The sequence below is a fragment of the Spermophilus citellus genome, assembly GCF_964194105.1.
Source record: "Spermophilus citellus genome assembly, chromosome: X".
Classification (NCBI taxonomy): domain Eukaryota; kingdom Metazoa; phylum Chordata; class Mammalia; order Rodentia; family Sciuridae; genus Spermophilus; species Spermophilus citellus.
Genome location: NC_138190.1, coordinates 132,650,968 through 132,723,056, shown reverse-complemented (window position 1 = coordinate 132,723,056; position 72,089 = coordinate 132,650,968).

The following is a 72,089-nucleotide window of genomic DNA, read 5'->3' as shown; positions in this document are numbered from 1 at the left end:
CTAAACTGTTTTTCTATAATATTGTTCTATTCCCTGAACATTTCCTTCACCTTTTTGCTCTGACTGAGCCACAGCTCTCCCCTGAGAATGCCCTTCATTTCCCCTATTGCTTTATTCTCTCCTACGAAGCCCCCCTCCACACACTACTGCATCTGGAAGCAAAGTGGGCTGTCCTTCTTGTTTTCAATTGCCATTTACAGACCATCCTCCTTTCCTCCATCTAAATACCCTCATTTTGATCTCATGGCATCAGACCACATCACTTACTACCCACTCCTTGTTGTGGTCATCTGCAGATGGCGGGCTTCATGTATATCTTACCCCTTGGCATGCCTTCACTCTCTCCAACACTTCACCTGCCTTAATTCTCAGTGATTTCAATAATGCACAGAAAATCCTACCTGCCTCTTGGACTGTCAGTTCCTTGACCTCCTCTCTTTGACCCATCTTACTGCCTGCCCCTCGCATTTCAGCCATTCATTCCCATGACCATAACCTAGTGCTGTTTATTATCAGTAGCTACAGCACACTTCATGGTCGGAATTTTGTGCATCCCTCTATGCCACTTCTTATTTTTTCCACTTATTCCCTCTACTACCCATATCCAGCAATCCTTCAATTCCATCAGGACTTGTAATTCATCAATCCTATCTCCTTTTCACCATTTCTTATACTTCATAGTCTTTACTTCCTTTATTACACAGCTTGGATTCCATGGCACATTGTTATAATTCCTCTGTACCTATGACTCCCTGGACCCTTATCTTATTTCATCATACCCATCTGTACTCATGTACTCATTCCCATTCCATTTCCTCTATTTCAGGACAGTGTCCCAGAAATTTTCTTCTCTCTCTCTCCTACATTACCTTTTTTTTTTATTTTTTACAGAACAATTCCAGCATTATACAAATTTGATGTTATTTCTCCCATCTTAAAACTTGCTTTTAAACTTACTATCCATTTTCCTCTTCTCTTTTACAGAAAATCTGCACAATATTAACCAAGGTCATCATTTTGGATTTCTCTCTGCTAATTCTATCCTAAACTCATTTCACTCAGTCTTTCCCCTCCACCCCTTCCATGAAACTGCTCTTGTCAAGGTCACTAATGACCTCCACTTTGCTGCCTCTATTGGTCACTTCTCAGTCCCCCTTGAACTTAGAAGTAAATAACACCATGTATCACTTATTCTTTCTGTATATATTACTTCAACTGGCCTCCAGGACTCCACAATCTCCTGGTCCTCTGTCACTGCACTGGCCTCTCCTTCTCAGTCTCCATTACTGCTTCATCCTTACCTCTGTCATCTTTCAATATTGCCATTTCCTTGGGACTCATTTCTTAGTCTCTCTCTCTCTTTCTCTCTCTCTCTCTCTCTCTCTCTCTCTCTCTCTCTCTCTCTCTCTCTCCTCTAGCTTCATTGATCAGTTCATTCAGGCTTATGGTTTTAAATACTATACACACACTGACAACTCCCAGTTATTCCTCTGGCCTAGATCCTGTCCCTGAACTTCATAACGTGTATATCCAATTACCTTCTTCAGAGCTCCACTGGGATACATATCTCAACATTAACATGGACACAAACAAATCTCAGCAGAACTCTTCAGCTCATACTCACGGTTAAAACCTAGGCCTCCTAGGTCTAGTAGTCTCACCTTGTTAGTAAATAGTATCTCCATCCTTCCAGTTGCTCAAGTCCCAAACTGTGATACCACTTTGGATTCCTTTCTTTGTTCCACACTTAATATCCACTTTATCAGTAAATTATGTCTTTTTTCCAAAATATAAGTGGAATCTGACTCCTTCCCACCACCTCCTCTACTACCACCTTGGTCTGAACCACTGTCATATCACCTCTTAGCTGGATTATTACAGTAGCCTCCTACTGGGTTTTCCTGAAAGACATACCCCATTACAGTTTATTTCCAACATAGCATTAAGAATTGATTTTGTTAAGAAATCAGATCATGTCTCACCTGTGCTCTAAAATTTTTAGTAGCTTCCCATCTCCCTCAAAGTCAAAGCCAAAGTCCTTGGAGTGAGGCTGTATATAATTTGGCACCATATTTCATTACCTCTCTGATCTCATTCATTTTGTTCTAGTAGCCCTGGCCGATGAACCTATTAGGAAGCCTTAGTTTCTTTGCCCCAGATGTTTTCTCTGCCTGTAGCAATCTTCTACCATACAGCCCCATGGTTCATTCTCTCACCTCTTTTTCACATCACATTCATGACCACACTACTGGAAATTGCTCCACATGTGCTCAAAACTCTGTCTTTCTGATCCTGCTTTATTTTCTTTATTTTATTTAACTGCTTTATTTTCCCTCATTTATCACCATCATGCAGACTATGTATTCTCCATACTTGTATTGATTATTGTCTGTGCTCTTCCGGCTCCATTTCTCCTCCACTAGAATGTAAGCTATTGGAGGGCAGAGACTTTTATCTGTTTCATTCATTTTTGTATCCCCAGGGCCTAGAAGAACACATAGATCATGGCAGATACCTAATAAATGCATTTAAAAGGAGGAAGGAACAGAATTTAGAATGTTTAAAGTACAAGATACTTCTATCTTTTTTGTTTATACAGGAAATTTTAAAATTTGTACTAAATAAGTAGGTTGGAATCAGGCATATAGTTTATTGTAGAAATGATAAGATTGTTATTTAAAGTCATAGATTTCTAAATGCAACTTTGTATACTAGACTGGATCCTGGGACACTGAAAGGACATCAGTAGAAAAACTGCCAATATCCTAGTGAAGTCTACAGTTTAGTTAATAGTAAAATTTCAGTTTTAGTTTCATAATTATGACAAATATAACACTATAATATAAGATCCTATCATTAGGAGACATGTGTAAGGGATTTATGGGGACTTTTTATATTACCTTTACAAATTTTCTGCAAATATAAAATTGTTCAAAAAATTTAAAGCTGTGTGTGTGTGTGTGTGTGTGTGTATAAAACAAGAGAAACAACAGCCCTCAAAAGTGATCCACATCCTCAACCTCAGAACCTATGAATATACTAAGCTACATGGAAAAGAGGAATTGGGTTGCATGTTGAACTAAGGTTGCTAATAAACTGAGGTTTGAATGGACAGAGATTATCCTGGATTATCCAGATGTGTTCAATGTAATCACAAGAATCCTTAAACCACAAAGAGGAAGGCAGATAGAAGTAGAAGGCAGATGTGACTAGGAAAGAATCAAAGAAATGAAACTTTGCTAGCTTTGATGATTATTGAAACAACCAAAGAATTCTGGAAATGAAAACATTCAAGGAGACAGGTTCTTCCTTAGAACTTCCAAAAGGCAACTTCCACAATCAACATCTTGATTTAAGCTCAGTGAGACACAAGTCAGACTTTTAACCTATAGAATTGTAGCAAAATAAATTTGTGTTGTTTTAATACACTGAAGGAATTTATTAGGGCAGATATGGGAAACTAAGTATATATAATTTCTAGTGATAACCCATCCACAACCCAAAAAAAGTTAAGCATTATCTCCACTTTATGGAGAATACTGAGTCTCACAAAAACAAAGGTCACATAAGCAAGTAAGTGGCAGAACTATGACCCAAAACAAGGTCTGACTCTTAATTTTATGCTTCATTATCAACATGTTTCCTCCCTGCTTAGAGTCCAAAATGGCCTACAGAACTCTATTTACTCCATAATATGGCTGAAATGCTGTATGTTTGCAAGTTTGAACAAAATAAGTTTTGAAAACCAAACCTGACTGTGAAGTCACTTTTTAATTTAAATATCAAAAAGCGTATTGAAAATAACATACTTTAAAAATATGTATGTGTCAGTGTTCTTTCATATTCTAAAACCAGCAAATGAAATGCTGTTTACTTGCGTAAGTCGTGTTTGTTTATCTTGAGGACTGATGCTTAAGGTAAATCAGATTTAATTAAGAAAAATAAGCAGGTAGAAAGAGACTTCTGTGAAGAAGCTGAAGGTAACTTTAGGTCATTGTCCAGGCCTTTAGAGACTGAGGGCACTGTTGGGTTTTTTAATGTCTAATTTTACTTCAAAGCTTATGGATACAGATGCATCAGTAGCACTGCACTTACCTAGCCTTGATCAGGATTGTTTTCAGCTCACAAAAGAACATTGCTTTCACTCAGAAACAACAAAAAAATTGCCCCAAGCCTCAAAGCAAAGTTTCATAATCCATTTTGTTTATTCTCTTTCCCTTGGTTTCTAAGCTTCTCAGCGTGTCTTTGTCTTGGGTTCTATGTTTTTCTGTCTCCACTTAGGATCTGGCATATATGTGTTTAGAGTTGACAAAAGTACTTTCTTCTCCATTAACTCAGTTTGTTTTTGCTTCTCTCAACCCTTTGAGGTAGGCAAGACAGATATCGCTATTATTTAGATTTTATAGATAAGGATATCAAAGTTCTGAGAAGGTAGAACAAGGACACAAATCCAGTGAGTCCAAGGCAAAGATGAGTGTTCTTTCTAGCCCCTACCCCACCCACTACTGCATCCTTAAATATGGACACACATCCACTGGAAATTTGGGTGGGGAAGACTCAGAAATAAGGAAATGCTGTTCCTCAGGGGGGGAAATGGGAGGATGAGAACCCCAGGAGATTGATGCTGCTGTTGTTCCTACATGGAGTGAGAAGAAAAAGACAATGTTTATGGGGTCTGGGGATGACTGCATGGGTGGATCATTTATGCTATGACGGATGGTAGATGAGGAAGAGAGGGGCTCAATGGCAGGAAAAGGAAAGGAAACTCATAGAAAGGAAAGGGTAAGGGATGTTTATAATGAAGGAGTTGGTAAACTGGGCTTGGACTGTGTGAGAAAATCCTGAAGCACAAACTACATGTAAGTTATATCAATTTCAGATTTGACTCTAACAGAGCTCTCCTACTTATACGTTGTAACCCATCCTTACTTCCAATGATAGTCCAAAGTCAGTTCCCCTGGATATAGGGGAAGCAAGGTTCTTTAGGTTTGGACCCCATATTTACTCCTCAGTCCCAGTGACCAAAAACCTGATTCAGAGGGTGTTTCTGGATTATGCTCACTGGGATTTCCGAATCAAACATTTCTAAGAGGCCACCATTCTGGGATCAGTTAGCCAGAACTGCTCCCACTGAAATGACTTCATCCTTCCTGAGATGCTTAGTGATATATGCCTCAGATTTATTCAACTTCCTTCTCTTCTGTACTACTGGCCCATCTACATTCACGTCACCCTTAACAAAAATCAGTCCGCCTGACAATTTAGTCATAAAATTTCCTGACAGAAAGAAACTCACACATTTCTACAATCTTACTGTATTCTCTAAATATCAACACATGTAACTTAATCATATTTTAGGGATGTTTGTTTACTCAAGCACAGCTTCATTTCCATGTACAATATTACTTAAGAAGGGCTTATGGCTTTGAGATGGTGATATGGTCCATTTATTCTTACCTTTACAAAATCTTGTCTAAGAAGTAAATAGAAAATCCTTATCAAAGCATTTGGCATAGTGTTTGGTGATTGTTATTTTTTCTTAAAAATATTTCCTAAACTGCATGTCACTATACTCAAGTTCATAGATTCTTTCAGAATGCTTTCTTCCTGATGACATGTCCAAATACCTAAACTTTAAGGATGGATTACTCTTGACAGAATTTCTTACAAACAGTTCATCCCAATCATGGTGTGAAGATTCTCATTATTTCAATCTAGAGTTTTCTCCTCTCTCCTGTATCTCCAGTTATTTTCCCCTTTGTCCCAATCATACTTTGTTTTACATTTGAGGCCCCATCTAACCTTGAAAGCCTACAGCCCTCTGTATATACCTACATATTTATAATTGCATTTATCCAACAATTCATTATTTTGAAACCAAAATTAAATTTAACATGAGGATTTCAAGTACCATATAGAACTACTTCAGTTATCTGTAGTTTGGGCTTCCAGTAGATTTAATCATCTGGAACATGACTGTGTAACCCAGAAAGAACCAAACATTCTATGACCCCTAAAGGCAATACCTATTGAAAAGCCTTTCTTCTGTCTATGGATTAGAATGAGTGTCAGCTATGAATATTGGCTTTATAAGTGTGATGGTATAATATGCCATCTTGGCAAGACTACCATCCCCTGCTATTCCATAAAACAGTAATCTAGGTGTTCCTGTGAACATTTTGCAGATGTGATTAACATCTGAGGAAGGAAAAAGTTCAGTAAAGACATAAATATATTTAGTTATTCTTAAGGCCTAAGTAAACTAAAGGAGCAACTTTAAATTATATGGAAAATTAAACCTTATGCAATACTCAAATTTCCAAAGATGCTGTAATTCTAAAGATTTCTAAGTTTGCTTTCAAAATTCTGTTTGAGTTAACTGGCAAAAATATGCCTCCTACATTAAAGGAAAGCCCAATCATTTGAAGCATTTTAAGCTAAGTAAATTATTTTGTTCTTCATTCTAAGACAAAGAGTATGCCATCAAAGGGTGGCGTGATCAGATTGTGCATCAAAATGATCATTCTGCCTGCTGGGTGGAGATCAAACTTGAAAGAGATGAAAGTGAAAGTGTGGAGACCAGTTTGGAAACTTGTAATGGTCCAAGCCAGGTGAGAGCAGAGCAGTGACAATAGAGAATAGTGGGAAGATGTGGCTCTATTTTGCAAGTTGAAGTGATGCTTTGGGACTTCCTGAGGTACTGGATATGAGGATGATGTGGGATGTGTCAATGATGACTGCTAGATATCTGGTTCGTGAAACAAAATGGATGAAACTGTCATTAGCTGAGACAGAGAACACTGGAAAAAGGCCAGGTTTGGTTAAATAGGGAGGTAGAGAGAGATGGAAAAACATTAGTTATTTTTTTTAGTTATACATAACATTAGAATTCATAATTATAAAAGCATGGAATACAATTTGTTCTAATTCTGTCCCCAGTACTACCCCTTTCCATGCCCTTCTTCCCTTTTCCCTTCCCTCTACTCTGCTGATCTTTCTGTTATTAACTTGTAGTTTTTAAAATTAGTGTCTTGTGGATGTACATGATGTGAGATTCACTGTGGTATATTTATATATGTACATAGGAAAGTTAGGTCAGATTCATTCTACTATCTCTGCCTATCCTATCCCTTGAACATTTGAATTTCTGGGAGCCATCTAACAGGAGATGTCAAGCTGGCTGCCAGATGTATAGGTCTGATTCTCAGAGCAGAGTTCTGATCTGAAGATACAAACATGTGAGTCATCTGCCTATGGGTGGTAATTGAAGCAGAAGCTGTAAATGAAATCACCTAAGGAAAGCGTTTAGAATGAGAAGAGATGAATATCCTAATATTGAGCAGTGAGAAGTTGCAATATTTAATGGCTGGATACATATAGCCCCTCATGATAAAAGCTTAATAAATATTTATTGAACTACTTTAAAGAAAAAGGTTCTGATGCACCTGTGGTTGTTGACTGGGCCCATAGAGACCACAAAACACATGTTCTTAAACATTGCAGTGGATTCCTGAAATATCTCCCTTCCTGTTGACACTACTCCAACCTTCCCCCCACAGAGCTGGGAGATTGCTGCCAAGTGTGCTGAGCTTTATCCAAGCTGGATCGCTTTCTCCCTTGCTTACTTCTGCAGCCCAAGACAATCCATGCGGGCTAGTTCCCTCGTGAGCTTTTTTTTTTACATCCTTCCAAATGATACCCAATACTGATGGAATTAGATAGGTCATGGATATTTGGATTTAAAAGATTGCCAGCTTTACAAAAAGCAATATACATTTTATAATATGCACATTGGCATTTTATAAAACTACCCTGACCGCACTGCCATGACATAATCAAATATTTATTGAAAGCCTACTCTGTCTAGCCCTGTAGGAAATAGGAGAGAAACAAAAGACAATCTCTATTATTGAGAAACTTTCGGTCTATTTAGGGAGACAAGATTAACAGTCATATGGCAAATAAATAAAAACACATGAATCAGGTGTATATCACACAGCATAAGCACTAATTTCTATTCAAGTTCAGAGTGAGAAGCCCTAATTGACATTAACAGAGAACTTGATGGAGTAGTGTTGCTCTAACACCACCACTATTCTTGCTCCTAGGAGGAACTGGACAGAAACCATATTTGACAAACAGATCTCTAGGGGAGAATGTTGCACAACCACCTGCAGAAACCAATTCAATCTCACATAATAGAATTTGAACCTCTTTTAAATGATTTAGGCCACTTGAGAGTTTTAGAAGTCAGTTCCCAAATTAATTTAGCATTTATCTTCCAGACAGGCTATTACAGCTAACAATAAACTCCTGTTAAAGGAATTTAGATGAATGTAGCTGAAGCAAGGAGTTCCTCATTTCTCATCCCACTTGACTTGTCTTCAGTGTCTGACACTGTTGTCCAGCCACTCCTACTCCCCACCCTACCCAGCAGCACACGCTGCTGGTTCCTCTCTCTCTCTCTGGAATGGTCAGGCTGGAGCCCAGTGTCTGGCACAATGAAGGAACTCATATGTTTTTGAATGACTGAATACTTCCTTAGTTCCTTATGTACTGATTTTTACATTTTCCCACAATACTTAAAGGTAGACATCCCTGGCCCCCAGTTTCCATCTCTGACCATCTTCTCCTTTGACATTCTCACTCCTTGTGAGTGATCCCACCCACTCCCATGGTTTTAGCTGCCACCTGTATACTGATGACTAAGAACTTCCAGAGCCTCTCCTAAGTGTGCCTTGAATTGCCTAATTCAAGGTCAGTTTGTCCAAAACTAAACTCATAGCTTTCTTTTGAAATTGGGCTTATTTTTAAGTTATAAATGTCGGTTTACAATTGCACCATCTCTCAGTAATTAGGGCTGAAATCTTCCAAAGCATCTTCACGCCCTCCCACTTCTATAGCCTGCCACCTATGTCCAATAATTGTGAGGTCGTATGCATTTTCTCTGCATGCTCTTTCTAGTCTCTGTCTCCCCTTGCCCACCCTCATTGCCACTACACTTTTATTGTCACTGCTACCTCACTAATATTCTCTGCAACAATTCATCCCTCTAATTCATTTTTTACCTTGCTATCAAAATGTAACTGAAATCATGTAGCTCTTCTCCAAAAAATCATTCTTTATCTTTGTAAATCACTTTGCTTTAGAAAATGCTTTCATGAACCCAGCATCAGGCAAGAATGCTTTCTGCTACAGGGAACAGAATCCCAACTAACAATGACTCATCTGGGTAGAAGGATGTTTTTCTCACATAAGTTCAGAGGTAGGTGGTTGCTGGCATTTATCCATCAGTGCCATCAAGAGTCTAGTCTCTCTACCAATCCCTCTGTACTACCATCCATCCTTACGTATCCCCTTTTCATCTTCATTTTCCCAGTAATTCAGCTGCAAGATGGCTATTAGAGCCCCAGGTACCATGTCTGCCTTCAAGGCAGAGGCTAGAGGGAAGCAGACAGCATTAACAATGTCCGTAACTTTTCTCCAGGAAAGAAAAACTCTGCTAGAAGCCCCTTGGTTGTCTTTTGTTTATGTATCATTAACTGTCATGTGACCACCTCAAGCTCCAAGGGAAGCTTTTTAAGCCTCTCTGGTAGATGCAGACAAGGGAGAAAGGAGCTGACAATAAATGCTGAATTATCCAGCCCCAGTGTCTGCTTCAGTCCCATTTCATTTGATCAATGCTACAAACTAATGAATAGGATTTTTTGTCTTCGTTTTCAGGTTAAGGAAATTAAGATCTGGAGAGGTTAGGAGATTTGCCTAAGGTATAGCTAGGGGTGGTAGAGTTATAGATACCATGTTATGATTCCTACTAAAAGCTTTACCACATCATTGCTGTATGAGATAAGAGTCCTATCCCAGGTAATATTCCAAGCTCCAGGGAAATCAAGGCCTGCAGGAATTCACCTTTCTGGATTCATCTCATAACTCTGATCCACATTACTTACATTCCATCCAATTCCCAATTACTCCATCATTATGCCGGATAACTGCAGGCCCCTGTTCCTCTGCTTATGTTGATCCCTCAGCTAGGAATGATTTTCCTTTCCCATCTTTGCCCCAATCCCACCCTGAGTCTTTGTTTACTGAATCAAATTCATATTCACACTTGAAGATTCAGATTCCATTCTGCCTCCCAGCTAAAGCATTCCTTAATTGCATCTGTCATAAATATTCATTATTTTTGAGAAGCCCCACATTCCATTATAAGACTTCTTTAACTCTCTCTTGATAGATGATTCCTTTCTTATCTGCCTCCTCAAACCATAAGTTCCTTGAGGGTTTCTGAATCTTAGTTATCTCTGTACTCTTGTTCCCAAGCACCTGAGATAGCATTATGGCCAGCAAGCATTTTCTTTGTAAAAACTTTATTGAGAAACAGTTCACATATCATAAAATTCACTCATTTAAAGTGTGCAATGTAATGGTGTTTAGTATGTTCACCACACAACAATCATCACAACCACTTTTGAAATATTTCTATCACCTCAAAAAAAGGATCCCATAGGACTGTAAATGTAGCACAGTGATAGAGCATTTGCCTGGCAAGTGAAAGGCCTTACATTCTATCCCCAGCACCACAAAGATAAAAGAGGTTCCCATACTCTTTAGCAATCACATGACAATTTCCCATCCCCTTCCCCAGATTTAAGTAACCAATTTACTTTCTGTCTCTATAGATTTGTCTGTTTGAATATTTCATATGAGTAGAATCATATATGTGGTCTTTTGGTCTGACTTTTTTGATTAGCACGTTGTTTTCAAGATTCATCCATTATATAGATATACCCCGTTATTATTTCCATTCATCAGTTGATGGAAATTTGGATTGTTTCCACCTTTGGCTATTGTGGATAATACTACTGTGAACAGTGGTATACAAATTTCTGTTTGAGTCTCTGGTCTCAATTCTTTTGAGCACATTCCCAGAAGTACAATTACCATTCTGGGTCATAGAATAACTTGGTGTTTTTAACTATTTGTGGAACTGCTTTCCTGCTTCCTAGTAATTGCACCATTTTATATTCTCACTAGAAATGTCTGAGGGCTTCAATTTTTCCACATCCTTGCCAACACTTGTCATTGTCTGATTTGGGGGTTGTAACCATCCTGATTGGTATAATGTGGTCTCTTAACTGTAGTTTTGATTTTTTTTCCCTGATGACTAATGATGTTAAACATTTCATGTGCTTGTTAGGCATTTATATATCTTCTTTAGTAAAATATTCAAATTTTTCAAATTGAATTAAGTCTTTTTATTAAGTTATAAGAGTTCTTCATATATTTTTTGTACCACTTCCTTATCCTTACAAGATCAGCAAGTATTGGCCAACAAATATCTTTAGATAAAGGAATTTCAAAATTGCTAATTAAAATTTCGTATATTCCTTGTTAAAGATAACAGACACATTTCAACAAAGTGTGTTTTAAATGAACATCCAAAATTACCAGTTTTGGAACTACTCTCATAAAATTGGATATGGATCTCCAGGGAGAAAGTTTGCCCCATTGATTGTGAACAAAGCACAATAACACAAACCTTTTTCAACATACTTACTTATGTTCTGATAAAATACAGCAGAATATAAAAAACAAAATGTCAAACATTATCAGTTACTCCAAATTAATCTCAAAGTGAAAGTAATAAAATAGAAATCAAAGCAAACATCTTGCCAGGCCCTCTGACCCCAGCACAGAGTATTTCCACTCTAGGAATAGCCAGACCCTATAGCCTTAGAAGTTTAGCAGAGATTTTCTTGAAACTCAATGTGCATTAAGGCTTCCAATTTTTCATCTCAGTCCTAATACTTTCTTTTGTTTTCCACAGTCTCTTTCCAGATATAGCTGGCTAACACCATCTGGTAATTTTGACAATGCTACATTAGGAAGAAGGTAGGCACACATAAAACCAAACCCTGGAGGCTCAAAGATCAGCTTTGGGGAAATGACCCTATATCTGTAGGCATAAGCAGGAGAAGTTCCCATAATTACAAGAAAGCCATGGGATTGTACCTATATTAATTGTTAGAGTCTTAGTTTTTAACTTAATTGATAATTGATATTCTTTTTCAATAAAAATGCTTTGTATACAAAATCTGTTATTCTGATGTTTTGAGGACTGCAGCTGGTTGCTTCAATCTGGAGAAGGACTCTAGTATTTCAGGTCAAAAAGTAAGGCTCAGGCAACTGGCTTCATTCAGTACATTTGGTGTCCTTCATATCTTAGAAGAAATGTGTTTAGTGTATTCCTTGAAGCTTTTAAACCTCTTCTAAGGAGGTGGGAAGAATACAGAATCAGTTATCATAACACCTGAAATGCAGACCTGGATCAATGTTCACTCAGTCCTAGCTGTGAAACTACTAGTAAGTCTCTGTGCCTGTTTTCCTGTCTTTAAAATGGGAATGATATGCTAAGTAAAGTAAGCCAATCCCCTCCCAAAAAAACCAAATAAGGTCAAATGTTTTTTTCTGATAAGTGAATGCTGATCCATAATGGGGGGGAAAGGGAAGAATGGAGGAACTTGGGTTGTGCAGAAGGTGGGGGAGGAAAGAGAGTTGGCAGGAGGGGAGATGGTGGAATGACACAGACATTATTACCCTATGTAAGGGTATGACTGCTTGAATGGTGTGACTCTATGTCATGTACAACCAGAGAAATGAGAAGTTATGCTCTATTTGTGTAAAAAAATAAAAATTAATTAAAATTATAAAATAAAATGGGAATGATGATATTTGTATTAAATTAATTGAAGACAGAGAAAGAAATCACAAAATCTATAGGAGTCATTCATTCTCTTCTTCTGCCCTCTGACTTGGTTTTCCCCTGGGTTTCATCTCTGCTCAGGTTGTAAAGTATAAAACTTAATCTAAAGGGTGAGTTGTATTGAGGAAAAAGCAGATGGTGTAGTACAGTTGGAGGGGGTTGCAAAGCACAAGTGGAGAGGATGAGAAATGAGGCTTCAATATAGAGCTATATTATAATCTTGGAGGGCTGTGATAAGGACTTTGGACAGTAACCTATCAAAAAAGAGAAGTCATTGAGTAATTTCAAGAAGTATTGAATGTCTATCTGTGTGTTTAGAAAGATCACAGCAGTTTGGGGTTGCATTGGAGGAAGGAGAGACAGAGCATAGAAACAGATAGAAAGATATTTGGTGATATTACAGAAACTTAAGAAAGTGGTAGCTAATGTGAAGAGAATGGAAAGGACTCAATGTTTGATTCAATGTGGAGAAAATGGAGTGGGGAGTAAAGGATTCTAGTTCACACAATTGGGCAAATCATGGAATAACACAAGAGGTTTGAGATAGCATAAATTTGTTTGGGACATGCTGAGTTTGAGGTACCCACAACTATCCATGCACCAAAGTGTAGTAAAACTTTAGAAGTGGGTGCTATTCGCTCAAAGAGAGGAACTGAGAGGTCTGGAGGATTTAATCATGTGTACCTAGAGGTAATAACTGAAGACATAATAGAAGATGACAAAGCGCAGTGAAGGAACATACAGTGACAAAAATGCCAGGAGTCAGCCCTCAAGAACAAGAATTTCCAAGGTACAGAAGAGGAAGAATGCACAAAGGAACAATGGTAAAGAATGTTCCAGAGATGAAAGTTTTACCAAGTGGGGAACAGTCAAAAATAACCAAATGCTACCAAGAGTCTGAGTCGGAGAAGAACAGAAAAAAGATCATTGGAGTTAACAATTAAATAGTATTTGGTCATGGTCAGGTCAAGACAATTTCAATCGATGGGGAGAGAACCTGAAAAGTGACTAAGAGGCAATTATGAAGATAGAGCAATGACAAAATATTCTCAAGAAGCTTGGTGAAAGGACAGAGTTAGAAGGTGTTTGTAAAATGAGTTTGAGTGAGATAATGTGTGTGATAGTTCTGTTAAGAAAAATGCCCAGGACAGTTATTATTCTGTTAAGCAAAGGCTACTCTCTAAAAAAGACAAACAGCCCTCCCAGCAGCAAATGAATGAGTCATTTGATAAAGGAAATAAATAGAGTTCCTGTTATAATTTCTGTTTTCATAGAAATGGAAGCACTCTCCATTTATCTGTGTTTTGAGAAATCTCATTAAGAAATTATTCCTTCAGGGGACTTACAATTGGCATCAGAAATGAGAGGACTTTTGGGCCTGAGCCCTCAACTTGTGGGTTCCAATACTATGTCCAGAATGTACAGAGAAAAGAGCTCCAGACTTGGAGTTTCAATCATAACTTATTGGGTCCCACTGCCTCACTTATACAGCTGAGTCGTTGGTGCTGCCCCCATTGACTCACAATTTATCTTGGGGATTGAACCAAAAGCCTCTCGCATGCTAGGCAAGTACTCCACCACTGAGCTATGCTCCAAACCACATCTCTAGTATTTTTTATAGTAGCCACCTTACCAGGAAGATGATAGAGCAGATCTAGGCAGCAACCTCTACCCCTCCACAGCTCAAAAAGAAACAGTGAATGAACAGCTGACTGGAGAGATGAGTGATAGAGTAAACTCTAAAACTCAATATTGGAAAGTTTGTGAAGGTTGGAGGCACTTGGAGTTTAGTTACCAGAGCAGAAAATAAGGACACAATTCCTCAACCCCAAGCCCTGACAGGAGTGGGGATGTGGGGAAGAATAACAAAGAGCCAGAGAGAGGGAGACACATAAACTTACTTCCTTAACAACATTTGGAAGGAAAAACAGACCAAGTTAAAGTGGGACAGAAGCAGCAAAGACAGTGAAAGATATCAAGCAGGCTAACCCAAATTGTGGGCAGAAAGCTGGGCTAGGCAGGGCAGCCATTTTGTAGAGTCCACAGCTAGCCAGGCTCCCTAGAAAATTAAATCAACACAGCTTCTCCCCACCTTCATATAGTAACAAATAAAACCAGAGGGAATACCTCTGAAATTGGTTGCCAAAATAATTCACCTAGAAGGAAATTGTGGAGAGATGCTGTTAGCAGAAGCCTATCAAAATCTCTTCCCCTCACCCCAGACAAGGGGAGTAGGGTGGGGCTGACCTAAGAGCTAATCACTCTTGGGGAGTGCTAGCCCCAAACAGTACTCTCCACACCCTCCACAGGAGCTCGAGCAAAAACTGACATCCTCCCGCTATCACAGTGAAGGGTAAAATCCAGGTGACCTGCACCAACCAGGTTGGAGGCTTCTGTGCCACAAATGGCTCACAGAGAACCTGCACCCACTGGCCCCACAGTTGCAGATAACCACAAACTACTTAGATAGTAGTTTCTCCAAAGAAATCTCTGTAGAGAGAAGTAGGCACTTGTGATTCACAGCTGCAGGCAATAGGGGCTCAGATGCAGGCAGCCCAAAAATCTCTTTATCTCAGTCACCAAGACAGTAGCACTCTGGTGATACACATCAGCCAGAGTGGAGGCTTCTGCCCCCACAGACCACCTACCAAGAACCTGCAATCACAGAGCTCATACCTGCAGACATCCATTAAGCTTTATGCCACTTTAAAGAAAACCCTGTGGAGGGGAGTGGGTGCATAGCATCCCACAGCAGTTAGCACAATAGCATTGAGTCCTGCATCCTGTGACCGGCTCCCAACAGAAACAGCCAGTAGATGTAGTACAGAACCCTCCAAGCATGCAGGCTCAGTCCTCTGGTCTGATGAACAAGAACTGACTGGTGAGAAATCCATAGCAACTAGGGAATTATCTCCTGTGCTCCAGCACCTCTAGGAGAAACTACAGCCTTGGTTCCCAGAGTTGCCAGTTACCTCAATTCTCATTCAGATGCAGGGACCCACAGAAGGCAATTACTGAGAATAACCTCAAGCAGTCAGTAGAGAACCTTGCAAATACACAATGCCAATACTCCTCATGAAGGAACTTACAGAGGAGTACCCCACAGACAGCAGCCACTGTGTAGTGTGCCCAGAAACAAGCCCACTGGCCTGTGATCTGTGTACTTCAGAGAGGGCAGCAGCCCTGCACCCCTCCACAAGCCACACAGCACCACATCAAACAAGATACAAGACTTGTACATTTAACCACCACACTCCCCAAATCCTGAAATACACATGAGTAGCTCACACTGAATCTGACAGCACTGAATAGATGGAGCTTTTCTTAAGAATGACACAGAGGACTACACCCTCTGAAAACAAATAACCTGGCTGCTAAGTTATAGACAATTGGGGATCATTTCATCTGGTACCTAGACCCAACAGAAAGCTAGTAGGTACCTGGACACACCAAAGATCAGAGGGGGTCTCCTAGAAAGAACTGATCGAGAAGTGAGCTGGTGTGATCACTATCTCCACACCTAGGGAAATAGAAGTAAAACTGAAGAATAGTGGGAATCTTCTAAAGGTCCCAAATCCTGAAGAAATCCAAACCAAGAAGACTCAATAAGAAATTTCTCCATTTCACCATGGATTATTGTAAATAGCTCTAATGTCAATTTTATTATTATTAATTTTATTTGTTCTACTTAGTTGTACCTGACAGCTGAATGTATTTCAATTCATTGTACACAAATGGAGCACAACATTTCAATTCTCTGGTTGTACATGGTGCAGAGACACACCATTCATGCAAAAAAATAATGCATGTGCCTTTGGGTAATGATGTCCACCTCATTCCACCATATTTCCTACCTTGATAACCCCTCATTACCCTCCCCTTTGCCCAATCCAAAGCTCCTCCATTCTTCCCATGCCCCCCATCATAAATCAGCATCCATTAATCAGAGAAAACATTCGACTTTTAATTTGGGGGGATTGGCTTACTTTGCTTAGCATAAAATTATCCAACTCTATATATTTACCTGCAAATGCCATAATTTCATTTTCTTTTAATGCTGAGTAACATTGCATTGTGTATATATACCACAGTTTCTTTATCCATTCATCTATTGATGGATATCTAGGTTAGTTCCACAGTTTAGCTATTGTGAATTCAGCTGCTATAAACATTGATGTGGCTATGTCACTACAGTATGCTGATTTTAAGTTCTTTGTGTATAGACTGAGGAGTGGGATAGCTGGGTCAAATGGTGGTTCCATTCCAACTTTTCTAAGGAATCTCCACGCTGCTTTCCAACATAGTTGCACCAATTTGCAGTCCCACCAACAATGTATGATTGTATCTTTCCCCCATATCCTCTCTAACACTTATTATTGCTTGTATTCTTGATAACTGCCATTCTGACTAGGGTGAGATGAAATGTTAGAGTAGTTTTGATTTGCATTTCTCTAGTTACTAAAGATGTTGAATAATTTTTCATATGTTTGTTCATCACTTGTATATCTTCTTCTGAGAAGTGTCTGTTCAGTTCCTTAGCCCGTTTATTGATTGGGTTGTTTGTTTGTTTTGTTTTGTTGGTATTAAGTTTTTTGAATTCTTTATATATCCTGGATATTAGTGCTCTATTTGATGTACGTGTTGTAAAATTTGCTCTCATATTCTAGGTTCTCTCTTCACCTCAATGATTGTCTCTTTTGCTAAGAAGCTTTTTAGTTGGAATCCATCCCATTTATTGATTATTCATTTTACTTCCTGCACTTTAAGAGTCTTGTTAAGGAAGTCAAGGCCAAATTCAACATGATGAAGATTTGGGCCTACTTTTTCTTCTATTATGCAATTACTGAGGATAACCTCAAGCAGCCAGTAGAGAACCTTGCATATACACAATGCCAATAAACCCCACGAAGGAACTTACAGAAGAGTACCCCACAGACACCAGCCACTGTGTAGTGTACCCAGAAACAAGCCCACTGACTTGTGATCTGTGCACTTCAGAGAGGGCAGCAGTAAGATCAAAATCAACATTTTTGTGTCTGTGTTCATAAGCGATATTGGTCTGAAGTTTTCTTTCCTTGATGTGTCTTTGTCTGATTTTGGTATCAGGGTAATGCTAGCCTCATAGAATGAGTTTGGAAGAATTCCCTCCTTTTGTAGTTCATGGAATACATTGAGGAGTATTGATATTATTTCTTCTTGGAAGGTCTTGTAAAAGACCTTGGCTGAGAATCCATCTGGTCCTAGGCTTTTCTTGGTTGGTAGGTTTTAGATGGCATCTTCTATTTCCTTAGTTGAAATTGATCTGTTTACATTGTGTATGTCCTCCTGATTCAGTTTGGGTAGATCATATGTTTCTAGAAATTTGTTGATGTCTTCAAAATTTTCTATTTAATTGGAGTAAAATTTTTCAAATAATTTCTAATTATCTTCTGTATTTCAACAGTGTCCATTGTGCTATTTCCTTTTTCATCATGAATTTTAGTAATTTGAATTTTCCCTCTTCTTCTCTTCATTAGCATGGCTAAAGGTTTATCAATTTTATTTATTTTTTCAAAGAACCAACTTTTCATTTTGTCAATTTTTTGAATTGTTTCTTTTGTTTCAATTTCATTGATTTCAGCTCTGATTTTAATTATTTCCTGTCTTCTACAACTTTTGGTGTTGATTTGTTCTTCTTTTTCTAGGGCTTCGAGATGTAACGTTAGTTCATTCATTTGTTGACTTTTTATTCTTTTAATGAATGAGTTCAATGCAATGAACTTTCCTCTTAGCATTGCCTTCATAGTGTCCCAGAGATTTCGATATGTTGTATTGGTGTTCTCATTTACCTCTAGGAATAGTTTATCTTCTCCCTGATGTCATCTGGTATCCATTGCTCATTCAATATCACATTATTTAGTCTCCAGATGTTGGATTAGCTTTTATTTTCTATTTTATCATTGATTTCTAGTTTCATTCCATTATGATTTGATAGAATACAGGGTAGTATCTCTATTTTTTTGTGTTTGCTGAGAGTTGCTTTGTGGCATAACATGGTCTATTTTAGAGAAGGATCCATGTGCTGCTGAGAAGAAAGTGTTTTCTCTCAATGATGGATAAAATATTCTATATATGTCTGTTAAGTCTAAATCATTGATTGTAGTACTGAGTTCTATAGTTTTTTGTTTAGTTTTTGTTTGAAAGATATATCCAGTGGTGAGAGAGCTGTGTTAAAGTTACCCAGTATTATTTGCTTCTTGAAATTCAGAACGGCTTGTTTGATTTACATAGATGCTCCATTGTTTGGGGCATAATATTTATGATTGTTATGTCCTGTTGATGTATGGCTCTCTTCTGACTAACTTTGGTTTGAAGTCCACTTTATATGATATTAGGATGGAAACCCCTGCTTGTTTACATGACCCATGTGAGTCATATGTTTTTTCCCATCCTTTCACCTTCAGTCTGTGGATGTCTTTTCCTATGAGATGAGTCTCTTGAAGGCTTTTTTAAAAATCCAATCTGCCAGTCTATGTCTTTTAATTGATGAGTTTAGGCCATTAACATTCAGAGTTATTATTAAGACATGGTTTATATTCCCAGTCATTTTGGTTTATTTTTGGTTTTTAACTTGAGTTGGTTTCTCCATTGATTGGATTCTCCTTTAGTGTAGTTCCTCCGTTTGCTGATTTTCATTGTTGTTTTTCATTTCCTCCTCATGAAATATTTTGCCAAGAATATTCTGAAGTGTAGGCTTTCTTGTTGTAAATTCTTTTAATTTTTAATTATCATGGAAGGTTTTTATTTCATCATCAAATATGAAGCTTAATTTTGCTGAATATAAGATTTTTTTTGGCATCCAATTTCTTTCAGAGCTTGGTATATGTTGTTCCAGGATCTCCTGACTTTGATGGTCTGGATTGAGAAATCTGCTGAGATCTGAATTGATCTCCCCTATATGTGATCTGAAACTTTTCTCTTGCAGCTTTTAAAATTCTATCCTTATTCTGTATGCTAGGCATTTTCATTATAATGTGCCTTGGTGTAGAACTGATGTGTTTTTGTACATTTGGTCCTGAAAGCCTCTTGTATTTGATTTCACAATTCATTCTTCATGTTTGGGAAATTTTCTGATATTATTTCATTGAGGAGATTGTGCATTCCTTTGGTTTGTATCTCTGTGCCCTCCTCCCAATAAATCTTATATGTAGTCTTTTGATGTTGTCCCATAATTGTGGGCTGTTCTGTTCATGGTTTCTCACCATCTTCAGTGTGTTGTCAACTTTATTTTCAAGACTATATATTTTGTTTTTATTGCCTGAGGTTCTGTATTCCAAGTGATCTAGTCTGTTGTTGGTGCTTTCTACTGAGTTTTTTATCTGGTTTATTGTTTCCTTCATTTCAGTGATTTTTGTTGTGTTTTTTTTTCAGAGTCTCTATCTCTTGCTCAAAGTAATCTTTTGCTACCTGTATTTCCTTCTCTTTGTTCTTCCTCTTTGTTGGAGCAGTCAATTGTTGCCTTATTTGCTCTCTTAATTCATTCTTTGCTTCACAGATTATTTTAATTATGTACATTCTGAACTCCTTATCTGACATTTTATCTACTGTGATGTCAATGGAATCAATTATTGTATCAGCTTGGCTCGTTTCAGGCACTTTCTTCCCTTGTTTATTCATATTGTCCATATGTCTTCCTCTCTAGGAGTGTGGATTAGAGGGTCGCTCTGTTCCTACCACAGGGCAGGCTGAGGTCATCGTTGTCTGCTCCTCCTCTTTCTGTACAGTGGGCAGAACAAGGTCACAGTCATCTACTGCTCCTTCTTAGACTGGAAGTGCTGAGAAATTAACCCTGCTTTGAAGAAACTCTCAACCAGCAACTCTCTGGAGTTGATGTATCAATATTCTAGCTCCCTTGCTCCTGGGCTAATGTTAATTTTGATCTTACTTTTCATTTTGAATCAATAGATGTTTCCCTATTATTTAACATTGTGCCTTCAACCCATTTGATTGTATTTCTTCTAATGTTTTAAAGAATTAACTAAAATTATTCCATTTTTGTTTTCCCAGGTCAGGTTTATACTTCTTCTTCTTAGTATGTCTTCTTCCTCTTGCATTACCTGTTCCTGCCTCATATTCCCCCATGCCCAATCTTTTTCTTTATTTTTTTAACCTTGGTTTGTATTATTCACTTCTATCTTTTCTTCTAGCAGTTGCAAATTATCTGGTCTAATGTAGACTTAGTAGTCATGAATTCTTAGGTCTTTCTTTGTTTCCTTTGCCCAAATTTTCTCTCCTTCCCTTATCAGCCCCTATATAATGAAATAGTATTACTTTTAAATTTTTTTAGTTGAATATGGAAATATATCTTTATTTTATTTATTTATTTATGTAGTTCTGAGGATCAAACCAAGTACCTCACATGTGCTGGGCAAGTGCTCTATCACTGAGCCACACCCCCAGCCCTGTAATAGTAATTTTACAATCTTTAATAATTAATTTCTGAATCTATTACAGAACATTCTATAATTTTATACCCAGATTAAGGGAACTATGATGAACATTTCAACAAGTCTTTTCCCCCCTAAGGCTTATTAGTCTGTGATTGCAGTTACTAGGATTTAGTATCTTCTTTCAAAGTGGCACTGATATTGGGAACTGCAGAAGATAATGTTGAGTGGGAATATCAATACCTGGATATTTGCCTAGCCTAGGGCATTTGAGAGAAATAAACTCACTAAATAGTTTCTTGCATAAAAGTAGAAGTGATCATCATCCCAGCAATTGGGTAGACATACAAATAGTATGAAAAATCAAGGGTAAACACCCCAAACAGCCCACAACACTTCAACAACTGACAATTGATACCACAGTGGAGGAAATGTTGGAGAAAAAATTTAGAAAGTTTATAGTTAAAATGCTTATTTTAATGTATTAAAAGAAGATGTAAGAGGGCTGGGGTTGTGGTTCAGTGGCAGAGCACTTGCCTACCATGTGTGAGGCACTGGGTTTGCTTCTCGGCACTGCATATAAATAAATAAAATAAAGGTCCATCAGCAACTATATATTCATATATATATATATGATGTAAGAAATGAACTTAGAAAATACAGGAAGTAAAAGATGATTTAAACAAAAAATAGAGATTCTGAAAAAGAAACAAACAGAAATCCTGGAAATGAAAGAGTCAATAAATCAAATTACAAATTCAGTTGAAATCATTACCAATAAGTCAGACCACTTTAAAGGCAGATTGACAATAAAGATGTTAAGAGATCAGAATTATTCAAGAAATTGAAAAACATTAAGAGACCAAATTGAAGGCACTAAAATATATCCTAATGGAATGCACACCGTTTTCAAGATGTACAATGAAAATGAAGACCAAAACAAGGAGGTGCAGCCAATCTTATATCAGACAAAGTAGACTTCAAGCTAAAATTAATGAGAAGAGATAAAGAAGGTCATTTCATACTGATTAAAGAAATCTTCCAACAATAATGATTGTAAATATGCCCCAAATGTTGGTGTAGCCACATGCAGAAAACAAAATCTTTTCAATATAAAGAATCAAATATACCACAATACAATAATACTGGGTGATTTCAGCACACTTCTCCCACCATAGGATAGGTTATCCAGACATAAACTAAGTAAAAATCTTCAAAAATAAAAATTTATTAACCAAATGAACACAACATACAACTATAGAATATTTCATTAATTTACAACCAAATTCACTTTATTTTTGTGGCACGTGGAACATTCTTTAAAATAGATCATATGGAACCAGTCCAGTTACCTGGCACCAAATTAATGGATAAAGAAAATGTGATATGTATATACAATGGAGTTTTACTCAACCATAAACAATGAAATTATGGTATTTGCTGGTAAATGGGTGGAACTAGAGAACATCATGCTAAGTGAAATAAGCCCAGATCAGAAAGTCAAGGGTCAAAATTTGTTCTTTCTTGTGGAAGCTAGACGAAATAAATAAGAAAAAATAGGGGGAGTCCCATGAAAATAGAAGAGAGATCAGTAAAGTAAAGGACGAAGTTAGAGGGGGAGGAAGGAGGGCCAGGAAAAGGGAGGAACAATGGGATGAGCTTGACCAAATTATTCTGTATACATATGTGATTATATCACAGTGAATTTCACCTTCATGGATATCTATAAGCACTAATAAGTTTTTTGAAAAAAAAATTACTCCCTCAGATATTGCATTAAGCAAAAATGACATGAGCTTGCTACTATCTTTTAAGCTAGGAGATTGAGGCTATCTATCTGTAAAGACCAATTAAGTTACTTGGTGACTTTGAGCACTGAATTCCACCTGATTTGGTGTTGTATTGACCCAGCCTGAATTTTTCAATACACCACAAATACCTTTTATTAAATTATACACACGTTAGTAGCATGAGAGAGCTGGGGAGACTCAGACTGAAAGATTTTGGAGACAAAGCTAAGAGTAAAGGTGGTAGAGAAACTTAGTATGTGTAAAACATGAAGTTCTGGGTATGTAGGGACTTCAATAGAGTGAAAGTTGACTAGTTTTCTGCTGAGTCCATGTTCTCTGAAATAATCAGTTTGACAAAAACAATAATAACTAATCTTTCACAATTAACAAAGCACTTCCACATTCATTATATCATTTGATCCTAACAATCCTGCAAGGTAGGATGTGCTGTGATTATTATTCCCTTTTGTAGTTGCAGAAACTAAAGCACAAGTGTAAGTGACACCTTAATATGGATAGACATAAATAGCAGAGCTAAGGCTGTACTTCATATCTCCTGAGACTCAGTCCAGCACCCTTTCTGTCAAGTAAATAGCCAGAATAAACACACAACAATCAAATTTTTTTTTTGGCTCCAGTGGCACCACTGGTAAAATTCTGAAAAGTAGAAACAGTACTCAAAAATATTTTGGGGTCTATCCATAGAATTAGACTTTTGTTCCTGAAAGTTAACTTTTTATTCCTGATCATTCACTTAAATTCTTGGTGCATTATGTGAAAAGTCTTGTTTCAGTAAGACAGACAATATTATCCATGCTGTGTCCATGTCTGATTTTCTGAACAATGCTCTTTGCTTTGTTAAATCCTAGGTTCTTTACTCATCTACCCCCCACATTCAGCTGAGAAAAGCCACCACACCTGTGAATCTCACATCCTGAAATTTGAATCACAATTTGAATTTATTTCCATGTCTATTATTAATGTCTGGATGTAAGATGAGGGAAAATGGACACATTAGAGAAATGAATTCAGCATAATGAAGGTCATTTTCAATTGTGACTGCCCATTATACAACTCTTTGGCTAGCATTACAGACAGATGCCATGCAATAGAATTTTTTTGCGATATTGAGTTAGCTTCTTGGCAGACTAAGGCATCTCATTAGTAATCTTGGATCTCTTTCCATAGTTGTGATTCAACTCTAGATGTTACATAGTAGGTGACTTGGGCTTTGTGCCATAAAATCCACAATGACATTTCTATACAAATACTGGTTATTGAGAGAGAAATTCTCTTTCTTGAGACCTAGGCTGTTTTCCCTAAATTAGTAACCCTAGGTCAGGTTAGCCAGGGTAAGAAGAAGAGTATGAAAGGTACAATAGGGTAGTTAGGAGGAAGAAAAAAAGCCAGATGCCAACTTTTCTTTAAGAGTATCCATGGCAAGATCCTTTACCAAAAGACCAAAGTCAAGCTACAGAATAATTTGAGGATATTCACATAAAGGTCTAGTATAGCACTGTACAGTTAACAGCAATTAATTTTTTTGTTTCATTTATTTCCTAAGGTTCTTTATTTTAATAACCTAAGCTTTTATTTTCCAGGAGTTGACTACTATTAAGTGAAGATAAATTGAGGTTCAAAAGTTGACTCTTCCTTTGACAACTATTCTCTCTACATTCAGTCTTTTTCTCCATCCATTCTATCATGCACATTTTCACCAATGAATTCCTTCAGGATAATTATGAACATAGTATTTCTCTGCTTAAATGTTTTGATGGCTCCATCACCCATTCCAACATACTTCAGCCTCTCTAGCCATGCCAAATTATAAACCATCCTGAAAGTAAACCATTTTCAATGCATGGTGCATCTATTAATTTGTACTGTTTGGGTATGCTCCTAATAAGAAAATATATTTAGGGCTGTGGCTCTAGCTCAATCATAGAGGGCTTACCGAGCATGGGTGAAGTCCTGGCTTTGAGCCCCAGCACCATAAAAATTTATCAGGGCTGGGGACATAATTTACTGGTAGAGTGCTTGGCTAGCATGCACAAGGTCCTGAGTTTGATTCTTAACACCACAAAAAGAGAGAGAAAAAAAGAAAAAAATTAAATTGATTGACACGAAAATGGAAATTACTGAAAGTATACTGGGATAAAGCTGAGGGAAGGGCAAGGATAAAGCTGGATCGCAGGAACATTTGAACTCAGCAAAACATCATCTCTTTGTCACCTCTACTTTTGTCTTGTGTCTCACTACAGATTCTGCTTTGCTTCAGCTTTATTCTCTTTCACTATGTATCAAGGTCCTATAAATGGTGGAAAATGAGGACAGTGACCTCTTCTGAGTTTTATCAGTTACTATGTCACCAACAGACAGATTGCAAATCTATAGATTCTAAATTAACGTTCCCTAGTGAAGAATCCAATTACCCATCTAATGTGAGAGACTTGATAAAATCATGTGGATAAGAACAGAAAAGGAAATTCCGGGCTGGGATTGTGGCTCAGTAGTAGAGCACTTGCCTAGCATGCATGAGGCACTGGCTTCGATCCTGAGCACCATATAAAAATTTAAAAAAAAATAAAGATATTGTGTCCATCTAAAAAAATAAATATTAAAAAAGAAAGGGAATTTCCTAGGAAAAGAGAATTGTACAGATATGCCACGTAAGGTTATAACTTTGTGTTTGTTGCTGTACCTTACCCTCATCTCTGTTTATGATTATTCTACTTTTACCCATAGTCTCCCCTATTCTCCTCTCATTTGTCTAAAATTTGTAAAATTTGTTATCTGGTCCTTGGTTATAACATCATCTTTGTCTGTTGCTAGACTATTTCATTTGTTTATCACTTTATATGCCAAATGGCTTTCTATGTGGTTTGGGGAACAAGAATACTTTCCACTTCTTCAGAGTTCCTCCTCCCCACTGTTTCTAGAATTGTCCTAATACATAGTAAGTGCTCACTGAGTTCAACTAAACATGTACTAGGTTTCCATGGTAGAGAATCTTAGATCCTGTACAGAATATAATTCACCTACCCACTCCTAGCTCCAGACACTGAATGAAGGGAATGATATTTTATTTCATTCCATTCATCTATCCATCCATCCATCCATTCATTCATTGGAAAACATTTAATGAATAGTTATTCTCTTCCTGTCACTGTGTTAAGTTCTGAGCATACAGAGATTAATTAGATAAGGTATCTGCCCTAGAGGGCACAGCCTAGCTGGGGAACAGAGAAACAAATAAATCATCACCACATCAGATAATGAGTGTTGTGAAGAGAGTATAGAGTGCTGAATGGGTGGGAGAAGGCAACAGGTGGGTCTAGTGTTGGGATTAGAATGCCTGGGAAATAACTCTATATCTAATTGATTATCTTTAACAGCTTTTTTACAAACTTGTGAGACTCCTAAATGGGCAAAAGACATCATGAGAAGCAGTTTCCTCTTTTCAAATTCTTTTCTTAAGGGTGGGAATCAGTGTCTACTTCCCCCTAGCTTCACCAGCTTGTCTGCTTTCTGTGAAGTCTCAGGAAAGGGCAAAATGATTGCTTCTCTTCTTGGGCAACTCTATTTTATGGGGAATGTTTAGCCATGAAATCAGGCAGTCAACCGAAAGCACATTATAACTGAGGGTCTTTTGTTAAACTATTCCTCCTCTGATGATCCTCTGCATTAAATATGGTTACCATTTTGAATAATATGTTGAGAGATAAACTATTTCCTTTGTGGAAGTACTTTGAGGAAGGTAAAACTGTACCCTGACATGCAGTGGGATTTGAATGAGACAATTCGGCTTCTCAGCTATTACAGAGATGATACCTGTGTGGTCAGGCTCCTTGGAGTGCTGCCTCTCTTTCCATGGTCCTGATTTGTAACAAGTAGTTTTGTAAAGTTCAGTTTAGCTCAGACTCTCACTGTGAAAAATCTGTTTGTTTACAAACCACTAAATATGCAGGGAACCACCCTTCAAAGATTTCAAATGCCATGGGAGAGCAACATAGGGCAGCAATGGAGGAAGAGAGGAGATGTAAGTGGCATTCATCACAGGTCCAAAGAGAAAGGAAGGATTCTGCTAACCACTTGGCATTTTTAGGAATCTATTTTTGCATCACAGATGTTGCTTCAGGATCCAGCCACACCTTTACCATGCCAACATCCTCACAGCTGTTCCTGGGAATTGGACAAACAAATCACACTAATGATGTGAACATCTGCAATGTTAACTCTCAATGGGCATGAAACCACTTTCAAAGAATTTCTTGGTGTTGAGCCTGGGGCACCTCCACTCTAAGATGCCAGGAGAGCTACCACCACCTGTGATGGAGCAAGAAAGGCAAGGTTTGGCCCCACAACTTACTAAAGAGGCTGGAGGAGCCCTTCACCTGATTGCCAGCTTTCTAGCAGTAAAAACTAAACATGTGCATTAAACAAACTCTTTAGGTTTACCATAGTTGGCCTCTTGTCAGCACACACATAAAATAAGATTACAATTACATTATACTATGTTCTGCTATCACAGTGGTTTTGTACACAAACATTTAAAATTGAACTGCATTACTGAAGTTTTTCTTGCCATTAACATCAACTCTTAGGACAGACAGCATCTGGATACTTTCTCAATAGATTCTATTGGGAGTGGTTTTCTCCTATTTTGAGGCTGATCTTAGTGACTTAGTTTGAGGTTTGTATACCAGAATCTTTCTGGTCCTCCCAACTTCTGATAAATGCAATTTATCCCCTACATTCTTTTAGTGATTTGCATTTGTTTCTTTGGTGTAACTCTTGCATTGAATAAGTTCTACAAAAGCATCCAGGTTACTGTTGGAAACAGGAAATTGGAAATCTTAATTCACTTGGTCCAACAAACTGTACAGGACTACATGTTATTCTGATCAATTCACATACTATTCTGACTATCTTTATTATGAAGAATTTTCTATATATATAAAATTAGACAGAGTGGTATAATGAATGCCAGCATGCATATCACTCAGCTTCAGCCATTATTAACCAGCAAATCTTATTTTATCTATTACCTATATCCACTTCACATACTAATTTGAAACAAATCATGTACATCATACAGTTTTATCCATAGATATTTCAAGATATTGATTCATTTTCAAACAAAATCACAGCACCATTATCATGTACCAAATTAAATAAAAATTTCCTCTGTTCTTGAACACATTCTTCACACAAATTTAGCAGAAAGCCCAGCCTAGAGCCTGAATCAGGGCACATCAGAGGTTAATTTTTAAGCACCTGTGAGACTCTCCTGGGTCTCGTAGACTTAATGGGGCCAAGAGTTTGAACTGTAGCTCTCCAATTGGATGGAGGCACCAGCCAAGGGCACTTAGATTATCCCTCTTAATATAATTCTGTTAGTAACCAGATACTAGAGAGGCCTGGAAAAGTTGAGGTTACACTGGGTTATAAGATGGGGTGTCTTTAACATAAATTAGATTGCACAAGGAAACTAAAACCCTCCTCATCACCCTGATCCCTTGTATGTCCTCTGGTTACTGTAGAAGTAGGAGTCTTTTTCTGCTGAGTTCCTGATGGTCCTTTCCATGTAGCCTGCTACCAGCTCTCCCTCCTAACTGATGTCTCCAGCCATGTGTCCCTAGATAACTCCACTGGGACCCATTTTGGTGAAATAACCCACTTTAGGTATATCCTCAGTGTTGCCCTCTCAATTACCAAACACCTGTCCAACTTGCCTATAAAAAATAACGACTAGGTCTAATAGAGAAACAAGAGTAGAAAAGTTCTCCTTTTTTCTCTGTTGTCTATTTAAGGGGAACAATTAATTCCTCTACCCACAGCTGTCAGAGGTCACTAATAAGATCCCTTTTCCCGAGTTCTCAGGTACAGACCTGACTCAAATGTCCACTATTGTCTGTCCAAGTTGATTACCTTCACAACTGGTTATATCATCTCTTCATTAAAAGCTTTTTATTTCCTACACTATCACAGAGAATCCCTCCCTTATTCTGTCACCCTCATTGTGGATTAATCTAGATCACCTGAGCTAACTTCCCCAGACCAGATTTTATTCATTGATTTAAGTATGGAGTCTGGGGCAGGGTTTGGTACACAGTAGACATATAATATATGTCACTTGAATGAATGATGATGGGAAAAATTCCTGATTTCTCTCTTTCTTAATTATAACCTCAACTTCATGTTCATGGGTCCCCCCCAACAGATACCTCTAACTCTCTGAAATAGTAATTCATTCTCTCTGTCTCTCTGTCTCTCCCTCTCTCCCCCCCTCCTTCCCTCCCTCCCTCCCTCCCTCCTTTGGCTGTCTTTGACTACCTCTAAGTACCTACAGTAAAAATTTTATGAATATTCTACTTTATTTAGTGTGTGTTATACCTAGGTATATATATTATACCAAATCAAGTGGTGTTATTTGCTTATGCACCATGTCTTGTTGAACATTCTTGGCACAGGGTTATATTGAGAAGTTTAATTCACAGCAAGCAATATTTAACAACATTTGTTCAGTAGTTAGTATATGAAGCTGGCAAGCTCTCCTTCCCACCCCCCATGCTGCCAAATTCCTGTTTCTTGTGAGCCAGAGTCTTTCCACTCTGGCTTTATTGCCACTGCTGCATGCCCGCCTGCCTTTCTCATGTCAACCATTCAACGGACCATTTGTGGGATCTGGGGATGCACAGAGATCACCTGTTGTTCCAGCTGTGAGCCAGCCTGCCTCACTAACTCCCAATCCCCCTGTTACTAAACTCATTTTGCTGGAAAGCAAAGGCTCTTTTCCCCACTAACCCCTACCCCCAACTCTCAAATATTCCTGTTTGTTTTAACTACTTCATTTCTCTTTTATGCTGTCTGCTAGGAAAATAGTAACTTTCAGCCTCAAAGGAAAGCCACCCCCCCACCCAAGCAATGAACAGACACCCACAGGCACACATTCAATCTTAAAGGATTGCCATGAAGAAATTCTGGGCTTGCTAGATGTTCTGCATTTATGATCAAATCATATGTAGATATGTCCACAAACTCGTAGAAAACCTCCAAACTAATGGTCCCCTAGTCCTGTTCCCTTTTCAACCCCCCTTGGTCTGTAATGGAGTAAGGAATACAGCTAGAACAAAATCTAGTCACAACAGGACTTGATACAGTCAGTTCTACAGGCTCAGCAATTGATTATACAGGTTACCCTGCTCTCAAATCAAAAGGCAGAGCAGATGTGCCCTTTCTCATGAGGCTTCAGGGCTTAGACCCAATCACCAATAAAGAATAGTGATTTCCAGCCAGGCATAGTGGTGCAAACATGTAATCCTAGCTACTGGGAAGACTGAGGCAGAAGGATCACAGATTCAAGGCCAGCCTGGACAATTTAGCAAGACCCTGTTTCAATATAAAATTTAAAAGGGCTGGGGATGTAGCTCAGTGTCACAGCACCCCAGGATTCAATTTCCAGTACAATTTTTTTTAAAAGAAGGAAAGAAAGAAAGAAGAAAAAAGGAATAGTGATTTATAAATTGAGTTGAGGTTGCAACCATGTATACATGTATTCTCCAACATGATACCCCTTAGGCCTTGTGTTACTATTCAATTGCCATATGTAGACAGGCCAGCAGTGGCCAATAGCCCACAGTCTCTTGAAGGTAAGCAAAGTATCTGGAATGAAAATTTTTCTTCCAATTCCTTTTGCGGGCTCCTCTTTGATCTCACTTTGGTGCCTTGCCTTATTTGCTCTCTCTCGTCTCAGATCCCAGATTCTATCAGAAAACACAGGCCTTCGTTATTAGTCTCCTCATGAAGCACACGTGATTTCAGTAGTTCAAATGTGATTTCAATTTGATGTACACCTTGGTCATTCAACCTAAGAGCACATTATTACTGCATATAATCTCTCTTTTAGTCTAGACTGGAAAACTCTCATCTCTCTCAGGGTTATCATTCAAGTGCTCAGCCATGCATCCATGGGAAGTGAAATATAGACTTCTGAATTAATACAGGGGATTTAGAGTCAATTGGAATTTTGTCCATTCATGCCAACACATACTTCACATTGAAACTTCTCAAAATGGTCATGGTTTCAATCTTTTTCTTCACTCAGCTGCACGATTCATCTGGGAATGTTACACTTCATAGGAAACAGGGTCCTAGACAACTTAGCAAAAACCTTAAAAAAGTGCATGTTCATGGACTCTGTAATCAGCATTTTAAAATAATCTTAAAGAAAATAAATGTTCATAAAAACTTAGCTACAAATTTACAGTCATTCATGAAATTTACATCATTCATGAAAGTAAAAGAGTGGAAGAAACCCATATACCCCCAAAAAAATGAAATTAAATTTTTTTATTTCATGAGATGGTCATTAAACATAAGACATAAAACATTAAACACATGGTCATTAAAAATAAGAACATGGACTTACATTTATTGGTAGTCAGAAATGTTGTGGACATAAACAAGCTTCAAAGCAGCAAGTATGTGTGAATACATGTATAGGAGGATATCTGGAATGCTATGCACCAAGAATTAATGATGTTTATCCCTAGGTAGTGGCACAATGAGTGATTTTATTTTTTAAGTTTCCCTTTCCTATATTTCCTAATTTTACTAGATGAAACTTACATAGTTTTTGTGATTTCTAAAACAATGCTAGAAACTTACAATCTACACTAGAAAGGGGCCATGGTAGAAGCAGCAGTCAGGAACACATTTTTTCTTCTGATTCTGCAATTTGTGTAGGGCTCAGCAGGGAAGACTTGTCATTGGTCCATGTGGTTCTGGCTGAGGCAGCCCAAGTGGAGCTGGGGGATACACTTTTAAAATGGCCTGTTCACAAAGCTGGAAAATTAGTGGAAGCTACTGTCTGGGAGCTCAGCCGGGATTGTTGGCATAGGGCCCTGGTTCCTTTCCTGATATGTATTTTCATAGGCCTTCTTGGACATCTTTGCAGTAGAGTGGCTTGGTTCCAAGAAAGCTATGTGGAAGCTGTGGGACTTTTTATAACTCAACCACAAAAGTCCCAGAATGTCAGTTCCAACACATTCTGTTGGTCAAGCAAGTAACTCAGGTCAGCCTAGACTCAGGGGAAGAGAATTAGATCCTGCTGTTTGATAGGAGAAATAGCAAATAATTTTTTTGCCATCTTTGATCTACAACAAGTCACAGGAACAGCAATAGCTCTTCCACTTGGTCAAGATCTAGTGAAAGGCCCAGTCTCTTTATTTCCTATAACTGTCTTCTAAGGTATTATATTGTTATCAATATAATCATCATCCAAATAAATAAGCAGCTGTTCATGAGGAGAGCAAAGAGACCACTCTCAGTAAAAAAAAAAAAAAATTGTTGAGTTTCCTGATTTTTGAATTATTTCTTTTTAAAGTTTGTAATCTCTGGACAACAATCCCTATAATGGCTTTCCATTATCTGTATTTTTTAAATATGGGAATAAAAAGCATATATTTACCCCAATGGTTATGTGTTATAAGACTCTGAATAGGTCTTAATCTTTCCAACCTCTTGGCCTTTGTTCTTTCTATCCTCTGTGTATAATGTATTTTTCCAAATTTGATGTCCTTCCTACTCATCCTTGAGTCCCCCTCTCAATGTATCTGTTTTAGCAGTTGTCACTACTCACCCTGGAGCAATTATCAGTCTTTCTAGCACAAGGTTTTGTTTATAGAAGATGTGCAACAAATATTCATTTAATGAATGAATACATGAGTGCTGGAATTACTTGTATGGCTGTCCTCTTTCCTAAACTGGTAGTCCTTCTTCACATTATAGTAATTACTTTAGTCTGGCTCTATCAATACCTTATAAAAAGCTTCAAATTCTTCCTTCCTCTTTCCTTCCTCCCTCATTCTCTTCCTTCCTTTCATCCTCCTTCTTTCTTTTCATTAATTCCATAATTACATATTGAAGTCCTAATATGTGCCAAGCATTATGCTAGTCCCTAATTTCATGGAGACTGTAGACTCCCCTGCCATTTTTATGCTTTTATTAGTTCATTATAGTTACAATCTAATAGTTGAGTTAATTTTGACATAATCACATGTGCATGGAATTGAATTTGCTCCATTTTAGTCCCTGGGCCTCCTCTTTCCCTTCCCTTCTCTCTCCCCTTATTCTCCTTCATCTACTGTACCAGTCTTCCTTGTACTTATTTATCTATTTTTATGGGTGTTATATATATATATATATATATATATATATATATATATATATATATATATATATATATTTCACTATGATATATTTATATATGCAGATAGTATAATTATGTAAAATTCATTCTGCATTTTTCCTCTTTACCATTCCTCCTCCCTCCCCACAGTCTCCTTCTACTCCATTGATCTTCCCTCTATATTTCTGATATAGGATGCCAGCTCTTTTCCCCTTACATTGCTCTAGCTTCCACATATGAGAGAAAAAATTCAACCCTTGACTTTCTGAGTCTGGGAGTTTACATTCTGGTTGAAGAAACATGCAAGCAAATGAACAAATAAAGTAATTATAAAATGTGATGTGTGCTACAAAGAAAAATAACAGTGAGCTATAAAAGAGAGTAATAGGGGTAACATTTAGCTGAGACTTCAAGTATGTTCAGGAGCAAGCCATGTGAAGATTCGCTTCAGTGCAAAGATTATTATGAGTGAATAATAGTCTAAGCTTATCTTTGATAACCACTTTTCTTGATTTTCTAACTTTCTCCATTCCATTTTATGTCAGTTTTTTTTTTTGGGGGGGGGGTATTAGGGATTGAATCAAGGGGGCACTTAGCCACTGAGCCACATCCTCAGCCCTTTTTAAATGTTTTTTTTTTTTTAAATTTTGGGACAGGGTCTTGCTAAGTTGCTTAGGACCTCGCTAAGTTGCTGAAGCCAGCTTGCAATCTTCCTGCCTCAGCCTCCCAAGCTGCTGGGTATTTCAATTATTTTTAAAGAAAAACAAGATTTAAAATAACTGTATTTATATGAAATGATATAATGCATAGTATTTGCTGCAAATACTATGGGAAAAGTACAAGTGCAAGTTTTAGGTGAAACAAGATTGCCCATGGTGTGATAATTGTTGAAGCTGGATGATAGTTTATGGGAGTTCATTATAGTATTCAATATATTTCTGTGTATTTGAGAGATTTTCTATGATGAAATCTTTTAAATAACCATGGTTGCTTATACATGTTTCCTAAGTTTCACAGTTACTAATTGTGCAAAAGAGAGGGGAATAGCTATAAGAGACTCTCAAGGAGGCAGGCAGGTGGTAGAGGGTTAGGGTAGGAGTGTTTCTCTGTCCTGTGCTATTTTAAAGTGGTACTTGGTGAATGTGCAGAGACTATAAGAATTTCCAGAATTTCTGTAGGAATAGTCTCTAATTTTTACCTGATCCAGGGCCAGTCTGAATAAAAACTACATTTCTCAGTTCATGTTGTAGTGATTTAAGACTATTTGATAACAGTCTGATCCATTGGACATGAAAAGAAGTGATTCTGCCACTTCCAGTTTGTGCCCTTAAAAGGAACCCCTCTCCTGATCTTTTGTTCCATCTCCCTGGCAAGAATAGAGACCAAGTCATGAGCATGATGATAACAACCCTGGAAAAGCTAAACAAAAATAAATAAGGACACCAGAGCCTGGACAGAACCACAAAGCAAGGCCACTAAAGCAGCCCAGCCTGTCAGGTGTAAGAAAACAAAACTTCTCTCCTTTTATTTTGGATGCCTTAAATTTGGCCAAATGTACACTCAGCTAATGCAGTGAATTAGATTGCAAAAGAAACAGGACTTGAAAACCTCAGCGCAAAATTTGTGCTTTTAGAGAAAGCTGCCTCTGAATCAGAAATGCCTAGTGCAATCAATCAGAATGTCTCCTAAAGAAAAACAAAAAGCCTGTAAACATGCTCTCAAAAGCAAAGAATATAAAATCTAAATTAATTAATTGTGTCAACATGCAGGCTTAGCCCAATATAGAACAATGTACATATTATAGACAAATTATAGGTTTTATGAAAATAAAAATATATCTGCAGTAAGGATTAAAAAGGAATCCATGACATCATTTGCAAGTTCAAACAAATTGAAAAATAAAAAAAGGCAAATACTTCAATAATGCATGGGCAAAAGATATGAATAGTCAGTTTACAAAAGAGCAAATCCAAAGGGCCAGAAAACATATAGAAAAATGCTCGAACTCACTAATAGACAAATGAAAAATAATGTTAACAGAGATAGCACAGTATACCCAAGGGACTAGCAACAATTTAAGTGTGTCAATGTCTATTCTCTTACATGTGTCAGTTGAAATATAAGTCATGATGGCCTTTTAATAAAACAATCTGGCAGTAGCTATAAAATTAAAAATATAAGTGCCCTTCTACTCAACAATCCCACTTCTCAGAAAAGATAATATAAATGTAAAAACACCAATACATAATGGTATACACACAAGGATATTTATTGTAATATTTATCTTAGTGGCAATTTTTTAAACAAATTGATGCCCATACACAGAGACAGACAGGGTGGAATAAATTCAGCTACTATGCATCAGCATAATGGCCTATTATGCATATGTCAGGAAGGGAAGGGGACAATAAGTTGACAGGATATTGGAAAGGAAGGAATGTAAGATGCAGAACTATGTGTAAAATGATTCCATTTTTTTAATTGACAATAGCCAAGACAATTGCATATGTATGTGTTTTATGTATGATTATATGAGCATGGAGAATGGTATAGAAGGATATACAGTAGTTTTTCTAAAAAATAAACTTATTTTAGAATATATCTATTAATTTACAGAACATTTGCAAATATAATATGGAAAAGTCCCATATACCCCAAATCCAGTTTTCCATATTTTTAACATCACATTTTCTACAATTAATGAAACATTACTATTGACTAAAATCCACAGTTTATTCATATTTCCTTAGATTTTTACATAAGATCCTTTTTTATTCTAGGATCCCACCAAGAACACCCCATCACAATTAGTTTTTATATCTCCTTAGACTTCTCTTGGTTGTAACAGTTTCTCAAACTTTGGCTGTTTTAAAAGATCTGTTAAAATAAGTATTGGTCATATATTTTTAGGATGCCCCTTTATTTGGATTTGTCTGATATTTTTCTTATGATTATATGGAGATTATGGGTTTGGGGAGTACTGTCCAGAGATAAAGTATCATTCTCATCACATCATATCAAGGGTACATGCTACCAACATAACTTACCACTATTCAATTGGACCTTGATCATCATTGCTTCTGTGGTGTTGTTGCTTCTAGGTCCTCTCAGCCAGCAGAACAAGAAAATATCTATATACTAACTTGTGTAGTCTCACACACATATAAATAATTTTGAATGTAAACATCTGTATCTACATTAAGCTAAACATGAGTTTATATTAGTGTGTTCCACAATAGTCCTCACTATGTGAACTGTTCTAGCCTCCTTCCCTTGTTTATCTATAAACTCCCACTCCAATGGTGAGAAATGTTTCCCACCATCTGATATCCATTTACTTAGTTGTTCAGTTCCAGTATACGTGTGTAGCTCTATCAGAATTGCTAACCTATACCTTCATGGGAAGCAACTTCATCAAGTACAATGCATATGTGCAGTTGCTTTTGTCTTTAATTTTACCAACTCTCTCATTTCCAAATTTATTTAGATCAGCGCATTTTTTTCCTTCATCCCCTTAAGCAGAATTATTTCATACATTTGTAATTCAGTAATATTGCTATCCTGGGATTTCTCCAACTCTTAAATGACTCTTAAAAACTGGATACATCAAATTCTGCTCTTTGTGCTGTAACATTCAATGGGCTTTGATAACTGCATAGTGCCATGCATTCACAACTATAGTATAGTATAATATAGTTTCACTGCCCTTAAACATCCTCTCTGTTTCGCTCATCCAACCTTTCCTCCACTCCTCCTGCAACCCTGGCAACCACTGGCCTTTTTTCTGTTTCTCTATTTTGCCTTTTTGTGAATGTCATATAATTAAAATCATACAATTTGTAGCCTTTTTATCTGTCTGTTTTTCCTTAGCAATATACATTTAATATTTATCCATGCTACTTTATGGCTTTATAGCTTATTTATTTTCATTTATGAATAATATTTTGTTATATAGCTATACTACAGTTTGTTTCCCTAGTCACCTGTTCAATGACATGTTGGTTCTTTCCAGTTTAAATGATTATGAATAAATCTGCTATAAACATTAGGTTATTGTGTGGTATTAAGTTCTCAAAGACAGATAAGGACCTAGGAGTGTGATTGCTGGAGTTAAGTAAGTACCTAAGCATGTGATTGCTAAATTGTGTGGTAAGACTATGTTTAGCTTTGTAGGCAACAGTCAAATTTGTCTTCCAAAATGGTTGTATCATTTTGCATTCTTACCAGAAAAGAGTGAAAATTCTTGTTGTTCCACATCCTGACCAGTGTTCAATATTGTCAGCATTTTGGATTTCAGTCACTTTGAATTGATGTATAGTCCTATCTCATTTTCTTGTTTTAATTTGCAAATCCTTAATGACAAATAATTTTGAGCACCTTTTCATATGTTTATTTTTTGTATCTTCTTTGGTAGTGTGCTTCTTCAAATTTTTTACCCATTTTTAAATTGGGTTGTTGCTTTCTAATTTTTTAATTTTAATAACTTAAAAATATATTTTAGATATAGATCCTTTATGAAATGTGTGTTTTGCAAATATTCTGTGGCCTGTCTTCTTATTCTGCAAATGGTATCTTTAACAGAGCATATTTTTTAGGTTTTAAAAAAATAAAAATTACCCAATTTCTTTTCATGGATCATGCTTTTAGTTTTACAGCTAAAACTCATCTCTAATGCAAGGTTATTTAATTTTTCTCTATAATTTCTTATAAAAGTGTAACAATTTCCCTTTTGTACTTAGGTCTATAATCCATTTTGAGTTAATTTTTATTAAAAGTAACATTTGTGTCTGAGTTCATTTTTAAATATATATGATATTGAATTGTTCTAGTACCATTTATTGAAAACACTATCATTTTTCCATTGAATTATTTTTGTTACATTATAAAAGTATCAGTTATCTATATTTGTATGTGCTCATTTTTCTGTTCCCTTCTTCAATTTGTCTGTTCCTTCACCAATATCATGCTGTTTGATCACTGTAGTTCTATGGCAATTCTTGAAATCAGGTAATTGAACATTCCAACTTTGTTTTACCTCTTCAGTGTTGTATTGATGATTTCTAAGTCTTTTACCTTTCCATATAATCTTTAAAATCAGCTTGATGATATTTAAGAAACATTTTGCTGGGATTTTCCTTGGAAATGTATTGAATCTATAGATCAAGTTGGAAAGAACTGACATCTTAACAATATTGATCTGTGCATATGTAGTATCTCTCCATTATTTAAATCTTTTATTTCTTTGATCAGTTTTTTGTTTGCATATACAGATCCTATATGAATTTATACCTAAAAGTTTTAGGGATACTATTATAAATGGTGTTTTTAAAATTTCAAATTCAATTTATTTATTGCTGATCTTTAGGAAATCAATTTTTTTATGTTCACATTCCATCTTGTGACTTTGCTATAATTGTTCATTATTTCCAGGGGTTTTGTGAAGTTTCTTTGGGGTCTTCTACATAAATAATCATGTCATCTGAGATGAAAGACAGTCATAATCTTTCCTAATATATATACCTTTTATTTTATTTTCTTATACTATTTCATTAACTAGGACTTCTAGTATGATTTTGAATAGGAGTAGTGAAAGAAGATATTCTTGCCTTGTTGGCTAGGATCTTAGGGGGAAATTCCAAATATTAATATGATGTTAGCTTTAAGTTTTTGTACATGTTCTTTATCAAGTTGAGGAAGCTTCCCTCCATTTATCATTTGTGGAATACTGTTATATGAATGGGTGTTGGCAAAGTAGGTCTCAAAATAAGTTGTCTATGTGATGTGGAAGTGGGAGGTATTAATATGGGTGGAAAGGAGAAGTGGGGAAGGGGAAATACAAACATAACAAAGCACAAAATTATGTACTTTTAAAAACCAGTATAAATATGGTCATATTTAAGTAAAGATCACTCACATATACACACAAGTGCATGCATGACTGTAACAAAGCAACTAGCTAGTCATTCATTCCTTCTTTCTGGACACACAAATTATATATTTCATCCTTACTTGAAGTTATATTACTTAGTTCTAGCCAATGTAGGCAGGCTGAAATGGCTCATAAAACATCTATGTATTCTTCTATGCTCTTTCCCCCTCCACAAGCTATATTCAGACAATAACAAGGCTCTAATATAAGGATCAGTCCTAAGATGGAAGAAACCTGGATCCCTGAATATCCTGATGGGAGATAGTCACCCCACAAAACTAAACACTTGCCCAGAACTATTATTAGATATAGAAATAAATGTCTATGGTACTGCATCCTGTTTTGGGGTGTATATGCTACAGAAGGTAAACCTATTCTAAATTTCATGTGTATATGATGTGTGCAAAGAGAAAGGAAAGGAAGAAAAAAGTCATACAGAAAGATTGATGTATATGAAAGAATTATTTAAAAAGCTGTTCATGGTGATATTGTATATGTGTTTGCATTCTGAATTTTGCTTTACAATAAGCACAAAATGGTTGAAGTTATTAGAAAAAATAACATTATGCTGAATATACTCCTTTTGCATTTCCAGATTCCCTTTTCACTTTCCATTCTTCGATCTGCTCTATACCCAGGAAGAATGAACTCTGTGTACTCTATGACCCACAGTCCTTTGCTGTCTGGGTTAAGCTTGAGCCAGTGGGTGGGAGGCAGCAGCAGGAAGTCAAGAGTATGAGAGTAAAGATGACATATTTATTCCTTCAGCTCCATACTCTCTCTAGTCACCTAGGTTGGCTATATCCCTCTACAGTTCTTGTCCTTTGGCCCTTACATATAAGAAGTTTCCAGTAACTGGTTCCTCCTATTGCCACTTAAGGCTTAGAAATACTAATAGCCCCTCATTATCACTAACCCTCAAGGTACAGTACAGCACCATGTCTTTTTGGTTTCTCTAAACCTTGCTTGCATGTTTGTAAATATTCTCTTTATATACTCTTCTCAAATCATTCATTTTGAGCATGCCATTTATTGCTTGCCATGTCTCTAAGTGAAACAATTGTCAAATAAGAAATGCTACACTTATTCAATTAATAAGCTATTTTTACCAAAGCAGTTTATCACTAGATGGGCAACCTTAATATGAAATTGAAATTTCCATAGTCAAAAAGGAAATGAAAACTAATTCCTAATCAACTATAGTGTGAGGTGGCCTAGGTTGTAATCTCAGCCCAACTTCCTATCAACTGTGTCTTCATGGCTCTTTGCTTCTCTGAAGCTCATCTTCCTCATCTGCAAATGGAGATAGTCATAGTACCTCCCTCATGCATTTGTGACACAGATTAATTTAGGTAATCTAGGTGAAGCACTTAGCAACTTGCCTAGTACATGGCATTATGAGATAGGGAATAGCCTTTAAATGAATATAGTTTCAGGCTAGCTTAATTGAAATGCAAGTTTTCTTTTATCTTTTTAATGACAATCAGAATAATAGTAATGATGTCAGGTGAAGGTGATTCTTAGAGTTTTTTTTTATATACATTCATTCATTTTATTTTTCAAAGAACCCACAGGAACACTGTTATCTCATTTTAAAGACACAGATACAGATTCAGAAAGATTAAATTACTTGAACTGGTCTCTCTGCAGGTAAACACCATAGGTGGAGTTCCAACTTAGGTTCTCATAGCAGATATATTGTTCTTCAAGCTTCCCCACATGGCTGTGGTAAAATTTCTTTAATTTTTTTCACATACATTTTCCAACTTTCTCTAAATGACAACATATTGGTAACAATTTTATTTCTTTTGTATACCTGTAAAACTGTTAATAGTAGCTCCACAACTGTATTCAAGATATGTGCCCATTAAAAACTCCCTAAAATAATGAAGAAATAAGGAAGGAAAGAAGAATGGACAGACAGAAGAAATTAACTCCATAGACATGAAGAAAACTATAGAGAATTATTTTACTTGGATTCCTATCTCAGGTAAACCTGGGCTGTTATAGTGACCTCTATATGTCTACACTATACCCCAGTGAGTGACCTCTGCTTAAAGACTGAGAGCCCTTGGATTTGCATTTTTATAGCCCATTTGATATAGGCTCAATTTCATTGAGTACTTCTTCAGATTTGGAATAACAATATAACTCATCAGATATCATGAGGATTTTGTTCCTTTGTCCAATATCATGAGGATTTTTTTCCTTTGTCCAATTGCATTGCAACTGTCGGATTTCCCACCCCTCAGGTGGGTATAATTGTTGGGAGCCTCTTGCAAATAAGACCAAAGGGGAAAGTATACTTTTGTTTTTGAAATTGAAAAACACAATTTCTTATAACCCTGGCTCTGATGAAGCCTCAGTCGCATCAGCACAGGCCACATTTAAATGGCCCCCTGAGGTCCCTGCTATTGTGATTATTGAATCAATTACTCCCATTATTAGATCACATGGCAGAGTATAGACAAAAATGGTTCTTAGCCAAAGGAAATACCTTACAAATGATTGCAATAGTCCTCAGAGCTTGAATGAGCCTAAAGGAAAATACTGGGTCATTGCCTGAAAGAGAAATAAAAAGATTGCTAACTTGATTGTCTCTTTAAGTGACATGAAAATGCAACCTTGAGAGAGAAAAAAAAGAGACAGAAAAGGAAAAGGAGGGAGAGAAGCACTTCTGTGTGTTTGAAAAATTCAGCTTGCTTCAATATTATAAATGGGTTGTGTTCCAAAGGGTCATTTATAAGCCAGCTCTTTGGATCTAGAATGTGTTTGTCTACAAAAACAAAAAGCTCCATAGATGAAAGGGTTTGAAACTACCCCTGCAAGGCCCACCATCATGCATTCAGGGGCTATTTCCATAAATCTCAGGCCTGAATGTCAGGGAAAGGAATCACATTCTGCTGGAGCGAAGACACATAAGGCAAGATATGCAGTAGTTTAAAACTGGGACTTTAAAGCCAGACAGATCTGTATTTGAAACTGGAATTTTCCATCTGTATCTTTAACACATTGGGCAAGTCACTTAAACTCTATGCCTCATTTCTTCCTTGGAGAAACGAAGATTAAAATTCTTATTTCATGGACTCATTATGGAATGTAATGAGATAACATATAAAGTACCCAGAATTTCATAGCAAAGAAAAGTAACTACTATTGTATAAGGCAGAGACAGCCTCAACCAAAATTTCAAAAATCAGTAGTATTTATCTTTAATATCCTTCTATCTATCCTTCTTCATCTAGCATTTTCCTGATGTTTTTCTTGCTTCCTTAGTACTCATGGCCTTCACCTCTGATGGAAATTGCCCACTGGGATACTTTACCAAACTGCCATCCTTGGATTAGTGCTTCTGTATGACTAAAAATCACGTGGTTCTCCTTCTCTGCCACTTTCCCCATCAGAACTCCCATTTCATGTAGTTTTGAAAATCAGTGGCCTTTTAAACATCTGAAATATATCTAATTTTACCAAAGAGCCCTGGTTTACCTAAATTATACTCTAATTTGTGAAACTTCAGGCAGTATAAAAATTTCTAGGCAGTGCCCTTGGAGATATTTTGGAAGCCCAGATATCAGAAAAATGACAGCATTTGCTCATGAGGAATTATTTAAAAATACAAGTTTAGGGTTCTGCTTATAAGAAGATGGAATAGCTATATACTTTCCCCTATTCCTTTTAGTAATTATAATTAAAATCTTGTACACCAGGTTACTACATATACAATAACCATAAAAGGACACTGAAACATGGAGAAAAGAAATCAGATTTCTCAGGTACCTTACGACCCGAGGAATGACTAAGTAGTAAGTTCCTTGAGTTTTCTTTTTTCTCAGATACCCCAGAAATGGAGCTGAAAATGTTAGTAACTTAAAAAACATCAATAGAAGCATACAGAATAAAAACACAATATGAGCTTATTCTCTAGCTAAAAGAGCAGGAAAGGGGCAGCCTAGAAAGAAAGAAAAATTTTAGACCATAATCAATCTATTGCAGCTGAATATTACAGGAAAAAACTGTGTTCCACCACCACCACCATCACTCATGGTATCAGATAGGGAACATCAACTTCCACTCCTACAGAGCTTTAACAAGGCATCCCAGCATCTCCTTCAGAGTGGTGTCAGAGAAGACCAAGCAGGGAGCCAAAACTTTCAACCTTGCTGACCAATAGTAAACTTCCACCCTCATAGGGTCATTGTAAATCACATAAGAAGCCTGTACTTCCACCTCTACCTGGAAGTCATGAGACACTGCTCCCATTTCTTGCTGGTATAGTGTCAGAAGAGGCCAAGTATATAGTCAAGACTTTCACAATTTCCCAGTGGTTCCAAGGCATCCCCACCACAGTGTCAATGGAGTTCATGTATGAAGCCAGAACTCCCAGTATTAATAAGGATCCTACTCCTTGGGTGTCAAATGTTGACTGGAGACTTCTACCTCCATATGGCAACAATAAGGCAGTGCTCTCCCTTTTCCTTGCCAGAGCAGTATCAGCAGTATCAGTATCATAAGGTGTCAATTAAACAGAAGGCTCAAATAAAATCCATAATCTCATAATACAAAGATGATCAAACTTTAATCATAAAAGTTATAAAAAAGAATCAGGAAGATCTTAACTGAATGAAAAAAAGGCAATTAATTCATGCCAACATCAAAATAACAGACATGTTAGAATTATCTGACAACAATGTTAAAGAAGCCATCGTCTAATATCAAGGAGTGATTAAAAACACTTGTGAAAAAAAAATAAAAAATAAAAAACTCCAAAAAAGAATAGGAAGCTTTAGCAAAGATATAGAAGACATTAAAAGGAAACAAACAGAAATTTTTGAACTGAAAAATACAATAACTAAAATAAAAATCTCACTGCAATAGACTCAATAGCAAAATAAAGGGGACAAAGTAAAGAATCAATGAACTGGAAAATAGAACAACAGTAGTTACTCAATCTGAATGACAGAAAAAAAATAGACTATAAAAATGAACAATTACTCAGAGATCTATGGAACTATAACACACATATCTAATATTCATGTGAGCACAGTCCTAGAAGGAGAAGAAGAAAACTTCAAGGCTGAAAAAATACTCACATAAATAGTGGCTGACAGCTTCCCAAATTTGGGGAGAGATGTAAAATATAGGTTTAAAGGCTAAAAAAATCCAAACACAATAAACTCAAAGATATCTATGTCAAGACATACAATTAAAGTTCCAAAAACTAAATACAAAAATCTTGTAAGGATCCAGAGAAAAAAAATGACATTGAGTTTATAGGGGAAATACAATTCAGATGACAATGAACTTATCATCAGAAACTGTAAAGAACAAAAAGGAGTACAGTACTTTTTCTTTACTTTTTTTTTTTTTTTTTTTTTTTTTGGCGGGTGGAAGAGGGTACTGGGAATTGAACACAGGGCACCTAACCACTGAGCCATATCCCCAGCCCTTTTTTTATATTTTTAAATTTTGAGACAAGGTCTCATTAAGTTGCTTAGGGCCTCACTAAATTTCTGAGGCTGGCCTCAAACCTGTGATAATCCTGTCTTAGTCTCCTGAGTTGCTGGGATTACAGGTGTATGCCACTGCACCCAGCTAGCATATTATTTTTCAAGTGCAGAAAGAACTAGATGACCATAATCCTATGCCCAGAGAAAATATTCTTCATAAATGAAATGGGAAATCAAGACATTCAGATAAAGAAAAGCTAACATTATTTTCACCAACAGACCTACCTTAAAAGAATGGCTAAAGGAAGTTCTCAAAACAAAAAAGAAATGACAAAGAAATATGGAATATTGGAAGGAAATGCAGAACCCAGGAAACAAAAATATGAGTAAAAATAAAATCCCCCCTACCCCTCCTTTTAAAAAGATTGTGTTAATGATTGAAACCAAATTGAAATTCTCTGATATAGTTTTAAATGTAAGTAAAGAAAATATTTAAAACAATTACATTATAAAAGGGGAAATGTAATGTACAAGGATATAAATAGAGGTATAGTCTATTTCACTCTAATGAAAATAAATAAAATACAAATAAGCTATGATAAATATTATATGTGTATACACACATATATATGTCATATCTAGAGCAACCATTTTAAAAGCTATATGAAGACACTATAGGTAAAAAAAAAAGAAATGAATTTTTAAATGTTAAAGTAACAGATGGGAAGGCAGGAAAAGAAAATTAGAAATGAAGAGAGAATAAGCAGCAACAAAAATAAAATGGCAGAATTAAGCACTAACATTAATTATCACATTAAATGTAAATGGTTTCAAATATACCAATTAAAAAAAAACAAAGAATGGCAGGCATATTAAAAACAGGACCTAAAAGTGCTGTATATAAGAAACTAATTAAGCTATAATGATATAGACATGTTGACAGAAAAAAAGGTTAAAAAATATATATTGGGCTAAAAGAAAGAAGTGTCTATGTTAATATCAAATAAAACAGACTTTAAGCAAAGGAAATTACCAAAGACAAAAGACTACAAAATAACAAAATAAAATTACTCCACAAGAGGACATTGCAATCCAATATATATATATATATATATATATATATATATATATATATATATATATATACACACACACACACACTGAACAACAGTACTGCAAAATACATAAGGCCAAAACTGAGAGAAATGAAAAGATAAATAGACAATATATTTAATTCAATGCCCCGTGGCAATAATTTTTTTTTTGTTTGTTTGGTTTTTTTTTTATTGTTACTGTTTTTATTTTCCATAAATGCAATTAAAAAAAGAAACCAGGGTCTGGGACCAGGTCAAACTGCTATGTTCTTGGGCCAATATTAATCCGTGGCAATAATTGATAGAACAACTTGATAAAAAAATTGACAAGGGAGTACAAGAAATCAATAACATTATCAACCAAGAGGATCTAACTGACATTTGTAGAACACCTAACTCAAGGACAACATAAGACACATTCCTTTCAAATGCCCATGGAGCAACATAGATCATATCCTTTGCTATAAAGTAAACCTCAACAATTTTTTAAAATATTTTTTAGTTATAAATAAACACAATATCTTTATTTAATTTATTTATTTATATGTGGTGTTGAGGGTCAAATCCAGTGTCTCACATGTGCTAAGCAAGCACTCCACCACTGAGCCACAATCCCAGCCCAAACCTCAACAATTTTAAAAGAGCTGAAGTCATGTAAATTGTGTTGTTCAATTCAGAATGGAATCAAACTATAAATTAATAACAGAATGATAACCAAATTTTTCCAAACAGTTGGTATCTAAAGAAGAAATAACTCATGGGACAAATTCTCTTTGAAAAAAAGATTCATTTATAGACTCTTCTTCCCAGAAAAATTCCCTTACACATAAAACTTGATATACCATTTAAGGGAATTGACCAGACTATAGTTTGCTCAATTTAGTAAACAGATAAGCCCATGTAAAATCAACAACAAAATGGAATAAAGGAGAATTTTAAGCAGACGTAAATTATTGTGGATATTATCAGGTCTATTACTTTCCTGTAAATGGAAAATTCATTATGGAAATCATAATGATTGGCAGCATGGTATAATCTTTGTCAATTTCCATGGAAGGTAAAGCTGAGCCATCTACTTAAATTTTCACTCTCAATTTCCATGTCCCATAAAATGGACATCAAAACAGTATCTATTTCCTGGGGCCATTTTAAGGATTACAAGAAATGAAATATCAGAAGTGTAGTGTGTATGCTGATTAAACACACTTTCCATTAAATCAGAAAATTAACTTATGCCTGGTTACACATAGGGATTCATGAAAATAGGCATTCTGAACACTAATGCAATATAAATAATTTACTTATGCAATAAACAGCTTCATGTAAGTCAGACTTAAAATTTTCATAATAAAGGGAAAGTCCTTCATAAACTTGTCTGTTTTTAGCAGGATGGATCACCTTCCACTTAACTGGTAAATCACAAGCATTTCTATATGATAAAGCTTTTAAATCCTGTTTCATATGAAGGAAATATTTTCAGTTACTCCTGAGGTTTTCAAATTATGTATTTAATAATTAATCCTCTTAAAATCTTAGTGAAGAACTCTACATTTACTCTGACTACTGTAGAATTTTCTCATTGGAAAATTTTTACTTGCTAGCCTTGTTCTGAATTCTAATATACCCACAAAGTATTAAAGTCCTATCATTTCAAATTCCAAATCCTGAGATTTATACCTGTAGCCACCTTGCAGAATCACTGCTTGCAATCTAGATTTATTCCTTTGGAAGTCCTGGAGATGGGCTTTTGGAATCTCCCTACAAGAGAGCAATGGCTGACCCCACAGGGAGAGCAGTTAGCTGAGAGAACAGCATGGTGTCTTAGGGATCCGCTGCAACACTGAGCTGAGGCCCTGCTTCTCCCAGGCTGCCCACAGCTAGGGACGGAGAATGGCAGTGATGGTAGGACTGGGCCAATGCAGCCAATGTGAACCTCTTCCATGGGAAGCTTCGTGCCAGAGGGCTCCATTGGATTGACCCAGACTTTCTCCAGTTGTACCAATTTCTGAGCCTCTTTTTTTTAAAGTACTTTTAGTTGTAGATTTTATTTTATTTTTTTATTGATATGTGGTGCTGAGAATCGAACCCAGTGCCTCACACATGCTAGGCAAGCGCTCCACCACTGAGCCACAACCCCAGCCCCATGTCTGAGCCTCTTAACCCTGATCCCCTCTTCCTCCCACTCCTCTCACAGGTGCTAGATCATCACAGTGCCCTGGAGGCTCTCCCCACCTACTCCAGCTCTCTCTCCCCTTTATCTTTTTTTTTCCAATGTTCTTTGGGTATGACAATTTTTTATTTTAATTTGTTATACATGACAGCAGAATGCGTTACAATTCATATCACACATATAGAGCACAATTTTTCATATCTCTGGATGTACACAAAGTAGAGTCACACCATTTACAGTTAGAATGGCAGCTATTAAGAATACAAAAAACAAAGAGTGTTGATGAGGATGTGGGGGGAAAGACACATTCATACATTGCTGGTGGGACTGCAAATTGATGCAGCCAATATGAAAAGCAGTATGGAGATTCCTTGGAAAACTGGGAATGAAACCACCATTTGACCCAGCTATCCTTGGTCTATATTCCCCTTTATCTTTCAGGCGTGTTACTCTGAGTACATATCTTGTCCATCAAAGCCCATCTTGGCTTCCCAGAGGATCCCAACTGACAAATTTAAACTTTGTTTCTGAGGAAGAAAACCCTTGGGGACTACCAGAAGGAATTAGGTGTGGAACCCTGAAACTATGGAGATCATGAAATAGCCAGTACACAAGTCCAGGCAATCGGGAAAAGGGATGTGTTTTAGTCAGCTTTTTTGCAACTGTGACTAAAAGGACCCAATCAGGACAACTGTAGAGGAGGAAAAGTTTATTTGCAGGCTTACTGTTTCAGAGGTCTTAGACCATAGCAGGCTGGCTCCATTCCTCAGGGCTCAGGTGAAACTGAAGGTCAGTGGAAGAGTGTGGCAGAGGAAAGCAGCTCACATATTGATTAAAAAGCAGAGAGAAAGACTCCACTCTCCAGATACAAAGTATATACCATATGGCCATGCCCCCAATGTCCGCCTCCTCTAGCCACACCCCACCTGCCTCCAATTACCACTCAGCTAATCCCATCAGGGATTAGTTCACTGATTAGGTTAAAGCTATACAATCATTTTTCCTCCAAACCTTCTTGCATTGTCTCAGCTTTTGGGGGTCATCTCACATCCAACCATAACAGGGTACTTATCACCCTGAAAAATGGTGATGTACAAGAGGCAGCCAATGATGCAGTCTTCTTCTTGTACTCATTTCCCCTTCAGAGGCAGGTGCAATAGGTGCTGTATTCCAAATTGCCATTGGACAGAGTTCACCAGAATATGCAAATTAACTCATCAATCTCATTTTGTGGGGGAGGGAATGCCTATTTCTGTTGAATAGATGATATTTTAACTGTTTAATAGTCATTTAAAGTCAGCACTAGTCCCCCCATGCATTTTGCATGTCAGACTAAGTGATGGAGACCATTGTAAATGGGAGGAAATGAATATAGCATGTTGCAATTAGTGTATAAGTTAAGGATTTGTTCAATTGTGCTTTATTCTAAGAAGATGTCTGAGTGATATTGTGAATTAAATCCAAAAGCCTTTTTCACTACTTACTAAGTTAGCCTTTCTTCCTGGTAGAAACCTCTGAGTTCATGTGTATTCATTAAAATCCAGTCCTAATTGCTCCCTAGTCAGCTATGAATCTTAAGAAGCTTAGATGTTAAGTGCTTAAATTGTGTTTGCTGACAGAAAATGGAATTTTTCTAATGATTTGCTATGAATGTCTCCATGTTGTTATTATAGTAGTTTTACTCATAGTAAGTTTCAGAGACTGAAAAAAATAAAGATTCATATTACAATTTGTTCATTTAAAAATTAAGCAGGTTGAGCCATCTTTGGCACTGCACTATTTTTTTTTTCTTGTGGTGCTGGGGATAGAACCCAGGGCTTTGTGCATGCAAGGTAAGCACTCTACCAACCAAGCTATATCCCCAGCCCCTGAGCCATCTTTGGTTCTTTACTCAACTAACCAGCTTACAGTAACAGGCAATGATAAAATTCCTAAATTCATGGATTTGAGAGAATTGCAGATCCAACACTACTTCCTGGATCCAGAGTTTCTCTTCCAAGAATGATGATCAGGTTGGGCTGGGGTTAGTGAGAGTGGAATGCAGGAAGAAGGAAAAATAGCACCCTCACTAAATTCCTGGATCAGATTAGGTGCACAACACTCTGGGATTTCCCTGTTCCAACACTCGCCATGACATCCTTTGCCCTATGCTTTTACCTTCAAAAAATCCACAAGGGCAGGGACACTTTCTTACTCCTTATGGTATGTTCCAAATTGCCATTGGACAGAGTTCACCAGAATATGCAAATTAACTAATCAATCTCATTTTTCAACATTGCAGAATCTGTCAGTTTGGTAACATGATTCATGCAAGCCTAAAGTCACTGGCACCTTGACTTTAGAAAACGATCTCACCTGGAATGCCCCTGAGCAGGTACTCCACCTTGTTGAGATATTTCTAACTGGCCTACCTCTCTACAGATCTACAACATACTAACACAGTTATTGCAGCTAACATTTATTGGGTCATTTCATTCTGTAGGCCAGGCATTTTAGATGCATTATCTCCTTCAATGTGCAAAAACCTATGAAATCTATAACGGAATTTTCCTCTTTTTCGGATGAAAAAATGGAGGCTCTGAAAAGGAAATAAGGAGATAAGAGATATAGATCTAGATGTGATACTGGGAAGCAAGGAGTGGGCTGTCTTTCTCAGTGTGTAGCCATCATGACACAGCAGTCACTGTTTTCTTAGTTCCTGCCTTTCATGGCTGAACAGAAGTAAAATCTCCTTGCCTGCTTTCCCCACCACTTTCCCAAGCCCATGCAAACTGGTTTCTCTCTCCAGCTCTCCATGGAAACTACTCAGAGGTCCCCCAGTGGCCTGCCAGGCCAGATCTAAATGTCTCTTCTGCATTTTCTTCTATTGATTTTGGAGCCACTTCTCACTTGCCTTCCTGAGCTCTGCCTTCCCTTGTCTCTCCTTGTGTGCCAGTTCTCCTGGCATCCTTCCATCCATGGACCATTTGTTTCTCACCCAATTTCATCCTTCTTGCAGTGCACCCACCTGATCTCACTTTGGCTCTGGTGGCTCAGTGTCTTATCTCCCAGTTGGAACCCAAGGTCCATGGAAATGGTGGTCTGTTCACTGTTTCTTCCTGCCACTGCTTCAGTATGCCACCCACCACATACCCTTAGGCTCCCCCTGAGGCATCATATCCCATTGGTCTTGTTTATCAAGTGACCCTGGATCCAGAATATTCTCTATTCATGTAAACTTTCTGACAGGATCACCCAAGGAAGAGAAGTCCTCTTCCCCTCCTTCTGACTCAGCCCATCATTTTTTTTATTGTAGTAAAAAAATATTAAATTTTCCACCTTAACCATACTTTAAAAAAAATTTTAGTAGTAAATGGAGAAAATACCTTTATTCTGTTTATTTATTTATTTTATGTGGTGCTGAGGATCAAACCCATTGCCTAACACTTGCTAGGTAAGTGCTGTACCACTGAGCCACAACCACAGCCCCACTCCAGAATTTTTTAAAAAATTGGCAGGACAGGGAATTGCATCCAGCAATACTCTACCACGGAGCTACATCCCAAGCCTATCTTTAAAACAAAAATTGAGACTGAATCTCCCTAAGTTGCTGCTTCAGCATCCCAAGTAGCTGGGATTACAGTTGTGCACCACCACACCAGTTAGAACTTTGTCTTATGCAATACTGAAACATTAAGCCCACTAAACACTATATCCACTCCCCTTAACTCTTTGTTGTTGTTGTTGTTGTTGTTGTTGTTCTGGGGATTGAACTCAGGGGCACTCGACCACTGTGCCACATCCCCAGCCCTATTTTGTATTTTATTTAGAGACAGGGTCTCACTGAGTTGCTTAGTGTGTCACTGTTGCTGAGGCTGGCTTTGAACTCAGGATCCTCCTGCCTCAGCCTCCCAAGCAACTGGGATTACAGGCATGTGTCACCGCACTCAGGTCCCCTTAACTCTTGGTAACTACCTTTTAACTTTATGCTTCTGTGATTTTTGACTAATTCAGATATTTCATATGAGTGGAATCATACAGTATATTTTCTTTTGTGACTAGTTAATTTCCTCAAAGTTCATTCATTTCATAGAATGTCACATGAATCCTTTTTAAAGATTGCACAGTAACCCATGGTATGCATACCACATGTCCTTTATTTGCAGTGATGCTTGGTTGCTTCCATGTCTTAGCTATTGTGAATAATTCTGTGATGAACAGGGTGTGGAGATATTTCTTGAAGACCTGGGTTTGAGATATATATATCTCCACAAGTAGGATTGCTGCTGCATCATGGACTAATTCTATTTTAACCTTTTAGGAGCCTCTATACAGCTTTTCATAATGGCTGTACCTCTTTATATTCCCACTAACAACCATACTAATTTTCTGCCCACTGGATTTATCCATTTCTGACACAGAGGTATTAAGGTCTCCAACAGTACTGGATTCACCTATTTCTCCTGGCTGTTCTGTCAGTTTTTATCTCATGTGTTTTGTTACTCTGTGCATACACATTAAATGTTGTTATATCCTCTTGGAGAATGAATCCCTTTATCATTATTATTATCTTTATCCATGACAACTTTCTTTGCTCTGAAGTCTGCTTTGTCTGAAGTTAATAATAACTAGTCTTTCTTCCTTTTGAGTATTGTTAGTATGGTATATCATCCTATATCTCTTTACTTTTAATCTATATCTACCTTTATATTAATCTATATGTATCTTTATATTTACAGTGAGTTTCTTTTAGATAAAATATAGTTGTGTCTGGTTTTTTGATCCACTCTAAAAATATCAATCTCTTTTTAGCTATTTTTTATTACATTTTTATAGTTTTACATAGAAGTTGGATTCATCCAAACTCATTCATAAATGGAATTTGATTTCAGTTCAGTGGTACTTTTAGACCATTAATGATCAAAGTGATTATTAAAAGAATTGGATTAATATCTACCACATTTGTGACTATTTTCTGTTAGCCTTGTTTTTTAAAAAAAAATTTAGTTGTTGATAGACATTTATTTTATTTATTTATATGCAGTGCTGAGAATTGAACTCAGTGCCTCACACATGCCAGGCAAGTGCGCTACCGCTCAGCCACCGCCCCAGCCCCTAGCCTTGTTCTTAATTCCTATGTTTGTCTTCCACTCTTTTCTGCCTTTCATGCTTTTAATGGAGCATTTTATATGATTCTGTTTTCTCTTATTTCATAACATTAATTGTTTTTCTACTTTTTAGTGGTTGTCTTAGAGTTTGTAATGAGCATTTACAAGTACACTTTCAAATAACATTATACAGTTTCACAGATAGTGTAAGAACCACATAATTATAAAACATCCCTAATCCCTACATCCTGTTCTTTGTATCATTGCTGTCATTCATTTCCCTCATACAAAAACATATATACCATTCATATTTTTTGAAGTGTTGTGCATGGCACCTAGGCCCTTGCTCATACTAGGCAAGTGCTCTACCACTGAGATACACCATCAGGCCCTTTGTTTATTATTTTAAGTAACTCTTATCTGTTAGAACAATTAGGAATAAGAAAAATAAGTCTTTATTTTATCCTCACTTATTCCTTCTCTAATATTCTTCTCTTCTATATGATGATCTGAATTTCTGATTTATGTTCTCTCTGAAGAATTTCTTTTAACATTTCTTGCAAGGTAGGTTAACTGACAACACATTCAGTTTTTGTTTGAGAACATCTTTGTTTCTTTTTCACTTTTGAAGGATAATTTTTCAAGGTACAGAATTCTAAGTTGGTGGTTTATCTCTCTCAACATTTTAAATGTTTCACTACATTTTCTTATTGACTGAATGGTTTCTGGGGAGAAGTCACTATTTGATTCTTATCATTGTTCCTCTATAGGTAAAATGGTTTTTCTGACTTCTTTCAAGATTTTTCCTTTATCTTTGATTTTTCACAGCTTGAACATGATATGCCCAGGTGAAAGATTTTCTGTTTGTGTTTTTTTTTTTTGGTCATTCATTATTGCTTCAAATATTGCTTCTGTTCTTTTCTCTTTTATTTCATTTTCTGGTATTCCATTACACGTGTTATACTTCTTATAGTTGTCTCACAGTTTTTAGATATTCTGTTTTTTTCCTAGGGGTTTTTCTCTTTTGCCTTTTAGTTTGGGAAGTTATTATTGTCATATACTCAAGGTCAGATTCTTTCCTTGGCTATGTCCAGTCTACACTGGTTTGCCTTTGAATAAGCCTTGTAATGTTTTGTTGAAAGGTGGATATCTTATATCAGTAATGTAGTGTGATGGTTTGAAGAAGGGGGATCATTTTAGATTTCTATAATTAGGTCTTAGTCTTTTGGTGAGCTTCTGACCCTGAACTGTGAACTTCACCAAAACTTATAAGTCCTCTTCATTTAATGAAACAGGATGGCTATGGGGTGATGAAGACTCATATCTCTCTTCCCCCATGTGGAAGCCTGGAGAAAGCTGGAGTTGGGTTTTTCCTTTCCCCCAGATAGTGTAGATTCACATAAAATCTCCCAGGTGAAGCTTTGGTAAAACAGTTTCTCCTGCAGGCAGGCCTTGTAAAGAAGGATAGAATGTTCTGTCATATTTAAAATAGTTCCTTTTCACTTTCTCCTACTAAAAACACAAAGAGATTTTTCTCTGATATTCATAGTGAGGACCTGGTAGAGCTCCCAGAAATAAGACTCACAAATATGCATCTCCTTATGATTAGATTCCCTAGGAATTTTAAACTCTTAGATTGATCCACATTGAGCCTACAACAATTTGTCCATTACAGTTAAGATTCTCCTACCCCAGAACTGGTTTTGGGGAAAGTCTCTCTTCATAGATTTCTGCTCTGGTAAGTTGAGATCTGCTTGTCTTTTCAACCTCAGGGGTGATGGTTTGTCCTATCACCTCACTTCTCTGATGAATCTAAAATTTGTTGATCTTGTAGTTTGCTCAGCTTTCTGTTTGTTATTGCGATGGAGAGGTGACTTCTAAGTCATAGTTTTTTATTGTTCCTACGGAAGTATACAGTTTTCATCAATTCAGTCATTGTTTCTAGTAGTAAAGTGATAAACAGAGTTTTTAAGGAAAAGTGATGCACAACAATAGAGATGGAAATCATTCTCAATTCTTGAAGTGATATTTTGTTTTCACTAACATATTTTCTTGTTGTTGTAAATTTATACTAAGTAAATAATGATGGCATTAACTGGAATTCTTGGTTTGCATTTGATCATCTTTTTCCAAAAGCAACTGTCAAGATAACTTCCAAACAAACATCACTTAACCACTAAATGACTCCATTTCATATATAATGATAGCTTATTTAGATATTGCTCTTCATTCCATTTTCTTCTGTATTCTATTGTCATTAACAATAATGAGATTTTCACACTTTCTTTAAAAAAAATGAATTCTTTGAGCAATTTTTTCCCTACTGAATCTTACTGTGGAAAATGGAACATGTCTTCAGAACCATATTTAACGGCTACAGCCTTACCCAAAAACCCTCAAGCTTAGGACTCTGAGCTTGAGCTTTATTTTCATCCCTTATTCTACTGCACTGTAATTGACTGTTAATTTGACTGTCTCTAGACTGGACTTGGAGATCCTCAAAGACAAAGGCCATGTCTTATTCTTCTCTGTATCACCCATGCCCAGCACCATGCTTGGTACATAGTTGTGACTGAAGAAATATGTATTAAGTTAGAATGTACTTCCTCTTACTTTTGGCTCATTTTTTGCCAAATATTAATCTGCTCACTTACTCATTGAACAAACATTCATTGCAAAAATGATCTCCTCTGTGAAAATTAAAGGGAAAATTTTGAAGTACATCCTTTTTTGTGTAACTAGTTCAAAGAAAGATTTTCATTATATAATATTTATTTAATAACAAGATTTTTATTGAGCATACCACATATACCAGGCACAATGCTACACACGAGGCAACAGCAATAAACAGGTAGATGAAATCATTGTGCTGATAATGAAAGAGACACACTTTATATAGTTATTCAATTGCAGTAGAATGTGCATTATCACAGCACAATTATGCAGCTTTGAAATTGCCTTTTCTTGCCTCTTTACTCCTTGGACTACTATTTCCTTGAGAACAAGGATCTTGTCTACCTGAGACTCACCTTCACTATCTCTCAACCTCTAACACAGTGCCCAACATATATGGTAAAAGCTCAGCAAATTGGGCTGGGGATGTGGCTCAAGCGGTAGCGCGCTCGCCTCGCATGCATGCGGCCCGGGTTCGATCCTCAGCACCACATACCAACAAAGATGTTGTGTCCGCCGAGAACTAAAAAATAAATATTAAAAATTCTCTCTCTCTCTCTCTCCTCTCTCACTCTCTCTTTAAAAAAAAAACTCAGCAAATGTTAGATTAGTGAATTAAAGAGTGAATGACTAAATAATAAGATGAATGAGGCAATCTTCATACCTCCTACTAAGCAGAAATTCTCAGATTTATAAACAATAGATACAACTTAAAGAATCATAACCTAGTGTGGTCAAAGCCTAGGAGATGTAAGCATACCTTATACTCACTAAACTAGTCTCCCTCCCAGCAGAGGGAGCAACTTTGATGAAAACTTTGATGAAAAATTACAGACTTGCTTGCAAGAAGAGACTCAATAATAATATATAACCTTTATCAAGCATGGACCTAAGTTTGTGCTAACAGATTTACATAAATTAACTCATTAAGTACTTAAAACATCTCTTGACATGATTTAATAATCATTGCCATTTTCTTTCTCCAACTTTATTTAGGTATAACCAACAAATAAAAATTGTATATATTCAAGGTATACAATGTGATAATTAGATACATGTATATATTTTGTAATGATTACCAAATAAAATTAATTAACATTTCCTTCTACACATAGTTTCCATTGTGTGTGTGGTGGGGGTGAACACTTAAAGTCTGCTCTCTTAGCAAATTTCAAGTAAATAGTACATTATTAACTATAGTTATCCTGCTTGCTGTGCATCAGGTTCCCAAAACATTGTTTCTTCATGTTTAAAATGAGGTGAATTATATGTATACACACACACACACACACACACACACACACACAATAGAATACTATTTGCCTTCATTTTGAATATGAAGAACGTGAAGCTCACAGAACTTAAGTGAGTTTTCCATAGTCACACAGCTAGTAAATAGAATAACTGGAAATAGAACTCTGTTTCTGAAGTAGAGCACTAAAATCCTATAGAGTTGCCCCATGTAATATATCAATGGTCCTCACTGTGAGGAAAGGAAATCAGCATCTGCATAGTTACATGAAATTTGGAAAAAAAAAAGTGTATTCACCTGGTTAAAGATGTGATTTGACAGCGCATATTTGTCTCCTTTTCCTCCTAAAGTCTCTAAAAATGATAGCAAAGAAATAAAAATGTAATAAACCTATAAGGACTAAAACAATATGGAGAGATTTCAATGATTCTTAGAAGTAGAACAGAGAGGAGAAAACTACAACTTTAAATGCCCATACAGGAGGATGGTGAACATAGGCTAACTGATTTGCTCTGTAAAACCTCTGAGAGGCACCAATAAAGCAGATGTGACGTGCAGAACTGAAAATAAGATGTTGGTTGAATATCTATCTACATATGGTTACAAGCATCCAGACAAGAAATTGGAAGTTTTTATTTCCCGAAAGCTTAAATGGAGACAGTCAGGACTTAATAGATACCAGTATGCTAGAAAGCCAGGGTAAGTCTTAGGGCTCAAAACAAAGAGATCTTGAAAGCCTGCTCCTGAAATGGTGAGTCTGTTTCTATCTCTGTTTCTACCTTCAAAGTTCTCACCTGCTGGGCTCCAAAATTGACAGCAGGTTTATATCCCACCCTGCTACAAGATAGGAAGAATTGCTGTTGGAGAAAATGGCTTATCTGAGCAAAAAACAAAGATCTCCACATACTACATCTGAGATTTGAGAATCCCAGGAGAAAAGTCTGGCTTTTTGCCCCAAATCTCAACTGTAGGCTACCAGTTGATAATCTCTATCTACACAGAGACTCCCAGTAAGTGCTTTTGTGTCTACATCTTACACACACACACACACACACAGCAGCCAATGACCATGAGATATTTGAATTCTATCATTTTCCATCATCTTAATCACCACCCTCACTCAGGACATCTTTCACTCTCACCTGGATTATCGCAATAGTATCTTTTTAAAATTTTTTTTATTGGTTGTTCACAACATTACAAAGCTCTTGACATATCATATTTCATACATTAGATTCAAGTGGGTTATGAACTCCCATTTTTACCCCAAATACATATTGCAGAATCACATCGGTTACACATCCACTTTTTTACATACTGCCATACTAGTGTCTGTTGTATTCTGCTGCCCTTCCATAGTATCTTAACTGTTCGCCCCCTTATAGCTTATTCTCAACAGGGTAGTCAGAGTGATACTTTCAAGACATACCTATACCAGGTCATTCCTGTTTTTAAAACCCCACAGTGGTTCTCTACCTTGATCAGAGTAAAAACCAAAGTCCATTTCCTGATTCACACAGACCTTTCATTGCCAAACATCATTTGAGAAAAGAAAAGAATGTCCCAAAGGTGATTGAGAATTCATAAAGACTGCCACTGCCACCACAGGCCTGGTGGACAAGGCTATCCCTTCCTTGGGTTCCACAGGCCATGCTGCTACCAACCAGTGCAACAGGAGCAAGGCTAGCACACAAGAATAATACTGTCACTCCACTGATATAGATGATATCTAGATTAGATTTAGGATTCATTCTGGAATGAGTTAATGAGCTGTTGGGATTGAGTGAATGTATTTTTCATGCAAGAAGGATATGGATTTTGGAGGACCAGAGGAATGTTAGGGACTGAAATACATTTCCCAAAAATTCATATGTTGAGTACTTGACCCTCAATGTGACTGTAGTTGGAGAAGAAATAATTAAAGTTAAAGGAGATCATAAGGGTAGAGCCCTAATCCAATATGACTAATGTTCTTATAATAAAAGACACCAGGGATGTGCACATACAGAGGAAAGGCCACGCAAGGACATAGGAAGACCACTGTCTTCAAGCTAGGGAGACAGACACAAGAAAAAGCAAATAATAATGCCTTAATCTTGAACTTCTAGCCTACAGAACTGTGGGAAAATGAATTTATGTTGTTTAAAATACCTAGTGTGTGATATTTTGTTATGACAACCCTAGAAAAATAACAGAAGCACTATAATCAGGTTTTCTACATCACTATAAAAAATATTCCTAACTGATGTATCTCATGTGCAAAGGAACGTACACACATACACACACACACACACACACACACACACACGTTATCTTGCCCACAAGATGTTGTGTCAGGTGCATTTTGGAAGCAAGTTACAGAAATCTGATTTTATATATGTGCATGCACGTGTGTGTGTGTGTGTGTGTGTGTGTGAGTGTCTGTGTGTGTTACAAATCAAATAAAGAAAAATAACCTTATAGATAAATAGGAAAATAATATAAATGAAAGGCTCTTAAAAAATAAAAAAACAAATGAGAAAATACTCAACTTCACTTATAAATATGTAAACATGCTTTTAAACCACAATGAGATACAATGTTTCACCCATCAGATTAACAAAAATTGCATGTTGCTTGGGGGAAAAATGGATACTCTAATTCATTGTAGATGGAAGATTAAATCTTTAGGAACAATCTCTAGGAGGGAAACCTAACCAAATCTATAAAATGTAAAACATGTATATTTGACTCAAGAATTTTATTTCTAAGAATTGATCCTATAGGTATAGTCATATGTGTGTAGACTGAAAGCTGTACAAGGGTATGCACTGAAGAATTGTTTTATATAACAAGAGTTTTGAAGATATATATAAATATATATTCAGCATATAAAATTGATTCAATAAATTATGATAGTCCCACTTAATGGAATATAATGCAGTAATAGATCTGTGATATGATATATTTAATTGAATAAAACTGATATCTACCTATCTCTTAATATAAGGTTAATGAAAAAGGCAAGGTGTAGAATTATGTGTAAGCTATGTGCCTATTTCAGTAGACATAAAAAGAAAAGCAAATGTGCTTATATGCATAATTATATATACATAGGAGATCTCTGGAAGGATACAAAGAGGTAATAGTGGTTTTTGCAAAGAAAAGGAACAGAGATACACATAGATTAATGAAATAAAATGCAGAGTTCATAGATAGATCCACATAAATATGGTCAACTGATTATATATATATATATATATATATATATATATATATATATATATTTGTAGATGGACACAATATATTTATTTATTTATTTTTATGTGGTGCTGAGAATCGAACCCAGTGCCTCACGCATGCAAGGCAAGCACTGTAATACTGAGCCACAACCTCAGCCCAAGGCCAATTGATTTTGAGCAAAGGAAATTCAATGGGGAAAGGATATGTTCAATAAATTGTGCTTGAACAATTGTACCAATATATATTGATATGCAAAAAGCATTGCACCAAAAGTCCACACACTATCCAAAAATTAACTCAAAGTAGATCAGAAGGTTGAATATAAAACATAAAGCCATACAAATTTTTAGAAGAGAGCATGAGAAATGTTTATGACCTTGGGTTAGGCAATTAGTTTTTAGATATGATGACAAAAGCATGATCAATACAAGAAAATAGTTAATAAATAGGGCTTAATCAATATTACAAACTTTTCCTCTACAAAATATACTGCTAAGAGTACAAAAATGCAAGTCACAGACTGGAACATAATATTTGAAAACCACACATCTGATGAAGGACTTGCTTGCAGAATATATGAAGAACTCTTCAAATTCAACAGTAGGGCTTCGGGTATGGCTCAGTGGTAAAGCATGCAACTAGCTGGTGCAAGGCCCTGAGTTTAATCTCCAGTACAGCAAAAATAAAAAAGTAGAAGACTCCACAATAAGAAAATTAACTTTGGTAAATGGAAAAATACATTTAAATATACATTTTACAAAAGATTAATTACAAATGGACATAAGCACATGAAAACATACTCATCAGCTTTAGTCAATAGAGAAATAAAAAATGATCACCACACGCCTGTTTAAAAAGGTCAAATCAATAATATTGACAATACTGGGTTGAAGATGCACAGCAACTGAAGCTTGCTTTTGAAAAAGCAAGATGGCACAGACACTGCAAATCAAATTCATCAGCATCTTACAAAATTAAACATACACTGAATATAGGCCTAACAATACCACTGCAAGGTATTTACCCCCCCTCAAAAAATTAAAACTTATGTTAATCCCAAAATTATTTGTTGAATGTACAGATTAATGGAATAACACATAAATGGATCTACCATGATATAAAATGATCAGACAATGTCTTTTCATCACTGTAACAAAATACCTGAGATAATCAAAAGGAGAAAGGATTTATTTTGGCTCATGATTTCAGAGGTTTCAGTTTACAGTTGGTTAACTCCACTGTTTGGTGGTCTGTGGTGAGGCAGAGGTTCATTAGAGGAAGCATGTGGCAAAGCCAAGCTGCTTACTTCATGGAGGCCAGGAAGCAAAGAAAGATAGAAGGAAGGTCTGGGGCCTCAATATTCCCTTTAAGGTATGTCCCCAGTGACCTTACTGCCTTCCACTATGCCCCACCTTCAAAGATTGCACCACTTCCCAACAGGACCACAGGCTGGCCACCAAGCCTTTAGCCCAGTGCCTTTGGAGGCCATCTATATCTAAAGCAGAACAATGTCTAAACAAACTGTCTAAACAAAAGCAAAAATATAAGTCTATTTTAGGAATAAGGAAGTAATTTTCACAAACAGTGGTTAAGAGTTAAAAGAGATTGACTCTCAGGGGCAGGACTGATGAGTGTGAATGGTTAAAAAGGACTGTTGTTTTTCATTAAAAAACCTTCCAGCACTATTGATTTTTTAACTATGTGAATATTTTACTTTCATAAAAATTTAAAAAGTGAAGTCATGCTGTGTGATTCTATTTCTATGAAGCTCTAGAACTGGCAAAACTAATCTATGGTTGCATGCTTCTTAGTCTCAAATGATTCAGAAAAAAAAATCTGTATACACAGAAAGAAAGCAAATGCCAAATCAAATAAATTAAATGTTAATGTGAGGTGGATTTAGGTGAAGTATATCAGGACAGTTTTTGTAATATTGTTTTTCTTGCACCTTTTTGGCAAGTTTAAAATTATTTCCAAATAAAAGCTTTTAAAAATACTAATGTATGGTAGAAAAATGAGAACAATGGTTGCCTGTGGGAGGTGAAGACAAGAATTGACTGGAAAGGAGCATGAAGGAAAATTCTGGAATGCTGGCAACATTGTCTATCTTAATAGGGGTTTAGATAATTTAGTGCATGCTGCATGCATTCAGTAAAGCCCATAGAATGGTAGGTAGAAGGTTGCTGCATTTCACTATATATAAATTTTATTTCAATAAAAATAAAGATGTATTGAGTTTAATAATATTTGCACTGAAGGGTTTAGAGGTAAAATATATAGATATTTGAATCTTACTTTCCTATTCAACCAAAATATACACATACATACACACACACACACACACACACACACATATACACACACACAATGGATTGATAGAGACATAGATAGATGGACAGATGTTTAATGTAACAAAAATAGCAAAATGTTCATCATAAAATCCAATAATAAACATGTAGTTGCTCACTGTAAATTTCTTTTAACCTTGGTATGATTGAATGTTTTCATAATAACATGGTAGGGAAAATCAAGGAATGATAAAGCAGTATGAAAGGAAGCACAGGATTTCAAAGTTGATGAAAAAGAAGCAAGTATTTTCAAAGATTACAAAACACTGAACTGGGTAAGAAAACTAAGGTAAACATATTTAACCACAGTGACTTGCTTGGAAGTTGCAGGAAGAGTATGGAACCAAGGTCCGTCTACCTTGCAGCATGCAAAGCCCTCTTCAGAGCAAACCCCCAGAGATCCAATATCACTTCAATGTGATCAGCTCTGTCATCTGTCCAGCCAAGTATCATGCACAATAGATACACTTGGATAAGGATGGGGCCCCCAATTTCCTTCATCAATTTTGATAAAAATTTTACTTAAAGAGTTTTCCAGACATCAAGATCTGGTCTTCATTTGTCAACTGAGAATTTTAAATTCCCCTTAGGACATTTTCAAGCATGAAACTTTCATCTTAGCTTTTTGTATGCCTAAAAGGCACTGCTTTCTCATCTTTGTTGAGTCAGATACAAATAATATGGTTAAGTAAACACCCTGGAGAGAACTACCACTGTGTACGTAAATCTTCTTGTATCAGATTGCTCATTTAAAAACACAAATAACCCCAATGTTCATCAACAGGAGAATGAATGAGAAAATTGTGGTGCAGCCATATAAGAAATACTATGTGAGCTCTAATCCATCCGGCTGAAACAACTGGTCGGCCCTTCTGTTCCTACGGAGGTAAATGCCAACTGAGCCTTCATAGGTAGTGGCCACAGGTTTGAAACGGGCTTGGGAGAGACAGTAAGGACCCACCCGTTGAATTGGTCACCCGGCAAAGGGAAACAAACTGTCGCCATTTGCAAGAGACACCACTATGGCAGAGAACTGACGTCACCAGACTGCGGCGGAGGAGATAACTTCATTGAAACCTGCGGCTACAGGTGTGTAATCCCCTAGCCTTCCCTCTCCACACATCGGGGAAACCTTAAGGGCCCCCCCAGCTCTCCCGTGAGCGCGATAGTCAGACCCAGGGAATCAGACGTGGCGCGGGACCCGCAGCGCGGAACTCCCGGCTACTGCTCCCACCAGTGCTAACAACTGAGGTCTCTTGCACCAGCTACCGGGGGCATGGCTACCGGAGGGCAAGTAAAATTCGCTGAGGATTCTCAGCCCCAAGCTCTACAAACTTAGGGTCTGAGGGAATGGTAAACAGGGAGAGTGTGCCCAGTCGTTCATGAAAACAGGGCTCCGGAGCACCAGACCTGGCGTGTAGCCAGTATTGTGGTGAGCGGCACCCGTGAGAGGGGCCTGACTAGAGGAAAAGTGGGGAAGTGACTAGACACAAGAGGAGGCCCTAGGCACTCAGGATTGGAGACTCGCCCAGTCTGGGAGGAGCTGCTGCACAGTGATTGGTTCCCGCGTATTGACAGGAGAAACTTGGCCTGGTGGGCACAGCGCCACCTACTGGAAGAGAAGTTAATCAAACTCTAAGACTGCATTTATTAGTTTTTTTTTCTTTTTTTTTTGATTTGGGTTTTTTCTTTCATTTTCACTTTTCTTTCTTGTTGTTTTTTAATTTTTTTTACATTTTTTTAAAATTTTTTTCTTCTAATTTTAATTTTAATTTTTTTAAATAATTTTTTTATTATTATTATTTTTAAAAATTTTTTTCTTTTTTTATTTCCTATTTTTTTTCTTCTTTTGTCTTTTCATTTCTTTTCAATTTTCTTATTCCCCCTTCCTTGAATTCTACCTGCTTACTCTCATTCTCTTTAGTGACTTCTTCCCTTCCCTTCTAATACCTTTCCTCCCAAGCATCAAATACATTTATAGGAGTAAACAGTAACTCATCAGTCAAACAGAACAAGAAGTAACATGAGCAGCTTCAAAAAGCAAGGAAGAAAAGGAGTACAAACAATGCAGGACAGCCTAAATATTCAGGAGGACCTAGAGTCATCAGAAAAATGGTCATATAAAGAACTCAAGGAACACCTTAGACAGATGGAATGGAACCTTAAAGAGGATACGAGACAGCAAATTCAAGCAGCGAAAGAACACATTGAGAATGAATTACATAAACGGATAAAAGAAGAAGTTAAGCATCTTTATCAGGAGATAGAGATTATAAAAAAGAATCAAACAATAATTCTAGAAATGAAGGAAACAATAAACCAAATTAAAAACTCAATTGAGAGTATCACTAACAGAGTGGAGCAAGTAGAAGCCAGAACGTCAGATAATGAAGACAAAATATGTCATCTTGAAAAGAGTCTAGCCAACTCAGAAAGGCTGGTAAAAAATCACAAGAAAAACATCCAAGAGTTATGGGATAACATAAAAAAACCAAACTTACGAGTCATCGGGATAGAAGAAGGTACAGAGATTCAAACCAAGGAAATGAGTAACCTGCTGAATGAAATAATTACAGAAAACTTTCCAGAAATAAAAAAGGAAACAGATATACAAATTGAAGATGCATACAGGACACCGAGCACACAAAATCACAGTAGACCAACGCCAAGACACATTGTTATGAAGATATCCAATATACAGAACAAAGAGAAAATATTAAAAGCTACAAGAGAAAGAAGACAGATTACATTCAGGGGTAAACCAATAAGGTTAACAACGGATTTTTCATCACAGACGCTGAAAGCAAGAAGGTCATGGAACAATGTATTTCAAACACTGAAAGACAATGGATGCCAACCAAGAATTCTGTATCCAGCAAAATTAAGCTTCAGGTATGACAACGAAATAAAAATCTTTCATGATAAACAAAAGTTAAAAGAATTTGCAGCCAGAAAACCAGCATTGCAAAGCATTTTGAGCAAAACACTACACGAGGAAGAAATGAAAAACAATAACCAAAACCATCAGTGGGAAGTGCCTTGGTGAAGACAGAGGGCAAGGGGAAAGATAATCATGGAGAAACAAACTAAATTTTTTAAAAAAAGGATAAATAATCAAACATGGCTGGAAGTACAAACCATATATCAATAGTAACTCTGAATGTTAATGGCTTAAACTCTCCAATAAAGCGACATAGGCTGGTATCATGGGTTAAAAAAACAAATCCAACAATATGCTGCCTCCAGGAGACACATCTGATTGGAAAAGACATACACAGGCTGAAGGTGAAAGGATGGGAAATAATATACCACACACACGGTCCTTGTAAGCAAGCAGGGGTGGCCATCCTCATATCGAATAAAATCGACTTCAAGACTAAGTTAATCAAAAGGGATAAGGAAGGACATTATATACTGTTAAAAGGAACCATTCACCAACAAGACATAGCAATTATCAATATTTATGCACCAAATAATGGTGCTGCAACATTCATAAAACAAATTCTCCTCAAGTTCAAGAATCAAATAGACCACAACACAATAATTATGGGTGACTTCAACACACCTCTCTCACCATTGGACAGATCCTCCAAACAAAAGATGAATAAAGAAACTATAGAACTCAATACCACAATCAATAACCTAGACTTAACTGACATATATAGAATATATCAACCATCATCAAATGGATATACTTTTTTCTCAGCAGCACATGGATCCTTCTCAAAAATAGACCATATATTATGCCATAGGGCAACCCTCAGTAAATATAAAGGGGTGGAGATAATACCATGCATTTTATCTGATCATAATGGAATGAAACTGGAAATCAATGATAAAAGAAGGAAGGAAAAATCCTACATCACATGGAAAATGAACAATATGTTACTGAATGATCAATGGGTTACAGAAGACATAAAGGAGGAAATAAAAAAGTTCTTAGAAATAAATGAAAATACAGACACAACATATTGGAATCTATGGGACACAATGAAAGCAGTTTTAAGAGGAAAATTCATCGCCTGGTAGTCATTCCTCAAAAAAAGAAAAAACCAACAAATAAATGAACTCACACTTCATCTCAAAGCCCTAGAAAAGGAAGAGCAAAACAACAGCAAATGTAGCAGAAGGCAAGAAATAATTAAAATCAGAGAGGAAATCACTGAAATTGAAACAAAAGAAACTATTGAAAAAAATTAACAAAACTAAAAGTTGGTTCTTCAAAAGAATAAATAAGATCGACAGACCTTTAGCCATGCTAATGAAGAGAAGAAGAGAGAGAACTCAAATTACTAACATACGGGATGAAAAAGGCAATATCACAACAGATGCTACAGAAATACAGAAGACAATTAGAAATTATTTTGAAAACCTATATTCAAATAAAATAGAAGATAGTGAAGACATCGATAAATTTCTTAAGTCATATGATTTGCCCAGACTGAGTCAGGAGGATACACACAATTTGAACAGACCAATATCAATGGATGAAATTGAAGAAGCCATCAAAAGACTACTCCTCACACTTCAGATAGAGCCCTAATATCCAGAGTATACAAAGATCTCAAAAAATTAGACAATAAGATAACAAATAACCCAATCAACAAATGGGCCAAGGACCTGAACAGACACTTCTCAGAGGAGGATATACAATCAATCAACAAGTACATGAAAAAATGCTCACCATCTCTAGCAGTCAGAGAAATGCAAATCAAAACCACCCTAAGATACCATCTTACTCCAGTAAGATTGGCAGCCACTATGAAGTCAAACAACAAGTGCTGGCGAGGATATGGAGAAAAGGGTACACTTGTACATTGTTGGTGGGACTGCAAATTGGTGCGGCCAATTTGGAAAGCAGTATGGAGATTCCTGGGAAAGCTGGGAATGAAACCACCATTTGACCCAGCTATTGCCCTTCTCGGACTATTCCCTGAAGACCTTAAAATAGCATACTACAGGGATACTGCCACATCGATGTTCATAGCAGCACAATTCACAATAGCTAGACTGTGGAACCAACCCAGATGCCCTTCAATAGATGAATGGATAAAAAAAATGTGGCATTTATACACCATGGAATATTACGCAGCACTAAAAAATGACAAAATCATGGAATTTGCAGGGAAATGGATGGCATTAGAGCAGATTATGCTTAGTGAAGCTAGCCAATCCTTAAAAAACAAATACCAAATGTCTTCTTTGATATAATGAGAGCAACTATGAACAGAGTAGGGAGGAAGAGCAGGAAGAAAAGATTAACTTTAAACAGAGATATGAGATGGGACGGAAAGAGAGAGAAAAGGGAAATTGCATGGAAATGAAGGGAGACCCTCATTGCTATATAAAATTACATATAAGAGGTTGTGAGGGGAATGGGAAAATAAACAAGGAGAGAAATGAATTACACTAGATGGGGTAGAGAGAGAAGATGTGAGCGAAGGGGAGGGGGGATAGTAGGGGATAGGAAAGGTAGCAGAATACAACAATTACTAATAGGGCATTATGTAAAATTGTGGATGTGTAACCGACATGATTCTGCAATCTGCATTTGGGGTAAAATTGGGAGTTCATAATCCACTTCAATCTAATGTATGAAATATGATATGTCAAGAGCTTTGTAAAGTTGTGAACAACCAATAAAAATAATAAAAAATAAATAAATAAAAAATAAAGTTTGATTTATATATTGGCACAGTAAGATATTAACAACAATAATAAAATAAAACAATAATTATGCAATGTAATAAATGTGATATAAAACATGAAAAAAAAGAAATACTATGTGGCATTAAAATTAAAGTACTATGCCATTAGCATAGCAAAATGAATAGATATCAAAGACATTATGATGAAAAATACATAGAACAATACTATGCATAGTTTGAGGATATGTTCCTATATATCAAATATGAAATGATAAAAAAATTCACAATAGTGGTTTCCTCTTGGTTGAAAGAGATGGTTATATAGGCAACTTCTATAATTTTTTGTTTTAGAGATAAAACTTGAACAAATAGAATGAATATGATCATTACAGATGAGGTAAATCAGAACTACTCTCCTCATAAGGAAAAGATACACACACACACACACACACACACACACACACACACCAGGGATTGAACCCAGGGCCTTATGTATGAGGGGCAAATACTCTATCCCCAGCCTCAAAAGACTATATTTTTAAAAGAACATGTTGCTACCATTACCAAAGAAGTAATAAAAGAGTGTACAATTATGAAATTTAGATGTAATTTTGGATGGGAAAACCTAGAGTCATTTGGTCCACTTTTGTCCATAGGACTTTTGTAAATATAGCCAAAGCGACTTGGAGTCTCAGCAATATTCTGACTGTGCTAGGAAGACAAAAGTTGGAGTCCAAGTTCCTCAGAGGTTGAAACCCTGTAAACCACACATCATCCAGGGTTGGGACATCAAAGACTAAATATGAAGCAGCATAAACATAAACTAGAAATAAAACATACCTTGCATGAATTCTATCATTGTTTAGGGTCATCTGAGTGCTCCAACAGCTCTCAATTCAGTTGATTGCAAGTAGCTAATCTAGAGCCCTGACATTGTTAAACCATTGAATTTAATGAATCCTGGGACAGCCCTATCTCTGAATTTCTCTTGTGAAATAACAAATTTCATTATTATTCAGATCATAGTTCAGTGTTCTGTTGTTTGAAGCCAGAGCATCCTAAAAGATACAGAGAGCAATAACAGACATTTATTGCATTAATATGTTAGGTCACTATAACAAAGCACCACAAACTGAGTGGCTTAAACAACAGAAATTCATTGTCTGAATCCTAAAGGCTGCAAGTCCAAAATCAAAGTGCCCAGCCCACAGGGTTGGTTCCTTCTGAGAGTTGTGATGGAGAAACCATTCCATGTGTCTCTCCTAGCTTCTGGTAGTTTGCTGGTAATCTTTGGCATCCTTTGTTTCTGTTGTAACACTTCAATCTTTGTCTTCATTTCCACATGACCTTTTCCTATCTGTGTACCTCTCTGTTTCTAAATTTTCTCCTTCTATAACATCAGTCATATTGGATTAGGCCCAGCCTAATGATTCCATTTAATCTTGATTACTTCTATGTTAATATCCTGTCTCAAAATACAGTCACAGTCTGAGGTACTGGGAACTACGTCATATGAATTTGGTGGAGGGGACACAATTCAACCCATATAACCACACCCTTTGTTTTGTTCCTAGGAAAGGAAACTCTGGGCCTGCATGTGCAAGAGAAGCTGCCTTGGAAGCCACTTTGCACTGTACATGAGATCATGCTATTAATTCATACAAGGCCCTCCTAAAGAAAACAACATGCTGCTAAAATCATCTTCATAAATCCTAGTGCTAATGTTTTGTGCTCCAAGCTTCCCCACCACTTCATAAATAATGGCTGCATCCTTATAAGCATGTCATTTAGGGCCCTCCACACAGTGGCTCCATCCTGAATTTCTAGCTTCACATTCCTCACTTCCTTTGCACCATTCCCATTGTCCCCTCACCCACAGGCCCCATACCTTCATTCAATGCTTTTAATCTGTTCCCTTTTCCTAGAATACTTCTCAGTTTCTACTTATGAAAATACTGGCCACAGATCTGTTTTCATCTAAGATGGAGGTAAGAATGCAGATCACTTATAAGGGAGTTGTTATGATTTAGATTTGGAATGTCCCTAAAGGCTCATGTGTTGGAACTGTGGTCCCTAAGGCAGCAAGATTCAGAAGTAGGTCTTTTAGGCAGTGATTGAATCATGAGGGCTTTGACCTCATCAGTGGATGTATTGATCTCTTGATAGCTAAATGGACTGCTGGGAGGTAAGACCTAGTTGGAGGAAGTCAATCACTTCTTCCTGGCCCCTTCCTCTTTCTCTGTTTCCCAGCTGCTACAAGATGAGCAGCTTTCCTCTGCTATGTCCTTTAGCCATGATGTTTCTGCCTTGGAGCTAGATGGCCAGCCTAAAACAGGAGTCCTCTGAATTGTTGTTCTTGTCAGGTATTTTTGTCACAGTGACAAAATCTGCCTAACACAGGAGTGCTCTCAGAATCAACCTGTGGGGGGGAAGGGAAGGAAGCAGGAGTGAGCAGAGTGGAAAACTGGACTACAGTGCCATCAAAACAAGATCTCAGCCAAACCCACAGGGAAAGGCAGTCTATAAATGATCCAACACAGTTGTAGATAGTTGGGACAAGGAGATCAGGCTCTTATATGCTGTTGTAACAAACCAAATTTAGGACTCACCTAGTGGCTTGCCCCTAACCAATAGCATACAGTGATGGTGATGGAATATAACTTTCACAATTATATTGTGTTCTATAACACTGTGTCTTGCTACCACAGTCATTCTAAACAATTTCTTTGATGATTTGACTAAGTAGCCATGCTGGGAAGGAATTACGGTGGTTTCTAGGAGCTACAGGCAGCCCCCATGCAATAGCCAGCAAAAACTAGAAGCCAGTGCTCTTAGTTTTACAACAGCAAGGAAATAAATTCTGATAGCAACCTGGGTTTGAAATGTTATTCTAATTGCACCTCTAGATGAGAATTAAACCTGACTGACACCTTGAACATGGCCTTGTAAGACCTTAAGCAGAGAACTCAATAGCACCACACCCAAACTCCTGACCCACAGAATCTGGGATAATAGATATATGTTGTTTTAAACCATTAAGTGTATGGTAATTTGATATTCATCAGTTGATAACTAATATTACCCCTTGCTGAACAGTCATTGGATACAAGCTATCTGTAGGAAAGGAACTTTGGACAACATCTCCTCTTCTGCAGAGGCAATTACCATAAAAGTTTAGCAGGTGAACAGTGGCATCCAGCAGAAACCCAGAAGCTGTGGGAACAAGTCCTTCAGACCTAACAGGGTATTGGCAGAGTACAGCACAGAATTCACAACAATCAGACCCATCCTTCAAATCTCATTCAGTAGTTTCTGGTGACTGCCATAACAAATTATCATAGAGTTGGTGGCTTAAAACAACAAAACACCATTGATTCTCTCACCATTATTGATAATAGAAATTCAAAACCACAGTGTTGCAGGGCTGCACTCACTCTGGTCATACTAGGGGAATATCTGCTCCAGCTTCTGGAATTTCCTGGCTTTCCTTGTTCTGCATTTTATTACTCCTATCTGTGACTCCGTCTTCACATTTCCTTTTCCTCTCTGTATCTGTGTGTTGTGTCTTCTCCTCTTCTGCTTCATAAGGATTCTTGTGACACTCCAGCCAGATATGACTTCTCTCTTCTTCTAAATATTAGAATCCTTGGATGATCCTGTATGACATTTTCCTCAGAATACTTTATATTCTAAAGAATACAATATTTTGTATTTTGTATATTTAATTATTTTGTGTTCAAGAGTAATAATGGATTTGGAGGAAACAGAAGTTCAGGCTTATGGGGTGGGGTGCAATTTCAAATTTCAAATGGCAGGCCTGACCAAGAAGGTGCCAAATGAGTAAAGCCTTAAGGAGGTAATAAAACCAGTCATGTAGATATCAAAGGGAAAGTCATCTCAAACTAATGAAACAGTACATACAAGTGCCTTGGAATGGGGCCATGCTTGAAGTATTCAATGTGGCTGGGAGGAGAGAAAGTAAATGAAAAAGAAGGTAAAGTGCAAGAAAGAAAATAGGAGATGAAGTCAGAGTGATAAGAGA